At 44.3% G+C, this 60948-nt stretch overlaps 1 protein-coding gene across 1 annotated transcript; it reads right to left on the bottom strand.

Moving 5' to 3' along the window:
- Nucleotides 1-6259: 6259 nt before the first annotated feature.
- Nucleotides 6260-28750, bottom strand: adgrb1a (adhesion G protein-coupled receptor B1a; the record flags this gene model as incomplete). Its single annotated transcript, XM_080530640.1, has 31 exons — nucleotides 6260-6457; nucleotides 7035-7085; nucleotides 7392-7499; nucleotides 7618-7653; nucleotides 7842-8467; nucleotides 8719-8755; nucleotides 8887-8982; nucleotides 9169-9340; nucleotides 9612-9697; nucleotides 9870-9936; nucleotides 10051-10120; nucleotides 10433-10583; nucleotides 10727-10829; nucleotides 10952-11055; nucleotides 14999-15122; nucleotides 17715-17758; nucleotides 18650-18752; nucleotides 19300-19369; nucleotides 19581-19724; nucleotides 20644-20752; nucleotides 22188-22256; nucleotides 22483-22677; nucleotides 23073-23179; nucleotides 23330-23431; nucleotides 23549-23713; nucleotides 23879-24043; nucleotides 25814-25978; nucleotides 26128-26298; nucleotides 26697-26795; nucleotides 26910-27059; nucleotides 28009-28750. 31 exons carry the CDS (start codon nucleotides 28748-28750, stop codon nucleotides 6260-6262), a joined length of 4629 nt encoding a protein of 1542 aa, XP_080386766.1.
- Nucleotides 28751-60948: the final 32198 nt, after the last annotated feature.

Raw genomic sequence — 60948 nt, 5'->3', positions numbered from 1 at the left:
ATATTGTAGAGTTCACTGATGGTAAAATCCTTTGGTGATGAACATTTAATACTGAACCAGTGACCCCCCTGTCACACACACGCACAGCACAACCTACATGTAGTCTTCTCCTTATTAGTCTGCTTCCGTTCAAACCCACCCTTGCCATGGCCTTGATGAGCTGAGTGGATGCTGTCTCAGTTGTCATGGGGATATTGCAGCGAAAGAGAAGATAGAAGCTTTGTGTATCCACTCATCAATCAAGGAATGCGGAGGGAGAAACCGATGGACTGCAGCCTGTTCTATACATTTACCCAAGATTTACACACTAATAAGAATAAGAATAAGAATATTCTGATTATAATTTATTATGTTTATAAAGCCCTTTCTTTTTTTCTTTTTTTATAGAAGAGTAATCGAAAAGTAATTATCACATCAGTAACTGACAATGTTTTTATAGCAGAATGTACTGGTTGGATGCATAAATCAATGTTTTCATGATGGTTATTACTCACACAGTAAATTGTTGATGCATATGCCATTCTTCATTTGCATACTTGGCAATCAACAAAACAATAATATAACAATGAATGCTCAACAAACAATTTTACGTTTTTGACATTTAGCAGATGCTTTTATCCAAAGTGACTTACAACAAGTACGTTTGTCAATGAATCATCTATACAGTACATCAGTCATCATAAGGCACCTACTCTGAGAAAGTTACTGCAATTTATCCGCTAACATGTTAGCTGCGATATTCCAAGTGACCCTTGGTGTTCTGCACTAAACTTGACTAAAGTGACTAAAGTGATTGCTGCCGAAGTTCTGCATCAGACACCTATTTCAGATTGCGTAACTATTGTTTCCAAAACACCTGTAGGTTTAGCCTATACACTTTGTTTTTTTCATTGTGTGCCTGCTTGCCTTGAATAATTTCATCATGTGACTTTCAACAGCTATTGAATGTAAGCCTATATTATTTTCTATTTGCATCGACCTTCTTAGCATCCCATTACTGGCAAACGGCAGTCATTAACCTCCCGCAGTCAAGACCCCCTCAGACAGAGTGAGATATACACAGGCCTAAAAGCGAGGTGGCCATATCCTCTGGAGAACTATGCTCAAGAGACTGTTGGCGTTTAGTTATGACGCACAAGCACAGCTGTAATCCGCTGCAGTCGGCATTTGTCATTCATGAAAGAAAGTTAGATCTTGTTGAATGCCCTCTCCTCTCTGCCCAGTAAGTGAAGTACAATAACCATAGCAATAGTATTAGTACCTAAGTACTCCATTTAGACCAATGAGCTACCAATGGCTCCACCTCCATGCCACTCTCCCCCTCCCCTGACAACTTAATTAAATAAGAGGTGTGATGTGTGATTTTTCTTTAAATTCCCATTGATATGCAGCAGTAACTCCACTATCGGAAACAGAGCATTTGTGTCCGGAACGTTGTTTGTGTCACATTGCTTTCTCTCTCTGGGTTAAATCAGATAAGAGTAAATTCAACAGAAAAAAGGGCCTTGTTTTTCTCAAGATGGAAATTAGGGCCAACGCCAGTCAACCAAATACCACATACCGGTACTTGTTGAATGTCAGACACCTTCCTTGGCTGATTGCTTGTTCGTTGTGACCACTATTTTCTTGGCCTTCAACAAGCACAGCAGGATAGGCTACCACCCACCGGGGCGTGATTGAAATCTGAACACCATAACTGCACCCGGAGGTTTGTGTTAATAGAATGCAATATGATAAATGCAGCAGACTTATTTGCACGTTTCTCTGTACAATAGCTGTTAGTTCAGGACCACACCGTTTTATATACAGCACAGCACTGCACCACAGCATGGAACAAAATACAGCACAACACAACACCGCATAACATTATACAAAACACACCACTGCACAACACAACACAGCACACATTATACAAAACAAGGCACAGCACAACACAACACAACACAGCACAACACAGCCCAACACAATACACAACACATCACAACACAACATTATACAAAACACAGCACAACACAACACAGCACAACACAACACAACACAACACAACACAACACAACATTATACAAGACACAGCACAGCACAACACAGCACAACACAACACAGCACAACACAATTCACAGCACAACACAGCACAACACAACACAGCACAGCACAACACAACACAACATTATACAACACTGCACAGCACAACACAACATTATACAACACTGCACAGCTCAGCACGGTGTTACACAACACAGCCAATTCAGATTACACACTCATGACATTATTAGCGCTGACATTCATTAGCCAGAACATGATTGTCTGAGGATGGAAACCACTAGTGTGTCTCTCTCCCTCTCCGCTCGCTATCCTCTCTCCTCTCTAAAGCTTTCCCAAGGGAACCATAGGCTGTCTCCTCCTCACCCTATCCAACGGATTAGCAGCATCTGCAGTTTCCATGGCAACTGCCTTCAATTAAGCGACAGCCAGGTCCCGTCGTCGTTGCCAGCGAGGTGCTAATTGATATTGGATCTCAGCGGGCCTGAGGAGGGAGACAGTAGAGAGGAGGGAGACAGTAGAGAGGAGGGAGACAGTAGAGAGGAGGGAGACAGTAGAGAGGAGGGAGACAGTAGAGAGAGACAGTAGAGAGGAGGGAGACAGTAGAGAGAGACAGTAGAGAGGAGGGAGACAGTAGAGAGGAGGGAGACAGTAGAGAGAGACAGTAGAGAGGAGGGAGACAGTAGAGAGGAGGGAGACAGTAGAGAGGAGGGAGACAGTAGAGAGGTATCCGAGGGCTTTCAGGATGTGTTTACCAGCGGGGTGGTGGTGCACGGCACGTGCTTAAGTCTCTTTTTGGGGAGATTATTGCTTGTTTGCACAAGTTGGGGGCTGCAGCCGCCTGCAGGCACAGCCTAACTGTAATAAGCCAAAAGTAAGCAAACAATTGAAGTCACAATACAGCAACGTGGAAGGGAGTGTAGGCATATTATATAAATGTTCTTGGTGTTTGTGAGTTTGGCCATAGTTTACTTGAATACGTGCCATGAAGATGGTCTACAGATGCTCACAATATCAACTGCAACTCTATCGATGTGCCCATTAAGCCATTAAGGTTTAGGGGAACATTAGGTGGATAAATAGACACTGTCAGTTGAACAGAATACTGCAAAAGAAAACAATTGCTCATGTGCAAGGCTCGAAATACACATTGGCTCTTGTGGGTGCCCAACCGATTCTTGGGGGGTGCCCATCATAGATCATTTGGACTTTTCAGGCCACATTGATATTTAAATTATTTTATGGAGGTGGGGGCTGATTTCTTATCGATGTCCCCCCCCCCCCCCCCCCCCCCCCGTTATTGGTACTGTTCATGAGTATTCAGTATTTTATGTTCTACATGGGCAAGGACCATAAACTCCCCGATGTGGGATAAATAAAGTTGTATTGTATTGTATTGTTGCATTATGTGTATTACTGTCGAGGCATGCAATATTCACAGGGCCCTGTTTAGAATGGCTTCTCTGACTCTGAAGAAACAGTATGTCAGACCCTGAGGTGTCTTGACCAGCAGAGCTGAACTCCACCAATCACGTTATCATACCAGACTGATGAACCAGTCATCTCCTCAATTTGATCACTCCCTAAAGCCCCTGCTCCCAAGCAGGGCAACTTGTCCTCAAGATGACCCGGCAGAATGAGCAATGCTCAACAGCCGGATCATGCAAATGTATTCCTTGAACTGCCCTGGGGCAAGAATGAGATGTGTTCAATTAAAATTCACTGAGGAAAAAAAAAGAGCTTAGTATAAAAGAGGAGGGGAACATAAAGTGCTAAAAGATAAAGCTGGGATGTAATTTGGCATTGTGGTTTGTTATAGATATATGTTATTTTGAAAGATAGTTCATTCACTAGTTATTATAGCTTATGACAGATTGTTCTCTGTGTTCATTTGATAATATTAGGCCACAACGGCTTTTTTCCTATAATGTGTTAACTCCCACCTAAATAGAAAATAACCGTAGTGTACTTTAATCATCTTGTAGATTGTCTTTTTTCTATATTTAGGGACAAACATTACGGTATTCAAAGGGCTTTACTTTGACAGGTGTTATGAAAAGACCAACTATAATTACAAAATCCATGTTCTTTTTGTTGCCTATTTTACTTTGCACAGTGCTCTATTTCTATCACGCTATCTGGTCTAGTGCTTACTAATAAAGTGACACTCTGGATCTCTCACTTAATAATACTCATAATAGTTTTTTTTACCACTACTGATTCAGATGTTCACCTGGTACTGTTGCAGAACGCAGTTAATGTGTGTGATGGTGGACTGAAAGGAAACAGCTCCTGTATGTTCAAAATATAATCATGTACAAATGGAAGCTATAAGGATTTGCGAATGGCTGTTTAAGGCTAAAGGAGTGCAAGATCAAGCTAAATAATTCACCCTGTTAAAAGATTCAGGGCCAGCCAGTATAACAAACACCAAGTTCCAGGTACACTACCAGCGACGACAGCTCACCATGTATTATAGATATGTTTTTATTAGAAATAGGACACATTCATCTTGTGCTCTGAAAACTGTACAAGAGGAGAAAAGGAACAAAGCAATCTAACAAAACAAAAAGACTGGGAAGGGCAGATACAAATAGGTATTGGACACAGGTAACTAACGTTGGGTATGGATGGATACAGTAGGTACGAAGGACAAAGGGGGACAAACTATGGTGTAATTACTGACAAGATTATCATAACACACCATTACAGAAAACACAAGGTTGAGTTACTCGACACCGCGAGGTGCCGAAGACAGACAGACATCCTGAAGCACCGTATAAAGATATTCTTAGTCTATTATTCATTCTATGTAACATCTGCGTTTTTAGAATTAAAATAATCTAGACAATCACATAACTCCAAATATGGAGTCTTGTGCTTTCATTCGGAACATAACCAAACCTCTATAGAATGAAGGTCTTTTTGATTACTAATACAGATCTGTTATACAATACTCTCATAAAGTATCATCTATATATAGGCTCTGTAAATATGAGGAACATGTTATATAAAAGTCTTGAAACATTGGTAAGAAAAAAATCTGTCTTAATCCTGATATCAGTCTTGCTTGAGCATCAAGCGCCCACCATTATTGCACTATTTCACACTGATGGTTTTAATAAACACAAAAATGTGTTGAAGTGAAAGCCGCACAGCAGATCCCAGAATGCACTGCTCTTCGTGTTTGAGAGTCTATGGTTCATCCAGGTGACCTGTGTTGTGTTGCAGAAGCAGAAGGCTGGCGAAACCAGGACTAGTTTTGACCACCACCACCTCCACCAACACCTGTCCCAATGCTTTGGAGTTCCTTTAGGTGAACTCACATTCACATCTAGTAGAGTCATTATTTTGGAACCTAATGATAATTTTGAGTACAGTGCAAAAAACTGTTCAATGAAAAGAAAAACGAAAAGAAAACATAATACAAGTAATAATGATAATAATACTAATAATAATGGTAATAATAACAATAATAATAATAGCAATAATATTATACTTATGATAAAAATCTCCAGATTTGTAAGGATGGTCAAGCCTTGTCTCCAGTGTAGGCATCATAGTCTCAGAAGAGAGTCTCGTGGAAGAGTGTCATAAGCTCTTTGTAAGCAGTTCCAGTGCAAAGCGATAAAACAATAGCCACAATGACAAAAAACTAAATGGATGTGCCTGTCTGCCACAGCACAGCGTCGAGTCAGACCCCAAGCCTAAAAGGAGCCATGTCTGCTCTTGCCTCGATTTATCTTGTCTTGGAAGATGCCTTGGTCGTCAGTACAAGTGACCGGCCAAGCGGTTGGTTGAAAACCCACCGTTTCAAAGCGAGTCGTAGGGGGGGGAGAAGCACAGGCATGTTGACCACACCTCTCCTGGGGTGGAAGAGTACAGGAAACTCTCAGCGGACCGTGAACGGAACCAGAGCCAGTCCTTCTCCAATGATCCACCACACTGAGTAACCAGACAGGTCAGAGCAGTGTTGCTTGTTGAGTACATGCTGGAAATCTAAATCAAACAGCACAACACTAACCCTCTCTCTCTCTCTTTCTCCCTCTCTCTCGCTCGTTCTCTTTCTCTGAGGGTTTGAAGACAAGGATTTAGGGTTCTGCTTTCTCGCCCCCACTGTCTTCCACTCTGATCCGTACAGAGCCGCTCTTTGTTTACTATAACCAAAAAGGTGACGCAGGTTGAACTAAGGAAGGCTCTCTGTCTTCATCTCCCTTCTTCAGACCTCTGTCTGCAGGTCGATGATGTCCTGACCCACCAGAGGGATGGTGGTGACTGCCTTCTCCCACTCCACCTGCTGGAGCTCCAGGGGGGAGGCGGCCAGGGGTTCCAGGTCCCTACGCACCCAGGCGGGGGGAGACTGCTGGTTTCTCTGGACTCCCTCCCAGGGTCTTTCCATGGGGGGCTGCTGTTTGTCCTGATAAGGGAGAAAAGAGGGAGGTTTTGATTATCTGAGTCGTCATGGACAGAACACAAATCAATGATCTTTGTGCTCAACGCAACAGGGCGTTGTTGTTGTGGATTATTGTGGAAATGTTGAATTCTGTTGATAGGAAGAGCAGTGATTATTCCCTGTGTACTGTGGTTGACTACTACAGAATGCACTGGGGCTAATACCCATTGACTACTTTTAAGTTAATCTATATGTCGCTTTGTAATTTTTGTGAATTATTCCTGTGAAGGAATGACTGAGGGATCAGTTGGAGCATTGCAAAACAGAGCCCTATTTCCTTACTACTTTCCTTTCCTATTTCCATTTTTGCCTTTAAGGAGACGCTTTTAACCAAAGTAAGTGTCTAAAGTATGTGAATCATCTATACATCAGTCATCATAAGATGCTAGGACCAGGGGCAGTCACAATGCTAAAAGAAGGGTAGTTTTAACTCAACATTTGCCCTGAATTATGCCTGTTTCTTTTCTAAACATAATAAAATAGACAGTTACAACAGTTATGGTTATATAACAGTCATAACAGTTATGATCTTAACACTTACGCTGTGGTTAGTTTTGTCACTTCCTCCTGAGGACACACTCCATCTCACAGACTGAAAAGAAGGAAAAACATCATTATTTAAATGACCTTAAAACACAGCAAATGTAATTTCAATGACAAAGCAGGGGTCAAGTTTATCCCACGCCAATAATCGTATGTAAATACATACTCAGCAATTCGGCATGAGAAACCAGATTAAATCACATTATGTGGAATGGTCTCTTTTTCATTTTTTTTTTCTCTTCTGTTTATTTATTTTTTCTCTTTGTTATCATTTCTTGCTGGGTTTCTCTTCTGTAAAAACAGACTGACATAACTGAAATGAAGTCTGCATGTAGAATCAACAACGTGATGCTACCTTGTTATCTGAAGCAGGGGACTCTCTGTCCTTCATTTCAGCGTGATGCAACTTCCTGTTGAGATCCTGGAACATGTTCTGGTGGCGCTTCCTTGTGTGCATAATCTTCTACAGGAGACATGGAAAAAAAATAATGATCTGTTATTACATATCTATGTTATGTTTATATCATCATGTTACATAACTGTTACGAATTGTATTGGATGAATCAGAGGGATATATTTACCTCAAAATCTAATTCAGCATAGCGGGATTTCTGTCTCTGTAGAGAGAGGAGGGGAAAAAAACAAATAAATGGTTAGTTTCCCCAAAAATGCCTTTAATCACTTGCAATTTCAGGTCAGGCCATCATGGTTACTTCCATTGAAGCATATTAATAAGATGTACAGTAACAGTGTATGCTGGATATTGCTACATTAGGGTCAGATACACAATCTCCCCTGCTCTCACCTCCAAAGAGCTCATAGACAGCGTGGAGATGGTCTCGCTCTTGGACATCATGGAGTTCATGGAGTCGAAGGTGTCTCCCAGGCTGCTGTGGGTGATGTGGGACTCGCTGGACATGTTGTGGAGGTTCTGGATGGGCGACTCCCTCTCCGAGTACGACACACTGACCCGGTCGGCCGGTAGGGTCTTCAGGCCGAAGGCGGCCTGGGGCTCGGCGAAGGGCCCACTGAGGTGCACCAGCCTGGTCTGAGGCAGCTGTTCCACACTGATGTTGTACTTGGGCTGGTCCTCTTTGGGCTTGGACCTGAGCGTGGAGGTGGTGTTGGGCAGGAGGATGTAGCCGCTACCGTCAGGGGCGCTTCCCTCCGCCTGGCCCCGTGCCAGGTTGGCGTCCAGCTGCGTGAAGAGCTCTCCGTCGCACACGTACACGGGTTTCCCGCAGGACGGGTCCATGCCGCCTCCCAGCCGGGTCTTCTCCCGCTTCAGGGTGAGGGTGTGGCTGGAGTACTCGGGCACAGCCTGCATGTGGGCCATGGTGGTGTTGGCTGGCAGGGTGTTGTAGTTGGAGCTCATGGGGAGGGGCATCTGGGGTGGGGGCATCTTCTCCTCACAGGAAGTCTTCATACCTCCTAGAACAGAGAGAGAGAGGAAATGGGGGGGGGGGGGGGCGGGGTCGGCAGAAAAGTTAGAGAAAGTGCATTTAAAACGAGGCTGAGTATGCCTCCTGGATCAATTTGATTGAAAGGATGGTAAATGAAAATGGATTCTGCAAAATGGTCAAAGAGTGTGCTCTTATGTTTTCTACAAGTGTGTGTCTCTTAAAATGTCTTTAATCTAAATGGAAAAATGGTTAGGAGGATAATAAAGGATGTGTGCTCACCAGGTCTGCCAGAGTCACCGTCCTTCTCAAAGTCAGACTGTGAAGGGAAACAGAACAGATTGTTTTAGAGTGCTTCATGTTGACAGTACATTCAATTACAATTGAACCACATTCAGTGACACGCAAGACATTCAAGGCTTTCAAAAGGGCACAGCATAGGGAACTCACCATGAGCTGGGTGTGGCCATTCTGAAGGGAACTGCCAGAATCTCCATTACCGTCGTCCTTACGGTCCACCACTCTGCACTTAACCGCCTCCTGCACCTAATCGAGCAAGGGAGAACAGCCGATGAGTCACATTCTCACCACCACCACATTGTCAACACAATGGCATAATAGAAAATGACAAACATCATTAGACTTTCATTTGTAAACGTTTTAACTGAAATAGCCTGCTTTTCCTATCCAATTTTTTGTGGGAAAATGTTTCAGTTGGAATGTTACGCGTACCTCTCGGCGTAGGATGCAGTGCACCATGACGATTATGAAACCCTCTAGAGAGTCGAAGACTGCAAAGAGGATCTGGAAGAGGGCAGAGCGACGGTCGGTCATGGCCAGGACAGCAGACATCCAGGTGAGGGCCAGCAGAGGCAGAACTACACAGGAGCTCCACAGCGACGCCCTGGAGGACAGGATGGGAACAGCAGCATGGGTTAGATTTTGGTAATACTACATACACCAGTCCGTGACATCTTTCATATTTCGTCACGTTATTGTTCATTGTTGATTCAGACACTGACGTTTTTCATCCTGACATTGTCCATTCATTCAAACTTCCTTTCCTATTGCCTGATGAGTAGACCTGATATCAACTACATCAACAGAGGCCCCGTAATGAGACTGATGGTCTGATAAGGTGCCATGTACACAGAGAGAGGATCAATAGGACCTACCCTGCACGCTCCTTCAGTTTCACGTCGGTGATGCCGTCCTTGGACACAAGCTTGTTGAAGACCAGAATACCAATGACCATGTTCACCTGTTGTTCACAAAAACAGAGAAAGTGAGAAAGTGAGACAAGATATTTCTGGCTCTTGACCAATAGGGTTTTATATAACACACAACGTATTAGAATTCCATTAAGAATATGTGTTATAATAAACCAATAAGTATGAATGTCAATATAATAGAAGGTGAGATGTCTCTCTTACCAGAACAACAGCTGCAGCTGGTCCAACAAAGGAGTAGAGGAGTCCACCCTCAAGAGAGAGCCAGCAACTATGGAAAGACAGAGGGAGAGGAAGAGACATTAATACAGGGCGTCTGGAAACAGAGATTTAGATAGGGAGGGAAAGGAAGAGGTTGGACGTGAGAGATAGAGGTTAAACTTACTAGTTGACAGTGCCATATCCCTTCGCCTTGGTGAATCCCACAGACACAGCCACCACAAGTGCAGGGAGACCTAGAGGAGAGAGAGAGAGAGAGAGAGAGAGAGAGAGAGAGAGAGAGAGAGAGAAAGAGAGAGAGAGAGAGGATTAGTATGTAGTTGAATTGAATGAGAGATGACAAAAAGGGATAGAACAGAATATAGATATGTCAAATAGATAGAGATACAGAATGAAAGGATAGGGATATACTGTATAGACACAGAATAGAGGGACATCAAAACACAGGAAAAGTGAGATGTGTGAGGGGAGAAGAAGCTCTGTCAGAGTGGAAAGAGAGACAGACAGACACACAGCCAGCCAGCCAGCCAGCCAGCGGAGGGACTTACCCCAGCCCAAGCACAGGAACCGTTTGCGGATGATGCGGTTACGCAGGCGGCCTGTGACAGCCATGTAGGATTGCCAAGCTTCCGTCAGCACCCAGCAGAAAGAGGAGAGGAAGAAGAAATGGAGGAGGGCAGCCACAAGTGTGCACACCACCTGAGGGATGCCAAGAGGAAAGAGGGAAACCCACAGAAGAGCCAGAGTCAGTGGTGCTGCTACTGTGACCGTCCAAAAGACCCTAAAGCAGGAAGTCACAGCTTGAGAGGAAGGAGGGAGGATTGGTTGGAATTGTGCCCTACCTTGTTGCGAGCCTGGGTCTGTCCGACCAGAATGAGGGCGTTGGAGCATATTATGGAGAGGCAGAAGTTGATGAGGATAACGGAACGCTCTGAGCGAATGTACCTGGAGGAGAAGAAGAAGAAGGAGAGAGTGAGTGAGGTGGAGAAGGAAAAAAAAACATTTGGCATACAAAGGCATAATGTCATATCATTTCCAACTGCAGTTTTTCTTCCAGGGGCACTTACTTCCAGACGGAGACATAGATGATGATGAGGAGCAGCAGGGTGAGGGAGGAGACTCCACAGCCTACGATGAGCGTCACGGACGGCAGTAGTGTCTTATCCATGATCTGAATAGAGGAGACAGGGGGAAAAAAAGACATGGCCTTTAGAGAGATCTGCTGGTTCCACACTGCGCTGTGTGTCTGGTGGAGCTGTCTGAGAGGCAAGTCAACCGAACAAGGATGAATTAGAATGTTAGGGCCTGGTGTGCAAGACAAATGACCCTCTGGGATAATAAAGACGAACTTGACTTGACTTGATACAGTATCAACAACAGAAACGAACAACACGCACGAAAGGCAGAGAGGGAGACAGGGACACACACATACACACACACACACACACACCAGTGCAAGCTTTCTCGGTCGGTGGTATCTAGCTATCTGGAGCAGCAGACGGCTCCCTGTGGGCAGACAGCTGAATGGCACAATTAGGCCACGTCTGAGGCAAGGTGACCCCAAGGTGAACATGTCAGAAAGACGGAGCACCGAGGAAAAGAAGCGCGGCCAAGGTCACTGAGTTTCCCCATTGAGCTTTTGAACCAGCAAATGAGGCGTGGAGGATAGAGAACATATATCTCTTTCCACTAAGCAGAGAGAAAAAGACATAGAGAGAGGGGGGGGGGGAGAGAGAGAGAGAGAGAGAGAGAGAGAGAAAGAGAACTCTACAAGTCTCTTCATCATATAGATGCTATTTTCTCCCTCCATTGTGACTGCAGTTAGAGCTGCAATAGTAACTTAATTTATTTATTTTGTGTGTGTGTGCATGTCTGTACTACTCTTTGTAGTCTTTGTACTCTATGTGTGTGTGTGTACTCTGTATGTGTGTGTGTGTGTGTGTGTGTGTTGTCTTCCCATCAGTGTGTGTACAACAGTGAAACCCAGCAGCTTCTCACACCTCCGTGCAGGAAGTGGACAGGTGGGCTGTTATCACCTGTGCATTAATCTGCCACCTCCTGCCCCACTGCGCTCTGACAGCAGCTTAGCACCCTGGTACTGCCAGCAGCGGTGCCCGCCCTGTCTCGCAGACAGCCCTGGCTCTGAACCCTCCGCGGCGGGCACACAGGAGGGTATGTAGCAGGCCTGTTCTCCCTGCTGCTGACTCACCTACAGGGCAAACACTGGGCACCACTAACCGCTGATGGTGGGGGGAGAGTCTCAATGTGTTCCCAGCAGCTAATTGGCCAGGCTAACAGCCTTATTCTCAGCCAACTACCCCCCCCCCCCCCCCCCACCGCTTTGATGGCTTTTGTAGGGGTCGAGTTAATCTAACACCTTTGATTAATCTGTATCACCATGGAGCAAGTGATATGGAGGAATCATCAGAGGTTCAGGCTATCACAGAGGAAGAATTCGCTGGTGAAGAGGAGTCTAATTAGGCGTTTTGATAGAGGTTAGAAATGTGCCACTTACAATGAGGTGAGGAAAGGCTAAGTAGCCTGCGAATGCAGAGGAATTCAATTAAATGAAGAGATCTAGTCAGATCGGGGGAATTGAAATTGGTATAGCTTTCATTTGTTTAGTTTTTTTTACAATAAAGCCCATGAAATGTTATGTGCGTGCTGGTAGCATACAAAATATAAACCCTCACAAAGGTTTGGCACTGCAGGTTTTGTCAGAGAGACTAAAAACAGAGGAATTAATGCAGTGCCTTGGAGGGTTGTCCTCTCTATGGCAATCTGCTATCTACACTGACCTGCCTCATATGACAGCACAGCTGGCAAACGCTGGTTTTACGGCGGCCAAATACTAAATTAGCCCAACAAATTTGTTTCGAAATCTATCCAACTACATCAGAGGCCCCCAACAGATGGCAGATTGCAGAGGGGTGAGCTGCCTTAAGCTTCCACATTTACTGAAGACAAGGAGACAAATAACAGTGGCAGTATGTCTCTAGTAGTTCTCTCTCTCTCTGCCTGTCTCGCTATCTGTCTATCTAGGTCTGGGTTGATGCTCGCTCTTGCCATGGGCGACTGAGAGAAATTCAGCCTGGAAGTTTGACCTAAATATGAGGGGTTGTTTTCGCTTTGAAACATTCCCACCATCATGTTCCCATTTTCCCTAAACTAAGAGTCGGGGATGGGGAGGAGAAAGAGGGAAGGAACGTGTGCCGTAGCGCTCTACTAAGTGTGCTTTTTAATTTCTGTTTAAAATTGATTTGATAAAGCGCACCACTCCAATCAGGGGTCCATTGGTCAAGGTCATCAGTCAGACTAACTAGGTGGACCACTCCTGCTTTGTTTGACCATGTGTCCAAGACATGTTCCCATTGGTGCAGGGTCCAGGAAGCAGACCATATCGAATGAGAGCTGGAACACTGCAGTGTCTGGGTATTTTTTTTTCTTATTCCCTTCCTCTCCTCTCGCTCTCTCTCTCTCCTTGCTGGTGTTCCTCATACAGCTGGCAGACGGACAAACGGTATTGAAAATGTCTCCAGCACACATCAAAGGATGGTGATGGTGGGGCGGGCGGGCGACAGGGAGCGAGGAGGCGGAACCATCAATGCATGACCAGATGTCTGCCTCTCATTGGCGGGCGCATTTGCCATTTTCAGAGCGAGACTGGATGTGGCCATAGGACTGGGGTGGGTAATGGGGAATTCAGAGATATTGGAAGACGGAATGATTGGCGCAGCTGGCTGTCGACTGTAGGGAGGTGGGGATGAGGGGAGGGGGGACGGGGGGGTGGATAGATAGGTAGCGGGGCTGTTGTCCTACAAACACAGGGGGTGCTGTTGAGATCGCTTCCCTCCCCGACTATTGGCAACAGAGACAAATCGAATGCAAGACGACAACAGGTCTGGAGACAGACAAAGCACAGACTGCTTCTCTGATGTAAAGATTGGCAGCATCTACTGCAGGATGCAGCAGCATATTGCAGCCCCAGTATACTGACTGACTGTGCATTTGTTAAGCTTTAACATATGTGTATGTGCCTATGCCATACCATGGGTTAAATGGGTGTGCTTTACAGTTGAACATAAGTTAATTGGATGCATAATTACACATATTCTGTGACAAACATGCATTTCTCTGAATCGTGATTGCCTAGTTCCAGCTGTTGATTGTCTGTGTTATTGTGTTCATTGCAGCAAACTCAGTAGCACTGCAAAGATGGGCGAACCATTTTCTCTGACCTGGGGGTTGGTATGGAGGGAGGGAGAGAGGGGGTTGTTTTTCCTCAATATCTCAGTTACCAAAAATCACACAGACTGAGCTTGCGCTGCAGAAGCCGTTACCAGGGCAACTAGAGTGAACCGCTTCAGATGAGCAATCTTAACAGAGGAAAATTACACACAGCCTGTGCGCAAGAAAATAGCGCTATGCGTATTAGTAGAGTCCACTATTGAAAGTATGTTTCTTTTTTTTATTTTAAATGTCATGCAGTGAAAACTATGATTATGAGAAATGTGCATACCCAAATGCATAAATGAGACAACTATATATAAAACAGGAATATTGCAAACATAACTGTGAAAAATATAATGTTTTGTTATGATAAAATGATATGGCTTGATAAATGTTTAAGGTGACGCCTGTAGCTATGCACCTCTGTACACTGAAACATCGTTTCATGTTTTGTATCATGATTGATCTATTTCGTTCAACTGGTAAGGATTACAAAATGTGTTTACATTTTCGCCATAGGCGCATTCATTAACGCACATTAACGCACGACATAATTGCTCGTATTTGGATATGGTAATACATTTGAAATGATCTGCATAATCGACGGATTTATAACACCCGTACTCGACAGTTATTTCGACATATATACATGTTGCACAATTCTAGCCTATGCATCGCCATAAATTGACCAGGCAATGCAATAAGTCTTCGGTCAGTAACACCTGCACACACCGAGACAAAGAACGGGAGGCAGCGCTAAACCAAACCGATCCATTCGAAAACAACGCCTACGTAAAAAAAAATGTGTCCCCACTCACACACACACACACCCACACAAAACGTTTAAGATTTAAGAACTAAAGGTAAACACGCGCAACACTTACCTCCGGATTTGGGCGCGCTAAAATGGCGAAGGTGGAGAGACTGTCACACACGCATTTGGTTCTGAATGAGTCAACGGCGACCGCTCTGCAGTTTCGCGCAGACCAAGATCCAAGCAGAGACGAACTGCACAGGGGAGAGAGGGAAAGAGAACAGCGGGTTATGAGGGAAGAAAATCATCAGAGAAATGTCTCATTAACCTCTCTCAATACCAAACATTTTTCATAGTATGACTAGAACAATTAAAACATGCCCATGAACATTTGTTGAACAAATAACAGGTTTCATCAGCTTTGCATGGTAATTCCAATGCAGAGGAATTCATAGCCTGTTTCCATTGATACATGGTAGACATTCTCAATTACACTGTAACCATATCATTTCTTTTCTTTGTCTATATCTTTAAGCATCACTTGACAGGTGATGGTGGATAAGTGGTGGTACCTAAGGCTGTAAAGGACAAAAGAGGGGTGAACTCTAAAGATCCTTTATGTATTTCATTATTTTACTGCACAATACATCCAGGTTGAGTTAAGACTGGATTTCACTGGTTTGTACTCCTCCACTCAACTATCCATTGCCTCCTTCGGGAATGGAAATCTGGAATATTTTCTCTTGTAATGACTTCCATCTGACTGTCACTGGGCATCCACTTCACAATCTAGCTTGTATTCTCCTCTCAGATTTGGATTATCATCCGAAAAAATCCTATCGGAGCTATTCTAGTGTCTCAGATTGTGATGTGTGTATCTGCATACAGTATGTCAGTCTTGAGACAGTCTTATACAAGCTAGTTCAAAATACCTCATTCGAATCGACTCAGTAACCTTAGTAACAACTCTTCTCACCATGGAAGTACAATGATACAAGTGCAATGGCATATCAAGTTCTCTGGCATGCAAATTATTAACTTCTGTGGGCATATTGACTTCTGTACAGTGACAGTCCCAGTTCTTGACACATGGAGATAAAGTTTTCTGGCTGCTGTGAGCAGCAGATGCCACCACCAGGCTCATGATGTGACTGAGAGAGAGAGTGGGGTGTTGAGCTGTGCCCCCTGGGCACGAAAGCTTGTGGTAGGCGAAGGACTTTGAAAAAAGAACACCAGCCGTCCTCCTACACAACATGACACCACACCATACTTAGTCAGCCAATGGGACTAAGTCATCTGAAAAGGCTTTGCTGCTCAGTTTAAATGGCTAATGTTTGACTTTCAGATGGCTCTCATGTGTGAGGTGTAGTGTAGTGTAGTGCCATGCAATCAACTTGTCAGTCAATTGTTGGAATTTGGTATTTTATGCTCTAGGCATGGGGTCCGCCATAGACGGCGACCCTGGAGCAATTAGGGGTTCAGTGCCTCGCTCAAAGACACCTCAACACGTGGCCAGCAGTGGCTCGAACCGCCGAACTGCCGACCGTGCGATCATTAGACGTCGGCTCTACCTCCTGAGCCACAGCCGCACCCTATAGATTATTCTAAATGGTCAATGTAAAGCTGCTTACTCACACTACAATATAATTTGTTTGTTTGTTTGGCATTGGATATCTAGAGTAATGGCATTCGCCCACATGAGGCTGCTTCAAAAACCAAACAAGTGCAACTCCAGAGAGTGAACATTGACCCTAACTCTGCCAGCCAGGGGTCCCCATTAATCACATCTGCTGTCCAAAATGAATCTAATTTGGCTGGAAGCACGTCACCCGCTCATCTGAAAGTCTATTAGTTAATTACATTTGCTCTTCTTCCTCCCTTTTTTTTCTCTTTCATTCAAATTTCTACTTCCATTCAGTAGCGAGGAAAGCGGGCCGTGGATGGGGCCGAATGCAATTCACTGATCTAATCACACAATTCACACAAATCTATGTGACTTCACAAGTGTACAAATCTATCTAAATGTAAATGGCCCACCTGTGTGTGTGTGTGTGTGTGTGTGTGTGTGTGTGTGTGTGTGTGTGTGCTTCAGGAGGGCACAGTGAGCCTCGGGGTGATTGATCCTAGCCTCGGAAAAGGCTGTGTGTTTTCATAATCCATAATGCATCTAAACATCTTTTAAAAAAATGGCTGCGAACCTCTACAATGACAAATGGATACGGGTAAAGAAGTGTTCGCTTGCTGCCATTGTCTTTGAATAAGTGGTCGCTGTCTGACTCATACTTGCAATGTCATTTTTAATCGATGTCCATGGGCCTAATGCAGGGGAAAAGTTGCCTCTGTGTTATCTTTCTATGGTTGACATGGCTTCCAGTGATCCGGATGATTTGTTGATCAGCGCAAGGTGTCACTCAACCCAGTGCTCTGAGGGCCGTGGAGGCTGTCAGAACACTAAGTCTGCCTGTCAGTCAGGAAGTATATCAGCCAGGCCAACCGAGCAGCCCAGACCTGGTAGCATCCCATCGCCTAGAGAGATGGGTCAACCTGCCCTGCTGACGCTCTGCTCTCCCTGTCAGACACAACTGACATGACAAGAGATGCCACACTGCTGCCCTGTGCTGGCTGAGCTAGACAGCCTAGAGTGTGAATGAATGCTCATATCAAGTGATGTGAGAGGAGTTGAATGGGTTCTTGGGGGGCTAGGGACATGACCAACGATCGACTACATGGATCGACTATAGTATCATTCCATGGGTAGTCAGCACGTGGGGAAAAAACCTAGATATGACTGATTGACAGGAAGAAAACAAATGTGAGAAGGTGAGAACATCTGAATCATCACTTACGTCTCACTCTCATCCCAGGAGATGCAGGTTTCGTTGATGGTGTCCTGTGAACAGAGGGAGAAGGCAGGGTAAGGATCTACATTGACATGTTTGGCATTTAGCAGATGCCTTATTCCAAAGCGAATTACAATCAATACATTTGACTAAGTGAATCATCTATCCACCAGTCGTAGCAAGAAAAGTAATCTATGCTCAGGCCAGAGGCCATTGGCAGTCGTTGTGCTAGAAGAGGGACGTTTTTCATTTATTTATTTATTTAATTGACACAGGAGAAACAGTACAGGGGGGTAGTAGATGTCTCAGGAGAAACAGTATAGGCAGGGGGGCAGTAGGTGTCTCAGGAGACACAGTGCAGGGGGGGTAGTAGATGTCTCAGTAGAAACAGTGCAGGGGGGTAGTAGATGTCTCAGGTGAAACAGAATGGGGGGGTAGTCTATGTCTCAGGAGAAACAGTGCAGGGGGGTAGTAGATGTCTAAGGTGAAACAGAATAGGGGGTAGTAGATGTCTCAGGAGAAACAGAATAGGGGGTAGTAGATGTCCCAGGAGGGACAGTTAAAGTCTGAGACAGGGAAACGCGTAGGATGGAGATGCCACTTAGGCACAGCTGAAGTCCTCTACTATAATGTGTGAGATGCAACAGCTTGATCCAACCACCATCCCACGTTATAACGCTAACCTCCCCCATCATACCTACTGGGATAAAAACAGCCATTCATCTGTCATTACCACGACCGACATGTCCATTCATTAACATTCAACTTTCTGTCTCGCTGTGAAGTTGGTGGGCCGAATCAGCGATTGAGAAGAAAATTTGTCATAGTGGCACTGCAAATGTCAATGCTGAAGTTGAAATGTCAAACACTGTACCACTGGTGTGATAGTAACACCCCCTAGGAGGGGGGACTTGTATTTGTGTCCATGGGAGTAAACTTACATTATGGAGGTGGGGGAACTCGATCTCCACTGGGGAGGAGAGGAGGGTTGGGTTGGGCTTGACTGTGACTGTTACCACCTTGGAGTTGAGGATGGTGCTGTTACTGTGGAGAGAGAATAGAGACAGTTGGTTTGTTAGTTTATTAATTAGGATCTGTTTAAGCCCGTCATAGGCATTTTTACCATTTAGCAGACACTTTTTATCGAAAGCAACTTACAATTAGAGATCACAGGGACAGTCTCCCTGGAGTAACTTAGGGCTAAGTGCCTTACTCAAGGGCACACTAGTGGTGGTGTTCGATCTCATGACCTTCTAATCACCAGTCCAACTCACTATCCACTAGGCCACCACTACAACAAGAGTCTTTCAAAGACAGTATGTGTTGCCAAACAAAATTGTTGTACTAGAAATTATGTACTACAACTTGATTCATGATAATCAATGCTGGGTGGGACGCTTCAGGGAATGCTAAAATTATCTTAATGGGTTTTGTACAGAGAGTAGGTATACTGTATGTCGGTAAATCATAGTCTCCTTGGGGTCTCGGTTGATGACAGTCTGCCTTCCCTAAGGTGTTTCTAGAGGACGCTGTGTTGCTGTTAGATCTTATAAAAGTGACTTCTACTCCTGTATTTGCCCTTTAGTCTTACCTTTGGTAGGGTAAGATGGAGGACAGATTTCTGTAGAGGACAATACCAGTCACAAACGCTGTGGTGCCCTCTGCAACAGACACAACATTCAACATCAGACCAGTGTTTCACTATGAGGTGAGAAGATTGTGGTTTTCTTTGTTTTGGTGTGTTTATCCCAGTGCCATTGTATAAGTAACATGAATCCATATTGACACCACGATGAGTGTTAGTGAATGTAAGCCTATGCTGTAATGGTATGAAAGACTGTACAGTGTACAGTCACTGTATGGTAGTCTCACCAGGGTGGTCAATGGACAGAGCATCCCGAGACACAGTGATCTTCTCCTCGGAGACCCTGACCCAATCCATCATTCCTCTCCAGCCCTTGATGGGGAAGATGAAGTCAGTGGCCATGGTGGTGGGGCGCTTATGGATGCTCAGCACTGGAGAGAGACAAGGAGAGGAGAGAGAGAGAGAGAGAGAGAGAGAGAGAGAGAGAGAGAGAGAGAGAGAGAGAGAGAGAGAGACAAGAAGAGAGATTTTAAACAGTTGTTCTGTTATACATGGTGTTTATAACTCCATGATGTCTGGCTCGCCAGTCTGGCAACTGAAGAATAGTTTTACATAACTCCATTCAGAGCCAAGGACACTCTAGCTATGGTACATGCGTCACGCCACACCGCAACCCGCCGGAGCAGCTGAATCCTGTGCGAATGTCACCTCTGCTAGCCAAACATCATGGTGAGATACTGCCATGAGAGTGAGATGGCGTGAGAGCTAACAGTTTTGTTCACTATGTGACTGTCTGGTAAATGCTTATGTAAAAAACAATATGCCTTCTAACTTCATTGGTTCACAAACAGGCCACCTTGCAGTTTTTCTTTAAATCTAGCTAAATGTATTTTAGATCATTTAAATGGATCGCAACCTAATAGGTAGTCTATGTGACTATGTAATAAGTAAGTACCGTAGAAGTGTTATATGAAATATATTAGATATATTTCAAATGATTTGGTCATGTAATGTGATTGATAACGGCCCTGTCAATATGTCATAGATATAACCGATACATTTTTTGTGCTTAGGTATATGGACCAAGGGAGACTGGTGGAGGTAGACATTGGAGAATGGGCTCATTGTAATGCATGAGGAATGTTATCAAACACAAAGATTGTATACATTTCCTCATTCCATTCCAAGCATGACAATGAGCCCGTCCTCCGATGTCTACCTCCACCAGCCTCCCCTGGTATGGCCCTCCATTCAGTGACATAATGGAGATGAATGTACTCTGTAGCTGGATAAAGGTGAGGAAAATCATCTTGATTTAAGAGGAGAACAGCTGCTGGCACGAGGACTCACCTAAGTTCTCTGTGACTTCATAAATGTCCTGGAAATCCTTCATTTGCATACCGATCATGTCCACAAAGTCCTCCACAAGGCGCAGGAACTCCTTGATGCTAGCCCCCATCTAGAGGGAAAGACAGGAGGGAAAGAGGGAGAGAGAGAGAGAGAGAGCAAGAGAGAGAGAGAGAGAGTGAGGGAGGAAGAGGGGAGACCTAAGTTAGTCTAAAGGAGAATCATTTACATTTACATTTTTGGCATTTAGCAGACGCCTTTATCCAAAGCGACTTACAACAAATACATTTGTCTAAGTAAGTGAATCATCTATCCATCAGTCATCGCAAGAAAAAGTAATCTATTACTTTCTGGCCAGGGGCCATTGACAGTCATAATGCTAGAATAAGGAAGAATTAGGATCCAACAATGCTAGAGGACTTGGCAACGTGTCACTCCTTTTCTCCTGGGTCATCAGTATTGCTTGTCTTACACTGTGTGGAAAGAATGACATATGTATGTACTGTATGTAACAAACTGTATGCATGGATGTTCTTCAAACTATAACATTCTCATTCCTTCACATCCTTGAAAATAACTGTTATCTAAAACGGATGGAGCTTCCTTAGCTCCTTAAGAACTTCCTTCGCTCCTTATATGGGCAGGCAGACTGTTGATTCATACCCTGTTCTTTCTTTCTCTCCTCCCCTCCCTCCCTCTCTGTCTGTCACAGGGAGAGCTCGCCTGCATCTCTATGACGCAGAGCCGCAGTGAGGTGGGCGCAAGGTGTGTACCTCTCTGTGACACAGTGTCTGTGTGGCCCTGTACGACTGCTATAGTCTGTGGGTTGGTATAGAAACGCACAGATTGGAGTGTGGGCGTAGTGATTCTCTCTGATTCTCTCTCTCTCTTTCTCTCCCCCTCCCTCAGTTGCCTCGCAGCGTTAACCCTCCGCTGACTAAGACACACTGTGGAGGGAGGTGATTCATCATCCACCAGTGTTCCCTTCCTAGAGAGCCTTTAGCTCAGCTCGCCATGTTCTAGGCCTACTCGTTACTGAGGTCAACTTTGAACAGGTGTTTGTTTGGGCTTCAAGTAGGAATGTCACCATGTTCCCAAATGTCAAGTAAGAGACAAAAAAAATGCCACAAGAAGTGATTATCATAACAGAGAGAGAGAGCGCTCACAGAGAACATGTGGTGTCGAACGTTGGTGCTAATTTAAAAATTGTGTGACGGATTCTATTGAGGATAGTCCTCATGAGATGTGGGTGAGTCAGATGGTATGGTGTGCTTTTCTAATTAGGTCTGAAACAGTCCGTTATATAGCATCCATCATGAGGTACATGATGGTGTGTGAGAAATGAAGGAGCTGTGAATACGATGACACATGTTCTAGCCATATTCAGACAGCGTTCTGTAATTATAGCCCCTGCTTTCCCTATTAGACAGACTTACTTTCTCCCCCACTCACACCCACACACATCCAAACCCCCCCCCCCCCCCACACACACACACGCACACACGTACACATGCACACATACACACTAATACAGTATTGCCACTCACCATTTGTGCCTCTTGCCATTTGTCATGATGCTCCTCCTTCAGTAAGTTGCTGATTGTCTGGGCGTAGTTCTGAAGATGATTCAATAGAGGGATAGGTATAAGACAATTGCCCAATCAGACTAACCTTTATCAGCAGAGTGTTAGATCATATAATATAAGAAAAGTAATAGCTACCGTTTCTACACATCACTGAAAAATCTAAATGACAGTGTTTAGTGCCTATTTTTATTTTATTTGTATTTGTATTTGTACTTTATCTTATTATTGATTCACTATTATCTATCTGTGAACTGACCTCCACATCTGCGTTGCTCAGACTGTAGCCAGCTCCCTTGTAGATCTCTGTTGTATTCTTGAGGATGTCTGTGATGGCCAGCAGGTCTCCGCTGTACTTTGTGCCCTCGTCTGAGGTGGCCCTCAGCCGGGAAATCACCTCCGAAACTCCATCTACCATCATGCCCTTCTGCGCCTTGGTGACATGGTCCTGGGCCTGTGAGAAGAGGCGTGGAGACAGATTAGGTAAGTGCTTGATACTCTGGGGCACACTGTAGCCCCAGACAGGTCAGTACATTGGATACTCTAGCTGGAGTGCTCTGTCCACTTAGTCCAATGCTTTAGCACACTACAGGGAAATCAGGGGCTGGAGAACAGACACTTGATTTAATTATCAATGTCTGCACACGAGGTGTTTATCATTGTAATGAGGCCCGGCACTTCTCTAAGCAATTGTAATTACGATTTTCAGGGGTAGCACCTTCGGAGATACAAACAATGGCTGCTTATGTTGTAATAAAGGGACCCATGCTTGACAGTAGCTGGTTCATTGCTAGCCAGTTTGATTGAGGAGACGTCCCTTGACGCTCTTGTCTGGTGGGTTCAACTCACCATCGTCTCAATGTCCTGGTAGTTCTTGGAGATGCACTTGATGTGGGTAGGGTTTTCCCAGAACGCAAGGCCTACAGCGCCGAGGGTGCATCGGCGCAATATCAAACCTGCATATATGACAAAGCACTGGTGGTTAGCATGCAATCATCATTCACCACCACCATCATCATCATCATCATCATCATCATCATCTTCATCATTCACCACCATCATCATCATCATCATCATCCTTATTAAGCAAGCGTGCGTCTCTCTACCTGAGGCGTCTGAGGGGCATTTGACGGCGGCCAAGTCTCCAGCTGCGGTTCTCTTCCACACCACATCACCGTTGTTCTCCTCTGGACAGATCTCATGGGGTTCTACAAGAAAAACGAGAGCAGAGAGCTTAGCTGTTTGGTTGTATTGATTCACTGACTGGACCATATTGGTTTGTTGTTTCATCACGAAAGAATGATCAATGATTGGGATTCACTCACCTGGGCATCTTTTCTCGTTGCAACGCCTCTCAGCTCCTTTGTCTCCAGGGCAGGCCTCCCCACCGAAGAAGGGCCCTTCACACGTCCTCTGTCTCTGCTGGTTCCCCCCGCCACAAGTCTTACTGCAGCTGCCCCATGAGCTCCAAGACAGCCAGCGTCCGTCCACTGGAAGGGGGACACACACACACACAATATAAAACAATGACCTCTGACCTCCTCTTATTGATATTCATTAAGAACAGGCCAAGTGGACTGGAGGTAGTGGAGATGTTGCCAAGAGGTGATCGGAAACTTTACTGAGTGAGTTTGTACTTGGGAGACTTCTCTTACCGGGACAGTCTTTCAGGAAGCAGTTGGTCGCCTCCAGCCAGTCGCCACGGCACTCTGACCCCCCATAAGATGGTCCGTTACATTCACGGGTTCTCTTCATGGTTCCATTAGAGCAGGAGGTTGAGCAGGCAGTCCAACCGGACCACTCATTCCAGGCACCGTCCACTAGGGGGAAGCAGAGAGGCAGGTGGACTATTAGGACATGATGACGCCTCAGGCTATAGTCACAGATATGGCACAGGGATTCTATTAACATTTCAGATGTCCTAGTTTGAGTGTGTGGGAGAAACACTGAAAGCTCAGACACAATCCTGTTTTGTCCTTCAATCACCTTCCCCTTTCTCTCATCCTCCGAAACTTGGTAGAGCATGGACAATGCTTAGGTTGGGGATTCGATTCCCGCTGGGACCATATATACAAAAACTGTTATGAACTCACTACAGTGTAAGTTGCTTTGGATAAAAGCGTCAGCTAAATGGCATATATAAACACAAACCATGGCAATTTGGAGCCTAATTATTATCCAATCTTATGTATTTAGCTACAGCAACAAAAAATGGCTGCTCACTCAATGAATGCAGGCCCACACAACCTGGCCGACGTGTCAATATGTGAATGGGAAGAGCGATGATGAGGGCGATATTTTGGCCTAATGTTACCCAACACAAGACGGCAGGTCTAATTAGGAGTCTCTGGAGGACATCGGACTCAATCGCCCCCAGAGTTCCACCTCATTAACTGAGCCCTTCAGCTCATACAGGGGCAAGCAGGAACCTTTATTCCCTTCTGCCAAGCCTAGTCTTTTGTTATAATGGGAATGGATGTAGGATTTGATTAATCACAGCACTTCAGTTCCACATGCTGCACTAAGCACTGTCATCTGTGTGTAGGATATTTTTAAGGCTGGGCAAAATTCACATGGTGGGGATATTGATGAAGAAGTTTGATGAGAAAATACTTTTCAATTTGGGTTCCTATTAATTTAATTATTTAAGATGTAACAGTATTGAAAAGGTCATGGCACTTTATTATCAATCACAGTCATTAAAAGAGAACAGCTGCCCTTTCAAAAAGAGACAATGAAATACCAAATGACTTTCTATTCTATCAAAATGTGTATTGGAAGTCAGAATACGTTTCAAATGGATTATTGAAGGTAAATTGGCTTTAATAGCATTCAGTCTCGAAATGTGATTTCCCGGGAGGTAATGGCTTCTGGAGGACAGACTGTATGTTCTCTTGGTCTATACTGCCATCTGCTGCCAACAGTAGGGAAGTGCATGTACACCCAAATCACAATTTAGCTGTAGGCCTACTAAGAAAGAGGTACAGCTAAACAGGAAAATATAGTCTTTAGACAAAAGGGGGGACAAAATCTAATTGCAAATCATAATCATTATCATTCTAATCACAAAACATCTAAGCACTGGGTTTATAAAACATTAATGTACGTAGGTGCGAGTTCAAGTTGATTTGGAACAGCAGTGGGCGTCGGATCACAAGGAAACTGCTACTCCCCACGTGACTGTGAGTCACTGCCTATAAAACCAGTGACTAAGCCGTGCAGGCACTTGTTGTCTTGTTGAAAACACGTCAGATGTGGCACCAAATGCTTATATTGTGGAGATAATGGCAACCAGAAAGCTTAAGTGGCATTCAAATATGAGTCAGTCAATATATGCAGGAAGAAGGCAACCTTGAATATGAAGTTCAAGTCTTTTCTATTGAGGTCTGTATGTAAGGCAGAACTTGACGTTCACATACTCAGTGCACAAGGCAAACTATGGGCCAACTATGATATTGTAGGTATCAAAGAACCATTCAATTGTTCCCATGCTTGATTACTGTATATGTTAGTCTTTTTAGATTAGATAAGATTTTTTAGATTAGATTTTTCCCAAGAGAAGTCACTGAGGTACATGTATGACTACTAACCTGGGCAGACAGCGATGTTGCAGAACTTGGTCTGTTTGGGAGGGCCCCTGCAGGGTTCCCCTCCATGCTGGGGCTGCTTGCAGATGCGGGAGCGATCACGGTAGCCACGGCCGCAGGTGGAGGAGCACAGGCTCCATGGGGACCACTCATCCCAAGCTCCATCAACTACAAACAAGGAGAAGATGTCACTTTATATCACACAACATTCACTGTATAGTTATGGTGTGTTTATTTATTCCGTTTATGCTTTGTATATTGAGAGGCACACACACACATACACACACACACACACACACACACACACACACACTCACCGGGGCAGACAGCAGTGTTGTTGCAGGGGCGGTTTTCGCGGAGGGGGCCGGTGCACTGGGTGCTGTAAGATGAGCTGACACAGAAGCGGGTGCGGCTCTGCCAGCCCTCTCCACAGCTGATGGAACACGTGCTCCAGGAAGACCACTCATCTGCCACCGCCACTGTGTCCACTACAGGGGTCAAGGGTCAAGGGTTTCAGAGTGCAAAATACTCTCACAGCTAGCTAACTAACTCTCATCCATTGGCGTTAGCTAACTAACTCTCATCCATTGGATATCTAGACCATACTGTTCATAATAACACTCTTCAAATGATCTATCTATATTCCAAGTAGATCTGAGCCTTGTTATACTGTTCTGTACTCTCTAGTTCCAGTTGCAAAAAAGTGTAGATTTAATATGACAACGGTTTCGGCCGTAGCCTATGTCAACTTGACAAGAGACATGTGAACAAACTACATTTCGTTGTCTCAGTACTTGTTCTCAGTTCAATAACAATAAAGTTGACTCTTATCTCCTGTTCTTTCTTATCTCTCTATAAGTTGATCAATCTCAGTTGGCGGTCTCACCTGTTTGAGGGGCCACAACTCTGAGGGTAGAATCATCAATGTTTTCTCTCTTCAGGCCGATGATGGAACGCAGGGCTTGGCTCTGACTGCGCACTTTGCCTGTGGACGAGTGGCATATGGTTAGTTAGCTGGAACTGAAGTGTGTTAATCAATGGATTAAATGAATTAATAATTGATTCCGAGAGACACAAATTGAGGAGCTGGTAAACTCACCAATGCAGGGCTGGGGGTTGCAGGCCCGGCCTTCCTCCACCACGCCCTCACACACCCCATCCTCTGGGTGACATGCTCGGCTGCGCACCTGGACTCCGCTGCCGCACTCCACGCTGCACTCAGACCACCGGCCCCATGCACTCCAACCCTCTGTAGGGGAGAAGCACAGAGAATGATACAAAAGACCAGACTTACTCATCGATTTTATTTTATAGAAATGACATTAGAAAGACATTCTAACAAAGTTCCTGTTAAAATGTGAGACTTCAACACTTTGGCAAGAATGAATGACAATTTCAAGGTAACGTGTTCATTATTGTGGTGCATGAGTAACGAGAGAGAGAGAGAAAGAGAGAGAGAGAGAGAGAGAGAGAGAGAGAGAGAGAGAGAGAGAGAGAGAGAGAGAGAGAGAGAGAGAGAGAGAGAAGAGATCTGTGAGAGAAAGAGCAACATTTTGAAGGCTACTTGAGTGAGCGGCATCACCACATAGAGAGATAAAAAGTTACATTCGCAATGATGATTCGGCAGCCACTGGCGGGTTCTAAAGGCTGGCGTGTTGCGTGGCAACCGCAAGTGCCTCTGCATCGATTTCCGCTGCCAGCTGACTATGAGAGCTTTGTGTACTCTGTGTGTGCCCCCCTCAGCCACCCGGCTCTCGCCTACCCCCCCCCCCCCTAACTCTGCCGAGGCAACATGCATCAAGACAAAACGTCCCTAGAGAGTCTGTGCGGTGGGAGCGGTCTGGCTACTTAGCCCGCTGCTGTTTGTCTCTTAACATCTTTGATTTAGGAACGGGCACATCCAGCCGTGCTCCCTGGGTCTTGGAACATTACCCCCGTAGGGCACGGGCAGGTTAATGGGCGGTTGATGAAGTGGAGGCACAGCTGGTGGAGCGGAGGTTCCAGGGGAACATGACCATACCAATCAACTAAGACTGAGACCAGGTGTTGCTGGATGTCAACAGAGACACGTGGGGTCCTGGACTTTCTGTTAAGTAACACAACACAACGTGCAACAACCACAACCCCCCCCCCCCCCCCCAACCCCCACACACAAGGCACAACACCCCAAAAAAACTGATGGCAGATCAGCCACTTACTCATGATCTCTGCATCACGGCCACTGTCCCTGGCGGAAGAAGAGGTGCACTTTTCCATCCAGACTCCTGCTCTGTAGCAGCCGCCGGGCTTCCTCTGGGGCAGCTCCCAGCACTGGCAGGGTGTGTTCATGATGCCACAGGGGTTGGCGTGGGTGCTTGTTGACAGACACTTCTCGAGCCACTGGCACAGCATCTGGCACGCGGGCATACTGGGGTTCCTCTTCCCTACCACCAGGAATTCTGCCTTGAACTCGTCGCTGTTGCTCTCGCTGACTCCCTCGACCTCTCCCTCTCCCCCGGCCGCCATGATCTCCAGCAGGCTGCGCCTGGGCTCCACCTTACGGAACTGAAGGAACTGCTTGCTGGACTCCAGGTAGGTGACGGTGGTGGAGGCGTCGCACAGACGCACCACCTCGTCGAAGCTCTCCATGCCCAGGTAGGTGCGAGAGGTCTCGATGAAGGAGTCGAACTGGAAGGTCCTCACCTGGCGGGGGAGGCAGGAGTCGGTGGGCTTGGTGATCTTCATGTAGACGGTGTAGCGGCGGGGGTCGGGGTTCTGGAGGGTCCAGGAGCAGGGCGTGGAGGGCAGGGCGGAGCTCGAAGAGAACACTCCGAAGAAGCGGCTCTGCTCCAGGGTGGCGCAGGTGTCAGAGGCGGGGCCGGACGGGATCGCGGAGGTAAAACCAGGGAGGAAGAGGAGGACGAAGGCCACATAGGGGCCTGAGAGGGGAGACCACGCCATTGGGTGGGTTTGGGTGGAGGACGTTTTAGGGGGACTTTAGGGTGATTTCTCCTCTTCTCTCGCTCTCTCTCCTCTCTCTTTTTGCTGTAAGTTGTTGAGATGTAAGAACTTCAGTGTGTATGGACTTCAGTTGCTTGCTCTCTCTCAGGAATAGGATGTGGCTTATAGGCTTCACTGGGACAGACAGACAGCCCTGTCTATGTCAAAGATTAGTCTGTTAGACAAAGAGGGAGACAAGAAAAAGAAAATAATCAATTATTGTAATCCTAATCATCATGAAACATTCTCTAATATCAGAACAGGGCTGGGCCAATTTGTTTTAATTTCAGAACCTTTTTTCAGATACAGCATAGATGTCATATAATAACATGAGAATATCAATCTCTAATCAGAAGTCTATGCACCTTACAATTCCCCCTGATTACAGCAACTTGAGTGCTTCACCTGACAGCCCTGTGATTGGCATTGTACCGACCCACTGATACAATGCACAGTTGGGGCCAGAGCATAATTGCTGTGCGGTGGCAACCGCAATTACAGTCCTTCACAGTAGGCTAGCCTCTCCACACTCTCGCTGTTTCCTCCCACACACCACCATGTGTTGAACGCACCGTGCGTCACCGTGACGTACATTGAGCTCGTTGCCATGAGGAACCGTGCACGCTTGTGTTCTGGGTGGACTTCTCCCACCCATAGGTGAAATATGTCGAGAAGAGGGATTCAGGTGGAGCCCACGCTACATCACGGCATAGGATGGAGGGATTGCACATCAGTGCTCCTATGCACTCCCCCCATATGCACCCCCCCCCCCTACATCTTTAGTATCTATAGAACTCTATAGTGTCCAATAGGGGCATCTTGGGTTAATAGAGATGAACCTTAAATGGAAAGGTGCCATACTGTAGGACTGTGCCACCTTCCCCCTGAATGGGGAGCCAGGCTCATTACCAGCTCCATTCAGACCATGCTCAACTGGATGGGGGGGGTTATTCTGTTCTATTCTGCTATACACACAGCTGTAGGGACTAGCAACCCTGCTTCTCTGCCCCCCTACAGTTCATTTTCCTGTTAATCAACATATATTCAGCCTACACAATGGTCTGTGGAGGACGGGTTATGGCTTCTATCCAGTTGTGTTTGGACAACAACAGCAACAGCAACAAAAACAACAACAACAGCATCTGGCCCCTGGAGGAAGAGCACATCATGTGCCTTTGAAATGGACACGCCATTGGTTTGTGGCGTGGAAAAGTGATGATTTTGCACAGTGTCTCTGACTGAGGTGGCTATGGTTGAGGGCATCTCTTGGACAGAGACGAGAGAAGTCTGTTGCTCAGCAACAACTCTTTTTACACACTCATGCTGGGCTGTTCTTCTCTTTGTGTGTGTGTGTGTGTGTGTGTGTGGGCGTATGTCTCTCTCTTTCCCTGTTTCTCTCTCTCTCTCCCTCCCTTCTGCAAACAACCGGAAGCTCCATAAATGGTCTCGTAGCTCAGTGAAAGAAAGCTTATCTCTCTCTTTTTTCTCACTCTCGTTCTCCGCCCCCCCTCCCCCCCAGCTCAGCTCGCTGTCGTCAACAACAATTCTGCAGCCAGTTGGTAGTTATGGAAACAGCTGGCAAAACCGAGTACAGTCTAAATTACCTCTCTATGTTTGTGCTTTGCTGCACAGTTTTCAAGTAGCACTTACAAACTCATCAGCCAAATAGTGATTTGCATAATGTATAAAGTTATGGATATAATGGATTGCACCCTTTCATGTGTACAGTATATAATAGTGACTATGTGCACTATTATATACCTCTACTAGATGTTTAGAAAATAAGTTAGCATGGAAACGGAGAGAGAAGATCTGTCAGAAAACTGTGGGGGAGCTCTCATGCTGTCTGCCACAGAAGGCAAACCATTAACCCCTAGGATGCTGCTAAGTTTGACGGACTGTCATAGTACAGATAGATCATACAATATGTTGACTGATATACAGTTTATGATCACTACCAGCATGTGTATCTGTTGACATGCTTGCAGCCAGCAGTGATTGTTCTGCATGTGTACTTTACAGGGTCTCGTGTGTGTACTTTAGAGAGTCTCATGTGTGTACTTTATATACTCTTCCACAAAGACCAATTCTGCACTTTCTGTCAGTTTTTGTGCAGAAGAGAGAAGATAAGAGGGCAAAGCAGCAAGTCAACCAGCTGTGATGAAAGCCTCAGGGGATGAGGTCATTTCTACTTCCTGTCTACATTGTTGCTTCTCTTTGCACATTCTCCATCTTTCTGCTGACTACAGACAAATAAAAAGGGTGAATAAAGAAAAAGTGAGACCCTTCTGCTATTGGGGCAAGATATACAAAAATAAATGTCTCCTGTGTGTGGCGTGTGATGAGTTGACACTGCTCTGCGGAGTCTGTTTGATTACTGACTGTCTATCTGTGTGTGTGTGTGTGTGTGTGTGTGTATGTGCATCTCTGTGTGTGTGTGTGTGTGTGTGTGTGTGTGTGTGTGTGTGTGTGTGTGTGTGTTTAGCGGTGGATGCTGTGCAATGCCACACAGGCAGCAAGTTAGCAACTGAGAGCTTTGATTAGAGGAGTTGTCAACATCTCCCACTGCGCGTTCAGTCTTTTGCTCGAAAGCAAACAACGAACACAAACAAAAAGACATGCTAATACAGACAAACATAGACAATCGGACAATTAATAATGTTCAAGAGTTAAAACAAAGCAGGCACAGATTCCTCAGCATGCAATAAGAGGACATTGCAATTGATGATGTTGATAATGAGACGTGGTTCTCTAGTTGTATCTTTCAATACACTATAACTTGAATGATAAACATGATAATCAGGTAATGATGAATTCTCTGATCAAGTAATACCAGTTGCATCCGTGCGACAGTCGTATGAGGATATTAATCAATAATTGGCTCTCCGCTCATCTGAAAACGCACTGGAAAAGTTTCGCTGCAGAATCTGCGCATGCAACTTGTGCTTTTTCTAATATTCTAAATTAAATTAATTTAAATTTAAATTAAAATTCTATTACTTGTTTAAATGCATATGTGAAAGTAAGTACGCTTCTTATCTTGTGGATAGCAGTTAGGCTGCATCTTATACTTCAACAACCGAATATTACCGCTCAGGATGACACGAAACGATGCATGGGCATATTATCGACTTCCGCACTCAGTGCAAATACTTTCTTGCAATGTTGCAATATAGATCGAAAGGTAGCCTAGTACATTGTAGTTCTTGGTCCCGATAGCAGAAGTATCGATTGTAATAATGCGCAGGGGAGGCTACTGAAGGCAAGAAATCCGAGTTCAGTGCAAACTGAAAGACATTGGAAAGTCACTGAATTACAAAACGCTTTAACTGAATTACGTGCCATGCATCATATGCCGTTTGGATGCAGTGGGAATCAATTTGGATGGCTATAGGAAAGGTGGAATGAACTTCCCTTTGTTCGCACTAAAGAAAAGTAGGAACAGGTGGTATGGTTACAATACGTGAGATAGCCTACATTGACATGTTTTGTTTTCGCAAGCCTTTCATTTCGCATTAAGATTTTCATTCCTCTCCGTGTTGTTGCCATTCCATGCAGCCTGTAGGCTAGGACTAACATGGTTAGTTAAGGTACTAATGCAGTGAGTTCGAATACAAACATATTTCAGCAAAAAGACAAGCGCAAATAAACAGCAAGACTTTTACAACGCAATTTCAGCACCATATACAGCGACCAACTCTCATTGCTCGCTGCGCTGGCGGAGTACCAGTTCAATCGAAAAGATTCCGGCACTTCAACTCTCGCAAACTCTGTTTGTTTTGTACTTGCAAGTTGCAATGCAAATACATGCAATCTTTGACATCAAGTGCAAAGCGCTTCTACAGACATAGACTGACTTGACTGGACTGTCAATAAAGACAAATCAACGAAATACATTATACACTATAAGAAAGCCAAGAATAACTTACTTTGAGACAGTTCTGAGAATGCCTGGTTAGCACTTCTCCATCCAAAGGACCACAATTCCTCGAGCTGGTTTCAGGATGGAACTTTTCGAAATCTTCTCAGAACGTCATTGCAGAATGTTCAGGCCACAACTTTGTTGATGGCCAGCAGGCATACACTGTAGCCTAAAACTCCAGACCCGACCGCTCAGGTCTCAGTGCAGTGTCCACTTCCACAAGCAAATGGAAAATAAAGCGACTCTGACCAAACTCCAAAGAGTTTACTACCAACTTGTTTTCGTTGCTATATCCAGTTATACTGGGGTTATAGCCAAAATATCGAATTGATTGTATATCGGAGCTCCAACAGTCCGTACAGGCAGAAGATGTGCTCTTGTCTTTCCTGTCCAGCCTCCAATATTTGTTGGTACTTTTTACTCCCGGCTTCAGAAGTCTTCTTGCTTGTGGTCTTTGCACCGCACACTTTGCAGTCTCAGTGCTCTGTAACGTGTGGCCTCCTCTAAATGCTATTTATCCAAGCCCGCCCCCCTGCCGTGAGTCGGGGTCTGTGCGTGGATCACACTCTGGAGTGGATGAGACGGCGCAGACGGAGAGGGAGGGGCGCGGGGGAGACGCGTGTGTGTGCGTGTGAGTGTCTGTGAGGAGGGAGGGAGGGAGAGAGAGAGGGAAGGGAGAGAGGGGGAAGGGAGGGAGAGAGGGGGAAGGGAGGGAGAGAGAGGGAAGGGAGGGAGAGAGAGAGAGAGAGAGAGAGAGAGAGAGAGAGAGAGAGAGAGAGAGAGAGAGAGAGAGAGAGAGAGAGAGAGAGAGAGAGAGAGAGAGAGAGAGAGAGAGAGAGAGAGAGAGAGAGAGAGAGAGAGAGAGAGAGGAGAGGGAGATAGACGGTGTCAAAGCGCCAAACTACGCAGAGATGAACGCAGGAGCACCGGAAAGAGGAGCGGTGTCTGTGCAGACATCACTATACTAGCTTATCATGGAAGAGATTTGTGTAAGCGCCTCTAGTCAACTATTATTGCGATTGTGATATTATGTCACTAGCTCTTTATCCGCGAAATCATTAAATGCATCGGGTAGTTATACTGTTATAAAGTAAAATATTCGCGTACAGTATTGATCTTTCGCAGTATACTATAGCCTAGGTTATACAAATGCGTTATCGCGAATATGTAACCTATACGTGTAGGTCTAAAGAGAATAGCTTGCTGCATATATACAATGGATGGGAATATTAATAGTGAAATACATTCATTTGCATACAGAATCACTAGGCTATTGCAATAGTTCAATAGTTCAATAGTTCAATAGTTCAATAGTTCAAGTGCAATAAAAACTATTGCAAGAACGTTCGTTCTGAAGTTTATGTGGTAGTTTATGGACTGCATAAAACTAAACTCTGAGCTGAAACACAATGGGGATATAGACAGACAAACCTTAGAAAATGCATGTGTTATGTAAGTCTAAACCAAAACCAATCACGTGTATCAAACTAATGAGTACGTCAATCAAAAGGGGCTATACCAAAACAATAATGTAATGCGGGAAAGGGAAAACGCGCGCGCGCGAGGCAGCCAAACCGTTGGCGCTCCCCCTCGGACACACGGACACTCGGACACACGCCTACTGTATAAAGGGTTTCCGGGATCCACGTGTTGCGCGGGGAGAGCAGCACTGATGTCAGTTCGACCGAGGTTGGTGTATTCCTTGGCATCGAAACCCAACTAAAACATGCTGTACTTGAGGGGGTGGTGAGTGCATGAGTCGGGCCAAGACTCAAAGACCATGACTCAGCATTTATATAATGACAGCTGTAGTTGTAGGCTAGTCTAATGACTGATTCTCCCCCTAAAGTGTCGTAATGGCAGTGACAGGGCGGGGACCCCCAAGTAGGCCTACGAAGCTTACTGGGGAAACGCATTATGTGGAAGCATTTAGCCCACCGCCATGTAAAAGTCGTGTCTTACAGTTAAGCTACAGCTAAAGAAATACACATAAACAGCACAGTGACTCGTTACAGTCTGTTCCCGGCTCAGAACACAGAGGGAACACAGGCACAGCAGGGTCTTTTGTGTCACGACTATTAACTCTGTGTATTAAAGTCATGCACACAAACTATGACAGTAAAGTGTTGGTCATAATTATACAGTCTGAGCCAATTGTTACTTCTACATTAGTTATGGTATCCCGTATCAGGCATCATACTAGCACAACAAGCAATGAGGATGGGAAATGGAGGTCATAACGTGTCCATGCATATGGCCTCATGATTATGAGAAACGTTTGCTGTCGTGTAAAAACACATTTGTTATCAATGAATCGGCACCAGCAAACATTTAACAGATGCTTGTTGAGGTCATAGAGTATTCCCCAACCCCCCCCCCCCCCCCCCTCCTTCCGTGCTGTAGCATGGTACAAACACACACCCACACAACCACACTGTAGCAGGTACACACAACACGCACACTCACTGTGACTGCCACAGACTAACACACTGGCTGTTGAGGAAATGTGGAGTTGAGGAGATGTGATGGGGATGCTGATGGGGATGGCAGGGGAACAGCCAGGCCTTCTGTTCCCGGGGTTATACTGTGAAGAGCTGTGATCCGGCTGTTAATAAGAATATGATGAGGACCAGAAAGAAGGTTACGTCCCTGTTGACAGAGGGATGATAGGCTTGGCATCGCAGACTTGCATGCATAGTAATGTAGGCTACAGGGGCTGCGTGCACAGACCCAACCAGGCTGAGATTGGGGCAACATATCTAACGTATAAGGCCCTCATTTGAACCTAGGACACGTACCGTGTACCAGGGGAGGCTGGTGGCGGTAGAAATCTGTCCTCTGATTTCTACTTCCACCAGCCTCCCCTACCACAAAGTCTAATGTCAGTGCATCGATATCCCCTAGCCACACCACCACCACCAACCACAATCCCTCCAAGTGAGTGATATAGTGTACAATTAAAGATTACAAGGACTATTACATTTAAATCATTTAGCAGACGCTTTTATCCAAAGCGACTTACAATTAGAGACTACAAGGACTTCCCTGGAGTAACTTAGGGCTAAGTGCCTTACTCAAGGGTACACTCGTGGTGGTGTTCCCAGGTGGGATTTGAACTCATGATCACCAGTCAAACTCACTATCCACTAGGCCACCACTACCATTACTGTATGTACACAAATGGCCATAAGGATGAGAGAGGAAGTTTGTGAGGAATCACTGCTCGCTGCCCCCGCACTGCCTCCACAGTCCTCCACAGGCCATACCCAGCCCTTCACTCTGCAATATCAGAGGCAGCAGGAACACAGCAGGGAGAGATGTGAGCATTGTGTCCAAGCAGAAGCAACCCACTTAACATAAAGCTACAAACAACACTGATCAGTATGATATGAACATATAATATAAATACCATATGTACCATATTAGGTACCATACTGGAGCTTCCCCTTCCTCCTCTCAGTTGTGTTTACTTAAGATTATTTTGTCAGGTCTTATATCCTATGTTTTAATATCTTACTGTTGTTTTATCCTGACCAAGTACTAGTTTTATTTGATTAAAGTTGTTTTTATTGTTGTAAGTCGCTTGGACAAAGGCGTCTGCTAAATGCCCTAAATGTAAATGCAAATGTAAATACTATCTCTCAAGACTGGTGGACCATGAGAACAAATCTAGGTCTGTAGAAATAATGAACAACCAAAGACGTTTTAAGCTCAATATCCTACCAGCATCACAACTCCTACTACACTACTACAACTGTTAGAACTCCTACGACAGCTATTAATACTACTGAGTGCTACTGTGGGTCTGCTTCTACCACTATTACTGCACCACTACTACACTACTGCTACTGTTAGAACTCCTACGACACCTATTAATACTACTGAGTGCTACTGTGGGTCTGCTTCTACCACTATTACTGCACCACTACTACACTACTGCTACTGCTGTTCCTGTTACCTCAATAAGCTACTTTAGTTTGAAACTCAGCAAATGCTTTAGTTGCTTAGATTCTCTCTATGCATTCTGAGATCTTGTCTGAGAAACCTTAGAACTTGTCTGAGAAATCTTAGAACTTGCCTGTCATGACCACACAACTTGCTGGATGAGCAACACTTGATTTGATGTCTCTTGGCAGCAGGCTGCACCTTCTGTCTGCTCTTCTGGTAATGTAATTGTGACAAGATATGACCTCTAGAGGGAGCTATGTTTTATATTCCCAAAATTAGGTGACTGATTTTAGAGTGAGGACGATTTCTCCAGTGTGCTGCGTATGCTGAACCTCAGGGAGCTCTGCGTTGATGAGTTGATGAGAAACTTGTTCAAACCCAAACCCTAAAAATATTTAAATCTAAACTAAAGACCTTCATGTTTTGCAACAGTCATGATTAAACACTAACATATATACAGTATATATATTCTTGTCATTTAAATTTTACATTTTTAAATGTTTCTTACTATCCTCCTCTTGATGTATTTTTAATGCTGTATGTAAAGCACTTTGAATTGCGGCTGCTGTATGAAATGTGCTATACAAATAAACTTGCCTTGCCTTTGTTTTGTGAGGGGCTGTAAAATAAATATTATGCTGAGCAAGTACAGGTGTGCAATGTCCTGCAGACGTACAGATGGTTAGAATCCCAGCTCCCTAGCTACCCCCGACGACTCACTGGATCAATAACAATAATTGTAATTGTAATTGTAATCTGCAATGGATTTAAAATTAAGTGCTAGTTCATGTACTCTTCAACATTGCTTTTCACAAACACTTAACCAAGCTATCAGATAATATTATGGGAGGAATTGAGAGAGGGTGACACACACACACACACACACACACACACACACACACACACACACACACACACACACACACACACACATATACACACACACACACACACACACACACACACACACACACACACACACACACTTCTAAATGTAGAATGCTGTCAAGTGGGATATTGTTCCAATTTAAAAAACTCAAGACTAAAAATGATCAATCAGGGACAACTGACTACATATTTGTAATGTGATTGAAGGGGCTTAATGTTATGATGTACAGTATGTAGAATACAAACAATGTCAAGTGAGGGAAACAATGTTTTGGGAAAGACATTCTGTAATCTGTGCCATTGACTAATCATTTCAATAATTTGGAGTTGGGTGCAAAAACTCGAAAATGGAACACGAAATGGGCCAGTCTCTCCAGATCATTTGATAAACTGGGAAAACCAAGTACTGTAGAGTCTAGACTCTCACAGAAAGTAAAAAAAAAACAGATAATATGTCCAAAATGGACAATGAGCCATGATGACAGCCTCGGACACCGCAAGCCTGTGAACTTATCTTATGGCTTTCACAAAGAAACCCCCCAAAATGTCCTCTTATCTCCTGTAAGAACATTCAATTGCGAGTCCATCTTTGTCCCACATTATTAGATTACCTCACTGCTTTTTGGGTGACTGAGTGGCAGTCAAGAGGGTCGACTGTACCCAGCTGCCAGAGACATCAGATGGAAAGATTTGTTTCTTTGTCCTTAGTATGAGGTAGCGTGTGTGTATCTGGGCGGGGAGTGGGTGAAACAGGTCATGTTTTTCAAGTTGCCCTGCCGCTATTAGAGGTGCTCCAACACACTCACACTTGTGACCTGACTTGCCAACACACTTGACTGTCTCCTCAAATCTCTGACAGTAACCAGCTATGCTAGGCTAGCTATACCAGCTATTCCTAAAGGTTAGGAATTCAACAACCCGATTGGGGGTATTTGAACTTGACATAACACACATGGAGTCTTATGCTTTTGATCGATGACCCAGAGGGGGTTGTCCTGAAGTCAGGTGTTCTGTGATTGTCTGAGAACCCAAATAATGATCGGGGGCCCTGTTAAATGTTATGCTAGGTAGGTTATGAAATATCAGCACAAATCAATGAGGACATGGGGAGAGAGCAAGGGCTCAAAACCTTTGACTTTACCTAATGCAATATCCAGCAGTGCAATATCAATCGAAGACCTGGTATGTTAGGCAGAAAGTACAGGTCCAGTATGTTGATCTTAGCTTTAAAATAGTGCTGAATGTCCATGATAAATTGATAGGCATCAAGGAATAAGATCACATGATAAAGAACCATCAGTGGAGAGAGATGTTTTGGTCCAAAAAATACATTTTCTAAAAACTGATGTCATAGTTGAGCACTGGCCATTATTTACCTATTTTACAGTACATTTTCTTTACAGGACATGCACACAATTGCCGTAGTATACTGTATGTTTTGTATATATATATTGTATGTATACAGTATATATACTGTATGTTTTGTATATATATATGGTATGTATACAGTATATATACTGTATGTTTTCAGTGCAGCCAGAGCAAGCAGCAAAGCGCAAAACAACATCCAAACCCTGACTGAGCAGCTAGGGTCAAAATAATATGTTAATACTTTGAAATTCTTAAGTTTCCATTTCAGTTAAATGGTTCTTTCGATACGCATGTTGAGTGTCCGTTAAGAGGTTGTTATTTTCCATATATTTCCAGATGTAATCACTCACAACTCTCTCTAAGACTTTACTTAATGATGGAAGTAAACTAATGGGACGGCTGTTAGATACTGTGAAAGCCAGCTTGGCATCCTTGGGAATTGGACAAACTTATTGTGCTTTCACTTCTGTGGCCATACTTGTTTCTTGCAGACCTTGTGCTTTCATGTACCATTTGGAACATATTGCAACTCTCCATATATTGAGAAAATCTAATCTTATTTGCATCTGAGTGACTACTTTTCCAGTTAATGTTATAGTCCCCAAGCACAATTATAAGAATAATTCTCTCCTTTCATTTAGGGCAAGATCAATGCTTTCACAAAAATTAATATGCTATGTTTGAACTAGGGGGCCTGTAGACGTACAGTACAGTACAAAAGGGTGTGTTTGTGTTTGGGTCTCATAGCAATGCTGCAGCAAGATGCCACATTGACGCTGCCAGGGAAGCTAAACCGTGATAATCCCTGATTGAAACCTCACTGCTGTTCACTTCTACATCAACAATAACAAGGACGGCCGGTTAAATAAGGGGTTGGGGGTGGGTGGGGTGGTTTCAGTGTGTGGGGTTTCACACATTGTACAGAGTCATAGACCTGATATTTGATGAATCATCCCTCTGATTTGAGGTGATGCCGTTTGAAGGGAAGGAAGCACCATAACAGGATCTTATTGAGGCATACTAGACAGTCCATCAAATATCATATACCGTAGTATACAGTAGGTCCAAATGAGTCTGCTAATAACAATGCAGTGGATATTTATATTGATTGTAAATGCATTTATTTACTTTTGCATTGAATCAAATGACAATAGATGGATATGTTTCAAAGCTTAGATCATGAACTGCTTTTTGAGCTGCATGGTGGTCTGAACGCATTCCATTTCACTTCCATATAGGCTACTGTGCAATATTTATCATCTTCAGCGTCATCAAGCGTTTTCAAGCAAAAAAACGGAACAAACAAATTAAACATTAGTTTAACAAATGCAATTGACGACAATTGGTGTCGGTGGATCCAAGATACCAACATTCACATCATGCAGAGTACAGTACTTCACTACTCTGAAGGTTCAGTGTTGCAAAAGAACTCTGCACACTGGCTCTTAAGGGCTCTGCACACAGCGTGCGATTTCTGTTGCGCGTCAACGTTCCATTTTGAAGTTTGAATGGAAGTCTATGAGAACATCGCATCGCAATGCACACGGCCCCGCACGGCGAAAATTCGATTACATTCATAACAACAATGGAAATTATGGAACGTTGACGCGCAACAGAAATCGCACGCTGTGTGCAGAGCCCTTTACACCTCAGAATACTCTGCAGTTATGTTTGCGTCCCAAGGCTTTTTTTCTCCTATTGTCTTTCCACAGTGGACCTAGCTGTAATTTAACTAGTCTATCCACCTGCTCGGCTGCGTCTTTTTCTGTGGTTTTCTCATTCTGCCTCTTTCTCTCTTTCTCTCTCTCACATGTCGGGTTGGAGTACGTGGGCGGCCAGCAGATATGACTCATCTGCTGCACACCTCATCGATGGCTGCCCATATTTGGGCCGGACAGGAATTCCGCTTTTTTTACGCCACTGTTGCAGCAGGGGTGTGCACTGTGCAGGGAGAGGATAGGGAGGCTCTGGTGGTAGTGCTCTAGTAGTCTTTTCTTCAGCACTATTCTTTCCTCTGAAAAGAGATATTTTTTTCAAGGGTGAATCTTGTTTACCAGAACAAGCACTTCCATCATCATAAAAGTATGGTTCTATAAGGGAGCTTTGTGATGTCATGTGGGCAGCATTGATGAGAAAGATCTTCTAATACTGTACTATTTAATAGAAGCCACATTAGAAGAGCTAAAAATGGAGCAGTGAATAAGCATTGAATCAGTTCTGTTTTTGGCAACACACACAGACACAGACACACACAGACACACAGACACACACACACACACACACACACACACACACACACACACACACACACACACATACACACACACACACACACACACACACACACAGACACACACATAGACACAGACACACACAGACACACACACAGACACGGACACAGACACACACAGACACACACATAGACACACATAGACACAGACACACACACACACACAGCCACACACACGCACACACACACACACACACACACACACACACACACACACACACACACACACACACACACACACACACACACACACACACACACACACACAGGATAAACATTAATGTCCCTGAGGGGAAAATGTACTTGCATAATATAACAAAATGTAGTTCCATCCATTCATTTAGCTGCATGCAAAAACAACAGGAAGCCTGTGTTGTCAATGTCCTCTCTTTTAATGTATTAGCTGCATCTGGATCAAATGTGCCAGAAAAATAATTAACCCACCTTCAGTGTTTCTGTGCAGGACTCAATGAGAGGACAACATGTTACTATCCTTTTGAAAATCAACAGTCCATGTGTTCCATGTCTTTCTTTGGTGGTGTATCTGACAGTAACGTGTGATCTCTCTTGTCACCTCGGTTACACGTACGCCAGACTAACTTCTGGTTCATTGTCACTACTGAACAGATCATACTACAGGAAGTACTGTAATAGATGTAGTTGAGGGTAAATGCACATAGTAAATACGTTTAATGTTGGCTTTTAAGCTACTCATTTTCCACTGTAGTCCAACATTCACATACCTTTTCTTTCATATTTCCTTCTGAGTGCTACTGCTAAATAGTCAAGGAGTGTCAGACGTGTATCCCCTGACAGAGTGCTTGTAACAATGTTAACAGCTTTTAAAAATAAATATTACACAGCACTGTCTGTAATCAAAATGAGAGCCATTAAAGTACAAACTGGAAATCCATTGAAACTCACATCAAAAAATCAACGCATTTTCAAATGGAAATGAATGAAAGTGCTGAAATCACACCAAGAGATCAAACCAGGTGCTGAAAAAACCTTAGTATGCAATGTATTTAAATTCCCTGTGGTCCCCCCTTTGGTCTCTTTAAAGTGCAGAGTCTCTGTGACGTCCTTCAGCCTTCTAATTCGAACATGGTGATGTCAGTATTTTATTGAGAGCCGCAGAAAGCCAGGCTTGTGTTGTGGTAGTGGGCCATGTCTGTTTGATGTGTGCATATTATGGTAAGAAAAGAAGGAGAGGAGGACAGGTGAAGGAGAGCAAGATGAAAAAGGTCCCCTGAATAGAAAGTTGGAGACAGTTGGAGACTCTGACACAGAGCCAAGTACTACAAAGAGCTTTGGGTTGAACGGTTTCTTAGAAAATACAAAAAAAAGTCCTCAAATGTGGTATGAATCAGAATCAGAATCGCTTGTATTACAGTACAATAAGATGAAATGCAATATAATACAGTACAAGTAGTCAAGTAGTCAGGTAGTGTTGAAGTAATCAGGTAGTGTGCTATAGTAGTCCTATAATATATTATTTTTGTAGTGAGTGTGTAGTAGAAGTGAGTAAAACAGACCATAGACTAATTAAAACTAACTTTATTGATGATATGTTGAGTGACATTGACATTCTGAGGACATGCTTATGGATTTGCTTATTTGTTGTATTTGCTTTTAAATCTATGGCAAAGTTCACTACAGTGCCAATAATGTTCACTTTGTTTTCTATTGGTGTCTACTTTCCTTAAAGGTGCAATCTGTAATACAAACAACCACTGTCAATTTCATAGGAAAAAAAAAGTTGTGAGATTAAATCATGTTTTAAAGCTATACAGTGATTGTAATTGCCATCTTGTTTTCTGTTCGTCCTCCTTCCTTCTCTCCATCAATTTGGCCCAAAGTGACATTGATGTGTGGCGCTCCTTCCCAAAAGGTTGAACAAAATCAATATGGACACAGCCTCTAAAGCCTGTAAAGGCTCTAAAGGCCAGTTCAGACCAACGATCCGCAATGAGACCAGACCGTTTTAGAACATTGCAGAGAAGAACTCGGCAACCACTTTCTAACCAACGTTCTAAAACTGGGCATTTCAGACCAAAGATGACAGATTAAAGATAATTCAGACCACTGCAACTAGAATCTAAAAACGGTCTCGTCGCGGATCTATGGTCTGAACTGGCGTTTAGATAGTTGATCTAAGCAAATGAGGCTTTTATAAGTTAGTCTTCAAGAATCAATGGCTGTATGTAATTCATTTAAAAGTCAAACAATTGATGTACAGATTGCCCCTTTAATGTTCCCTACTTTCCTTACACTGGCTATTTTGAGAAACAAAACAAAACCGACCTCTAATGGCACAAAGTAGAGGCAATTTATTTAAACTGTACACTTAATTCTGAGAGCCAGCAAGGTAATATATTTTTTGAAAACAAACATTTGAGAAAATGTTCCTGATGCGTGACCTGTGTTTTCAATGTTGAGGACATCTTGGTGGGAGTTGCTGCGACAGGTGTCAGTTGGATTTTATTACTTCAAATTGATGTAATTGTTATTATCAGTACAATCAGTACAATCAATGTTATTGATGTGTTATTATCAGTACAATCAGTACAATCAATGTTATTGATGTGTTATTACCTCAGCCTGATGTGTTGATGCCATTCAGGCTCCTCTAAATGGCTCCTTGTTGCTGGTACCCTTGCCCTGAAAGGCTCAAAAGTGTGACAGATTATATACAATGAGAAATTGCTGAAAACAACACAGTCAACAAGCCAACCAACACCTTTTAATCATTTTTATATTCATTGTGTATAAAATGCATTACATTATACATTGGTTTTCATGATATTAAATTGTATTACTTGTGTTATAGCATAGTTTGTAGTGGCCTTAGCTTGAATGAGGTTTGATGATGTCAGTTATCTCGATAAGCTAATGCCAAGGCTAACAGGTGCAAAACCAGTTACAAAACCTTTATAAATGTGACCATAATGTGAAATGTTACCAACAATGTTTTCTACCCACACAGGAGAGGCCTTGAGCATAAATACACCCATTGTCTCTTTCTTTCCCAGGTCCCAAAAAGCGAAAGCCAACAGTTTGAGTGTTTTCCACTTCCACAAACCAGGCCAGGAAATAATAAGCCAATCACCAGGCTATGACATCTCCTGAGTTCTTCCAAAGGTTATGGAGGGAAGTGGTAAGTAAATAGGAAAAGTTACAAAGGATTGCCTCTTCCTTCCATAACCTTTGGATTCTAATTTGCTGCTCTTCCTTCACCAACATGTCTCAAGTAGTCTCTAGGAAATTGGAAACAGAAAGTATACAAAATATAAAAGCTATAATAACATATCCAATTCACTGACCGGAAATACTGTCTTTCCAGACTAAGAACATAACCTTCTAAAAGGAGCATCAAGCCGCATGTCTTGTTGTTCACCACAACAGAGTTCAATTTCCACCAGAGGCTTCAACATATAGGTGGAACCAATCCTTCAATCCTTCAAAACTAGATTTCCTTTCAGACATACTTGTCTGTCAGAAGCAGGACGTGTTGTCACTCCAGCACATCTTCCACAGCCTCGAAAGAGTCCCACCACACACAAATCTCATGATTTGAGAAACGTTTTATCCTAACTGTACTAAATACACATGGTTCAAACAGGGTGTTTGCTCTATGTCCTGTGATGGAAAGTGACTGGTTCAGATCCTGGTTGATTAGCCAGTGTGAAGTAGCGGCAAACACAACGGGTAGTTAGTTTCAAACATTTAATACATATTAGGGCATAGGTTCCATAGGATCATATGTTTGTTCCAAGCTAAAGAAAGTCGGAGGATGGACTCCTTGTAATGCCTGGAATGGAGTGGAATGAGGAATGGTATCAAACACGTGTTGGTGGCTGGCGCTGGTTTGTAGTTGTTTGAAAATGTATCCGACCCTCGGTAGGGGGTTACAGTGTGTGTGTGTGTGTGTGTGTGTGTGTGTGTGTGTGGAAGAGTGAGGAGTGATCTACAGTACTTGTAGAGGAAGACCAATAAGTGGCCTCATGGCAATATGATTTTCCCAGAAGGTCTTTAGAGACCTAAAACCATCCAGCTACAGAAATCCAGACACCTGTTATGATCAGACAGAGAAACCAAGCGCAGACACAGACTACAGAGACAGTTAAAGTAAAAACCCCAAGGGGTGAAATTATTTAAGGGAGTAGCAGAGGATGGTCGTTAGGCAAGCGGGGGGGTCAGGCAGGAGAAGTAGTCGGCAGGCAGGGGAAGTCGTCGGCAGGCAGGCAGGGGTCTAGGAAGGGGGAGTAGTCGGCAGGCAGGCAGGGGTCTAGGAAGGGGGAGTAGTCGGCAGGCAGGCAGGGGTCTAGGCAGGGGGAGTAGTCGGCAGGCAGGCAGGGGGTTAGGCAGGAGGGGTAGTCGGCAGGCAGGCAGGGGTCTAGGCAGGGGGAGTAGTCGGCAGGCAGGCAGGGGGTTAGGCAGGAGGGGTAGTCAGCAGGCAGGCAGGGGTCAGGCCGGTAGGGCAGTCAGGCAGGGGAGTAGGTAGGAGGACTGGTAGGGCAGGCAGGCAGGGGGGCAGGTAGGGCAGGCAGGCAGGGGGGCAGGTAGGGCAGGCAGGCAGGAGGGCAGGCAGGCAGGAGGGCAGGCAGGGGGGCAGGTAGGGCAGGCAGGCAGGGGGGCAGGTAGGGCAGGCAGGCAGGGGGGCAGGTAGGGCAGGCAGGCAGGAGGGCAGGCAGGCAGGAGGGCAGGCAGGCAGACAGGAGGGCAGGTAGCGGGACTGGTAGGGCAGGCAGGCAGGTAGGGCAGGCGGACAGGTAGCGGGACTGGTAGGGCAGGCAGGCAGGAGGGCAGGCAGGCAGGAGGACGGTTAACAGGAGTCAGGCTGAAAGTACTGCAGGCACTGGGAGCAAGGGTTAGGGTACTGAGAAGACTGACGGAACAGTATACTAGTAAAGGCTGGAAGCATGACTAACAGTGGAACTGAAGCTACGATCTGGCAGCGTGGTGAAGGCTGGACCAAGTATTTATGGAGGGCTAACGATGTGGTAACACCTGACTCCTGCACACCTGACTCCACTCCTGCCAATTAGAGAGAGAGAGCGAGAGAGAGAGAGAGAGAGAGAGAGAGAGAGAGAGAGAGAGAGAAGAAAGAGAGAGTGAGAGGCACTGCCCGCTACCTCGAGGTAGAGGGCGTGACAACACCTGATGCATGTATACAGTTTTTTGCATTTAGTGCTCTAAATGCAGCAATACAGAACAGTCATATATAACATTTACTTAGTGTTGAAAAAAGGTTTATAGGGGACAGGAAATGTAGAGACTCATTTGCATTGTTATGACAAGCAAACATACAGTATAGACGGAACATTTGCAAATCACACACTTTATGACAAATATGACCAAACTATTCTGTACTATTTGTCGCCTAATTATTTCCTGTTTCAGTCACCAACACATGTTGTCCATTTTTAACCACACATATATAAATAGTAACCAAAGAAATACAAAAAAAACAAGTTTAAACTTTTTATAGCAACAGGAAATTCCCACCTCCAAAACATATATAACAGGTACACAGAATGTGTTGGGGCTCTCATTTCACCAATGTCTTCCACAGGCAACGCTACCAATGTGTGTCAAAAACAATCAAACACCCATGCACCCGGAACTAGCAATCAGGAGATCAGGCAGTTACAGACCCTCTGTGGAGCACAGTGACCTCAGTGATATGCTCCCCAGTCGGGGGTGTTGTATTTTAGGCAGTGTACTGTACAAATATAGAAATAGGTAGAAGCTATTTTCCAAACCTCCAAAACGTGTTTCTTCATATTATTTTGCAGAGGGTTGGAAATTGAAGTTTTGTGCTGTCAATTTGTCAACTCAGTGTGTGTGTGTGTGTGTGTGTGTGTGTGTGTGTGTGTGTGTGTGTGTGTGTGTGCCTGTGCGTGTGAAGAGGGTCGAAACACAACACATTTGTAAGTTCAACAGACCCTTTGGCTATCGCTAATTGATTGAAAGCGAGTGTGTAGGTGGGAGCAATGAATTAATGACAGCGAGAGGGAGAGAGAGAGAGAGAGATAGTATGTGTGGGAGAGAGAGAGAGAGAGAGAGAGAGAGAGAGAGAGAGAGAGAGAGAGAGAGAGAGAGAGAGAGAGAGAGAAAGAGAGGGATTGTTTGAGTTTTGTTGTTTTGATTGTTTTCTTCTTCTGAAACCACCATGAAAACATTCCCACCAATGTGTGCCTTGCGTTTGTTTTTGTTTTTGCTTTGTTTCTGTTCCTTTCTCTTTTTTTCTTCCTCGAAAACACCCCTTGTTTATCTCCATTATCTCCACCAATGTGCTTGCATTTGTTTTTGTTATTGTTTTTGCTGTTTCCGGGGGGGGGGGGGGGGGGGGGGGGCGGGGGATATAAAAAATATCTCCTAATCGAGACGGAAACAAGGTGTTCCCGCTGTGACACTGAGTGCTAAACTCTGCGGGCACGCAGAAGCCGTCACCGATGATGAAACCAATGCGTCAGGGAGTCAGTGATTAAATTAGCACCTCTTCCCTTCCCACGCTGCCACTGGTCTAGCCGGTGGGTACCAGGGACCCACTGCTGCTGCCCATCAGAGCTGGCATCCCACTTGTGTGACACATCGCATTGCGCCCATCGCTCTCCCCAACATGGCATGGCACTGGCAGGCAGGCTGGCGACCACGACCAGGCAGCAGATTCCTCCTATCTCCGCCATGCCGTGGTTGGCAAAGAATCATGGGAATGCCTCGTGCGTTGGTTCTCACTGTTTTGCAATCATGCAACAGGAATTATTGGACAATGTGTCACAAGGAGACACCCACTGTGATGTGTGGATGAGGCTTGTGACGCTTTCTTGGGATATTTACCAGACATGGGGGTGTAGATCTGGCGGTGAAGATGTGCAGACATTTTTGGGTGTAGAATGCTTTCTTAGACACATAGAAACACATATTGAGTCTGCTAGCCCGTGTACTGTAACTATGAACATATGATTCAACTCAATAAAGCAAGAGGAAAGACTCACAGAAACTACTCTTTTTGGACACGCATTGTGGTATTGGTCTGTTGAATATAGACCTTCATAAAGATTGAGGAGAACCATTGCTCATTCTGTATCATACTACTTTCCCCCCCCCCCCTCTCTCTCTCTGTCTCTCTCTCACACACACACACACACACACACACACACACACACACACACACACACACACAGATATAGAGAGAATTTGTCTTAATGTGATTGTTTTGAAGGGGAGAGAGGAGTTGAACAGTTGGAGACAGCCTAGCAACATAATCTCCATTATCCTCCTGGCTTTTCCCTCAGCTTTCATCTTTGTTCTGCCTTCAATACTCTCTTCCAAATGCTAATTCACATTTTGATGTTGATATAGCAAACTGCAGGGCACAAGAAGTACACAAATAGCGAAATAAACCTAGCAAACTATAAAACTTGCCAAGTCAGTGGGGGAGCTATGAATGTGAACATCAACACTCTCCAACACAACCAATACAGTTCTTTCACAAATATTTTTTCTATGATTTTTCTCTCTTACAAGATTTGAATGGAAAATGTGTAGTTATAAATCAGACTGAACCAAGTGACATTACATTGGGGTTTTCTCTGAGTAGTTCACCATTCCCCTTTGTGCAGAGTCAGAGCAGATTGTTTTATCTGTGTAATAAAATAAAAAAAATCCAACATGCTGTATTTCACATGAGCAGTTTTCATTACTCCATTGCACAGATGTATGCATACAATACTGTCATTTGTAAAAAAAAAAAATATATATATTTTTAAAAGAACATGAAACAATTGGCAATTGCGATCAGCAATTTCTCTCCCAGGTAAATAAGACAGACAGTAGCTGGTGGCAGCACTGTGAGCAGCACTGTGACCTTGCCTTTCTGCAGAGACTACCTGTTCATGATACCTTGGTCCATGTGGATTACAGGTCGTGGTGTTGGTATCAAAACACTGTAATGACTCCACAGCTGTCTGCCCACGCTCCAACCTTAATCGTGACTTATAGTGCCCACGGATTCAATTGTAATACAGTTGTTTACTTCCGCACTGGGATCACGATTTTGTTCTTTTTGCGACAGGACACTGCGATCTCTGTGATTGTGAGATTGGATTAAAGGGGGAAGTTGCTCATTATCTTGTACCATTAGGAATATGTGTCAGCCATTATTACCCAAGGCTGCCTGTTTAAGACTTACCCCCACTTCCACAAGCCTCTTATTCTCATCCTTTGTATGAGACGTTAAACCAGTGGTCCTGATGGCTGAGTAGTTAAGATCCCATGGCACTTATCATAAGAGTAGGTGTTAATGCCTGTGTCCTGGCTAAATTATATATCTGGCCTGAATACTATCATGGCCACGTAGTCATCACCTGCTTTCAATCAACTTGTATATGGGATAATAATACAATGAATAAGTCTAAATAAAAGGTTTCTTTTTTTATGTTCACACCAGGGATGTGAATGTTCACACCAGAATTCTCACAGTCTATTTATAAACTCTGTTATTTTCGTATTTGTTAACAATATCAGCGAGGGGCTTCTAATAAGTGACGCCAAACACTGGTCCCCAGCCTATGAGATTCTGGCCACTAAAAAACAAGTCCATGTTGTCTAAACATGAGATAATGAAGAAAACAAATGCAGCGATAAACACACATGATAATTGCCTGTCTTGAAGTCGCTCAGTCACCCCAATCAGTTGGAGGGACAAAGACAGTGAGCACTGATAGCGAAAACGCCCAGTCTGCATGTATAAATACCAGTTAGCAACAGTCCCCCCTAAGGATGTCCTAGTTATTAAGAAATGCTACAAATAACTGACGTTATTCTCAAATTGTGTATCACATGCTGCATTGCAGGCCTCACCACAGCCTTTATTATGATCCCTGTGGGTTTTACTTCATGGGCCTGTGGTAGATAATCCTGTGTCATTTTTGAATTTGGTATTTCGTCTTTATAACAAATGAAACCTTTTTTACCAGCCGTTTGGGATGGCCCTCTCATGAACCTCTGCCATTTTAAGACCTTTGGAGAATAATTAGTTTGAGTTACTTTCCCCTCACTAGCTGAGATGTAGATAAAGCGTATCACATGCTATGCCATCAGCAGTAGGGTAAAGGTTGCAATTACTGTTCCGATGTACAGTACTGTATGAATCAGGGGAGGCTAACAGAAGTAGAAATTGGACGGGCTCATTGTAATGGAATGGAATGAGGAATGGTACCAAACACTTGTGTTAACATAAGCCCACCTTGACCAGACGTACTTGACATCAAATCATCTTCCTCCTCTCAAGCCAATGATCAAAAGTTGCCATGGACACAAGGAGTGCTCCATCTGACTCAGATGAAATCAGTTCCCATGGAGACCAGTTCCTCAATTTAAAGGCCTACTTCTTCAAGACAAAAGGGCATAAAGTCAAATATTGCCATCTGGGATCACAGGTAAGCTTGTGTGAGTTGTCAACCGAAAGCACTCATCCAATCAAATTAATGCTCAGAAACCAACAATATTTTTGAACAGTAATCTGATTGGAGGATCTGGCACAGGCGTCAACGATCAAGTATTTCCCTCCTTTCAGTGTTTTACTCTGAGAGATTGTAACACTGCCCATACAGCTGAGTTTAGCAGAGTTTTAACTGCCCATGCAGCTTATCCAATGAGGATAACTTTAAGTACAGAGATTTGTGATCACTTCCCCAAAAAACAGCAAACCCCAGTGGGATCAGAAATGCTTCTTCTCATTAGCACAAAAAAATTATGAATCTTGTGGTTGTCCAGTGGGAGTGGTTGGGGGTGGACAACCGCAAACGTGACAAAGAAAACTTTGAATGGGGATTTTCTCTCTTAGTTGATTTGAGGTGTACCAACATTCAAATATGCATCTTCTTCAACTTCAAGAAATTCAGATTTCAATGTATGACACATCATTTGAAAGCTTACAATCTGTACTTTCATAATATGTGAAAAACTGAAAAATGACCTTGGTATGCTTGTTAGCCAAAACACCAGCTGCTGTAATAGATGTTCTTGACTCAAAGGATTACTTCTATCACAGCTAACAAAATCCCAGAATCGTGTACTGTAACAGGGAAATAGAATTTGTGGGATATTTGTTTGTAAAGGAAGTTCATAAGGGAGTAACTTCTAGATTTAGGTCCAGTTTAGGTTAAACCCAAGTGGTTGACTTTTCTTCTCGCCAAAATGACAGCATATCCAAAGTAATTATGGAAATGATTTGAGTTGAAAAAATATTATCACTGTGTGTTTATACCATTCCTCATTCCATTCCATGCATTACAATGAGCCCATCCTCCGTTTGTGCAGTTGTTTAATCAGAGAAAATCAGAGTTTTTGCAAGTGACATGTACATTAAGTAAGATAAGATGATATGCAAGATAAGTTTATTAGACACCATAGCCATACCCTGGGTTTTATTGATTGTTTTTGTATTCTAAAACTGAAAGGGCTATATTATATTTTAGCTTTAGTTTGTCTTTTGAATGAATGAATGAATGAATGAATGAATGAATGAATGGACTTTATTGTCATTGCTACAGTACAGGTACCAAACAACGAAATTTAGGAGGGGTGGCTCCCCTGGTGTTAGGAAAGAAAAAAAAAAAAAAAAAACTTTTAGAAAAAGAATAAAATCACAAGAAGGTAAGGAGCTGGTTTACATAAATAAAGGCTATGTACACAATCCACTGTACTATACTGCACAGATAGTCAACTAGGGTTGTCATATTGCACAAAAGTATTTTTTCACGTTATTTAAAGTGTCACAGTTTGCAGGCTTGAAATGTACATGTTTGTGCCTCAGCACTAGCTGCCATACAATCCGTCCAGACTGTCCTGGGCCCAGAACTTAGGCCTTTGCTGTGTTTAGGGCCTTGACGGCCCTGTGGTAGAAGCAGTTCTTCAGTCTGTTTGTCTTAGCGGCCGGGGTCCTGTACCTCCTTTTCGAGGGCAGCCTGATAAAGTGTACGTGCCCAGGGTGGGTCGGGTCCCTGGAGATCTTGGAGGCCTTCCTGAGACAGCGTGTGTTGTACAGCTCTTCCAGAGAGGGGAGGGGGGCGCCGGTGATCTTCTGTGCTGTTCTCACGACTCTCTGTAGCGCGTTTCTCTCCGCTGTTGTGCAGCTGTAGAACTAGTTGCAGATGCCGTAGGTGAGGATGCTCTCCACTGCGCCGCGGTAGAAGGCCACCAGTATCTCTGCTTGTTGTGTTCTTTCCTGAGGCATCTCAGGGCCTGAGGCATCTCATTTTGGAATTGCACTCAGGATAACTATTTCAGGGCCATTCAATAAAACTAAATTAGGATTACTAATGGTTTGGATGGGTGATAAGACTAAAGACTAAGACTTTTCAATTAGTTCTGCTGAAGCTTCGGTTACACTCTGGATTATTTTTGCAACCTTTGTGCTCGCAAAGCATAGCTACCTTACTGTATACATGCTGTCAGGATCTACTCACATTTGGGACTTGAGTAGACTATTGAGAGTAGTCGCCAACTTGTATAACATTATCCTAGGCCATGTGAGCTTGTGTTAGCTTCATTTACACCATTTAGCAGATGCTTTTATCCAAAGCGACTTACAAGGACAGTCTCCCTGGAGTAATTTAGCATTTAATATCTTTCAGTATATGTGACACGGTCTGGTCATTTGGGCAAGTCGGCAACCAATCAAAATGTTCAGACTTTTATTTTGAAACACAGAAATACATTTCAACATTGTTGAAAATCACAACACAAACTCACCAGTCAAGCCAAGATACTGCAACGCAATAGATTTGGTGAATAATCCCCACTGCTACAACACTACTTTACATTGTTAGCAGGCTCACAAAACAAGCTGTGGTAGTTGACTAGCGAGTGTGTATTCACATTTACATAAAAAAAAGTCCAAACACTAAATCGGCTGCCGACTTGCAGACCAATTGACCAGACCATGTCACATATTGCCACTCAATCTCTTAAGCTGCAGAAGGTCCCCAAACTCTGGAAACTTTCCATTATTGTCCCAGTAGCCAAGTGTAAAACCCCTAAAGAGTTGAATGATTTTAGGCCAGTAGCTCTAACTTTTTTTGTTATGAAGTCATTTGAGAATCTTATCAAGAGTGAGGTTTTAATGCAGGTGGAGGAACGGCTTGTTAAAGTGGCCAGTGGAATCTCTGGTGGTAGTCAGGCTAGGCTTTTGGACATTTATAACAGGCAGGTCCATAGGAGGGCTAAAGCTATATTGGTCTGCCAGGACCAGATTTTGTCCTCTGGTCGTCGTTTCTAAATATTTCCTTTGTAATGTTTCCTTTATCCCTAGTATTATTAATATGCTTAATGGCAAATAGCACTTTGGCTGCATTCTTGTACTCCCCCTGCACTTTTTGCACACTTGCACTTTTGTACTGGTATGAATTTCCTTGTCTCTGAATTAGCTCTGCGATTTTATTGTATTGACCACTGTGTTGATGTTTATTGTGATGTTGTCCTTGTTGTATTCTGTCTGTGTGAACCTGGCTGCAAAACTAATTTCCTCCTAGGGGACAATAAAGAAACCTTGAACCTAAGTGCCTGACTGCACACTAGTGGTGGTGTTCCGAGGTGGGATTTGAACTCATGACCTTCTGATGACTCACTATCCACGAGGCTACCACTATCCCTGCATCACCTGAGCTTCACAACAGAGGGTGATTTTCTGTACGTTCCACTGAGTACAGTATCCATATCATACTGTAGTGTGTATCCCAATCGATTCTGGAACACAAAGTCAAAGGGGAAGCTCGTGAAGAGGACGCCCCCGTAGGCCGCGTCATTCTGTAGCAGTGTGGAGGAGCTGCTGGAGGCATGCACAGCAGACATCCGGCGGAGGATGGTATATCCTTATATATATATATATATATATATATATATATATATATATATATATATATAATCTATGCCAGTGATGCATCTTTTTTTTCTCCTGCTATCACCCTCCTCCATTCTTCCTTTTTTTTCTTCCGAGAGGTATTTTCCTCTTTCTTGTGAGATTCGTCATGGACAGAATGCTAACTATAACTATCTCTCTGGGCGAGTTCCCTTCATGGGTCCTTGCTTTGTGGGCTAAGTGCACATTTACTGCAGGGTGCTCATGGAAATGGTAGGAGGAGGAAATGGAGGAGTAGAGGAGTGGAGAGGGAGGAGAGGAGCAGAGATGATGGGCCTCCCAGGTGGTTTCAAAGGGTTCATCATTTCCCAAGTGTACAGAACACATAGGATTAAGGTTTCAAGCAGGGATTCCCCAAGTTTAAGAGGAATGAATGTGTGTGTAGGTGAGAAGAGAGGAGGAGGAAGAGAAAGAGAATGACAGAATGTGAGAGAGAGAGAGAGAGAGAGAGAGAGAGAGAGAGAGAGAGAGAGAGAGAGAGAGAGAGAGAGAGAGAGACAGAGAGATGTAGACTCAGTCTCACCACAGTAGGTCACACTCGAGAGAAAGCGAGAGAGCAGATTGGTGTGGGCACACACTGTCATACTGTAGTCAGAGCAGGGGAGTTGAGTGGGAGGGAGTGTGGCAGTCTCTCCAGAGAGAGAGTGAGAGAGAGAGAGAGAGAGAGAGAGAGAGAGAGAGAGAGAGAGGGAAAGAGGAAGAGATTGGAGGACCTCCTTCAGTTGGTTCTGGAATCTCCCACTGAGGTAATCCCCACATATCGCCAGACGTCATCTCTCAGTAATCTCTGAATCCTGAATCCGTTGAGATTCTGGGGATGCACAAAGTAAACACTAGGAACAGGAAGTCTCCACCTCCCTATAGTTTTGTGTTCCGCTCTGCCGTATGTTTACAATCTGAATTTACATTATCAAATCAAATCAAATCAAATTTTATTTGTATAGCGCATTTCTTACAAGATGCAACTCAATGCGCTTCACACAATGAAAATGTTCAGTCAATCAGTCAATCAATCAATCAATCAATACTGACAGAGCCGCGAGCAGGCAAAAGTAAAAAACCTGTATACTATGTAGCCAGGAAAAATTCCCTTGCAGCCCTCTACCAATAGAGCGACTACTAGCCAGTTTGCTTACCAGTACCCAGCGGTCCCCCAGGGGAGGCCAGGACCACCGGCACAAAGCAAGCAAGCAAGGGCAAAAACCTGTACACCATGTATCCAGGAAAACTTCCTTGCATATTATCGGCGTACACACTGTCCATAAATGTTGTGTTGTATTTGCATCGTTCTGCATCCAGTATGGTCACAGGTCCTGCCAAAAGAGAAACTTAAGCACAGTTAAGATGCAACAACACAATAGAGACAATAAAGATGACAGCAATACAACCTGATGGTGGTCCTGGTACACCCTTGTACCGGTTCCAGTACTGCTCTAGGTGCTATTTGGAGCTGACAGTGCCTCATCAGCACCCGGGTCCATTTTCCTGTCAACACAAATCTCAAAAACACGAGTATGGTGTAATGGCCTAGTGATCCTAGTTCTATAATGTCCAATGTCTCCCTTAGTATCAAAAGGCGACATTGAATAAGTAGGTTTTGAGGTCACGCTTAAAAATGTCCTGAGTTTTAGACAACCTCAGGCCCTCAGGTAGGGTGTTCCACAATCTAGGAGCATATATGCTAAAAGCTGATCCTCCAAATCTCTTTGTCCTAGCCTCTGGCACTATTAAAAGTTCCGTGCCACTAGACCGTAGGGGTCTAGCTGGTGTGTATCTTATGAGCATGTCCACCATGTAATTGGGTGCATCACAGTGAAGTGATTTATAAACTAGTAAAAGGATCTTAAAGTCTATTCTATGACTGACAGGGAGCCAGTGTAGTGATCTCAAGACAGGTGTGATGTGCGCTCTCCGTTTGGTCCTAGTAAGGACACGAGCAGCAGCATTTTGAACCATTTGTAGTCTATTTATCATTTTTTTGGGGAGACCTGTCAGGAGAGCATTACAGTAATCTAGCCTACTAGTAACAAACGCATGCATTAATTTTTCAGTGTCTGCCTGGGAGAGAAATGATTGTACCTTAGTGATGTTTCTTAGATGGTAGAAGGATGTTTTAATAGTGTTATTAATATGAGTTTCAAAATTTAGATCTGGGTCAATTATGACACCAAGATTCCTGGCCTGACACTTAGTGTTAAGAGCTAGTGTTTTCAAGTGTGCAGATAATTTCTCTCTCCCAGTTTTCTCGCCAATGATCAATATCTCTGTTTTTTCTTGATTGAGTTGGAGAAAGTTTTGTGTCATCCAAGAAAGTTTTGTGTCATCCAACACATTAACATTTTTGGCACTGAGCAGACGCCTTTATCCAAAGCGACTTAGAACAAACATATTTTGTGAATCATGTATCCATCAGTCATCACAAGAAAAAGTAATCTATGATAGGGCTAGGGGCAGTCATAATTCTAGAAGAAGGAAGAATACCACGCGCGCACACGCACACGCACACGCACACGCACACACACACACACACACACACACACACACACACACACACACACGCAGTGTGAGACGCAGTGTTTAATTATAGGATTTGCGTAGATGGAAAGATAGATAAAGACCTCTTTGGTAATGCAAGGTCCCCTGATATAGACTGTTGCATGGAGGTCTTTTTCAATCTGCTGGTGTTGGATTGGTGGGAAGAAGGAGTGGAAAGGCACAAAAGACAGATTCAATGCGGGAACTCTCCTGAAAGGCCCACTTTGGAGAGTGGAAATTAGGTGCACACCCTTCTTACTATGAAACCTCTCACAGAGCAGGTCCAAGTCCATTAAAAAAGACTGCCAACCCGTTGCTACGCCAACACAGAATATGGGGGGGAAAGTGATGTAAAAATAAAACATTAGTCAGTAGTCAGTTTCCGGATACAAAAAAACAAAACACAAAAAGAAACGACTAATACTAGCTTTGAACTGTGTGTTCTGTATTCCTGAACAATGACTATGAATGAGTAAGTCTGACGTCACGTGTGTAGTATGAGAAGGTTGAGACTGAGGAGTCATGGACAACGAGGTAGTGAGAACAGAAAGCATCTTCTGGGGAGGATAAAAAGATGAACGGAGAGAGTGAGAGAAGGAGAAACAACACATAACAATATATTTAAACAGGGCCCAGCCAGGACAAAACTGGCATTTCTCCCAGGAAATGTTTTCTCAGTGGATTGTGCCGGCATATTGAAATTGGGGCAAAAATCCAGTATGGCCCAACAGCTTAATTGCAAGAGTAGGGGCCAAACATGTAACGCTTAGGTGTGTGCAGCGGGCCCAGGTGCGGCACAGGATGAAGGAATAACAGCAGGCAGCGGTTGGCACAACTAAGGACACTTTACTAAAACAGACCTGTTGAAACCTAACTTGAAAGCCACAGGCAGAAACCCCCTTCCTGTGCTAAACAAAACAGAAGCCCCACAGGGAGAATGCTGCTGAAAACCGGTGCGAATACTGTAGAACAGACTGACACCAGGTTCTACCCAGAACCACTGGCTAGAGCAGCTCACAACTCCCTGTGCAAGGCAGACAACAAACCAGGAACACACACTTAGGGGGTGTTCTCACTAGAACATTTGCTTCACTTGAAACGGAGTTTAGGATAAAGTTTGCTTCGCTCTGCGTCGTTTGGAGCTGTGAGAACGTGCATTCGAAGTCGCTCCCGCAGCAAAGAACCCTCGGATGCTCCGCTTGAAAAAGGTGGTTTCGCTTCGGTTAGAAACGACGCATCCATCACTTTGCTTCGCTTCGCTTTTGGTGAGAACGCTGCTCCAGGCAGTTCATAGGAAAACAACAGCGCACGCGTGTTGATCTGTATAAGAGCGGGACAACGGGCAATTCAAAAATTTTCTGACCAATCAACTACCACGTCTGTTGCTTCGATTGCGTGTGTTACTTCGTTTACATGAAGGGCTGTGAGAACGCAAATCAGAGAAATAATTTATGCAACAATGTTGCGAAGTCATCCACTTGCTCCGGGTCTCGATTCAGACTTTCATGTGAGAACATGACCCTACAAGGAGTGGAGTGGTGGGAAGTAAAGACATAAATAGACAGGTGCTGTTAGATCTTAGCAACATTTATGCTTCTGTCTGTCAGACCAGCCTGGTCTCACACGGCAGACGTCAGAATTCGACGTTTATGGACAAACGTCGAATTCTGACGTGAGATTGCATCCAAACGTCGAATTCTGACGTGACATTGCATTCCAAACGTCGAATTCCGACGTGACATTGGGGTAGCTCGTTCTGAAAGCGCAGGGGTGCGCCTGTCGGGCTAACCCTAACCCTAACCCTAACCTTAACCCTAACCCTAACCTTAACCCTAACCCTAACCTTAACCCTAACCCTAACCTTAACCCTAACCCTAACCCTAACCTTAACCCTAACCCTAACCTTAACCCTAACCCTAAATGTGGCCTAACTAATTAATGCAAGTGCAATTCAAAATGGAATAATCCCGAGAGAAGCCCCGACAGGCGCACATAACAGAGAACGAGCTACCCCAATGTCACGTCGGAATTCGACGTTTGCTACCCCAATGTCACGTCGGAATTCGACGTTTGGAATGCAATGTCACGTCACACACACACACACACACACACACACACACACACACACACACACACACACACACACACACACACACACACACATACTCTATTCTCAGGTCACTCAGACACACACATTCTGTTCCTTCCAGGTCAGCCTGCTCTTCAGGGGTAGCAATAACGCCACACTATGCAGCAATAACGCCACAATATACAGACTCGAAAGGTTGTTATCTTGAAGACCTTGGGGGTTAGGCGCCAGGGCACAGACAGAGGGTGGTCAAGAGAGTATTTAAGCCTGTCTGTATGTCATAATGATGTTGTTGAATGTCGGGGAATGGTCGTTGAATGCTGAATGCTGAGATACTGTGCTGATGAACCATTTGCTGACTGTCTTAATAAATCAAGTACAGAGATTCCGACCCGTGTTGAACATTCTATTTTCTTGTCAAATCGTGTATGCTGCGCACCTAATCTATCCTGAGATGACACAACGCATTTAAGATCACAATCCTCAATAGATTGATCCATTCCATCATTTTATCGACAAGAAGATTCTACAGTGCCAAACACACACAGGTGAGAGAGAGATAGAGATAGAGACAGAGAGAGAGATAGAGAGAGAGGGAGAGAGAAAGAGAGAAAGAGAGAGAGAGGGAGAGAGAGACAGAGATAGAGAGAGAGATAGAGAGAGACAGAGAGAGAGACAGAGAGAGAGAAAAAAGTGGTGCCCTGAATAGTTTTGTTTGAAGCCTTAAGGCTCTTTCTTTCACTCCATTAAGCAGAGAGAGAGAGAGAGAGAGAGAGAGAGAGAGAGAGAGAGAGAGAGAGAGAGAGAGAGAGAGAGAGGATGGCTAATGTGGAGCTATATAAAACATGATGACGGGCTGATAGGCGTTTGAATGTTCTGGCACTCTACTTCCTGCCACCCACCTCCTGTCAGGGACAGCAATGATGATGGTGATGATGACACACATGACACCACAGTCTAGTCCAAACCACCGGCACTTCCTTGACCTTTTACTCCTGCTGATGCACCGCTCCCAAATGTCACAGTAGGCCCTCTCTCTCTTGATTAAATGTCAAAGTGGGGGTACAAATACTGAGGCTCGAGCAGATATGGAGATTTGTGAGAGTGTACCCGGTTGCATTGCATTCCAGAAAGTTCCCCCCCCCCAATCTGTGCTGTCGTTTACTTGTCTTCAGAGATCTGAAAGGACTGGGAAGGTATTTTGTCTGATCAGGTCTCAGACGAGAAGGGAGCAAGGGAAGGGAGCAAGAGAAGGGAGCAAGGGCAGATGAGAAGGGAACAACATCCTGGAATGGATGGCACGGCTACGGCTAGCTCTGCATGGTGTTGACTGTACAGCAGGCCGACAGGGCTCAACAGATGGCACGGGTCTGAATCATCATAATTCTCTTACCTAGTATTATCAATGACCTTTAGGGGAGAATGTCGCCATTTAGAGAGAGGATTCTTCTGAGTACAGTACCGTACCTGTTTTGCATCACTGCCCGAAACCATATGAAACCAAAATAATTGGATCATTCTGACAGTATCATTAGACACAATGATGCTACTTTACACTAATATCCAAATAAGACCTGGATTTCCACTTACACAACCACGAAAGTGAGACTCTCCCACATTTCAAAACCATAAAACTGCAAACTACAAATGTGTCATGGTATTGTGTGTCATGTATAGACATGAGAAAGTTCAATCAGATGGTTTGCTTGACATTGACTCACCAACTGCAAAGGAGTTTTGGTACACTCACCACCTAGAGGAGTTCTGGTACACTCACCACCTAGAGGAGTTCTGGTACACTCACCACCTAGAGGAGTTCTGGTACACTCACCACCTAGAGTGCTGAATGTTTTATGTGGTATTTACCTAGCAACAATACTTTGATCGGCTACAAAATGAAGCATCCTCGTTTATGCATTTTAGGTGAATAAAGTCACTCATGGCACTGCCTGACTAAACAGCTCTTAAGTAGCCACGAATCATCAACTGATACACCCCTGTCCTCTGAACAAGCCAGTGGGAGGAGACAGGTTTTTGAGTACAAGGGTGGACCTCCTGTTTAAGGTACCTCCATAGCAAGTCTCAGGGATTCTCCATGCCTCCCACACACAGACACAGACACACACACACACACACACACACACACACGCACCTACACACACACACACACACACACACACACACACAC

This window comes from Nansenia antarctica, assembly GCF_963989245.1.
Source record: "Nansenia antarctica genome assembly, chromosome: 5".
In the NCBI taxonomy this organism is placed as follows: domain Eukaryota; kingdom Metazoa; phylum Chordata; class Actinopteri; order Argentiniformes; family Microstomatidae; genus Nansenia; species Nansenia antarctica.
This window is presented reverse-complemented; position numbering and strand designations above follow the sequence as displayed.